Genomic DNA, 72,089 nt, shown 5'->3' on the forward strand with positions numbered 1-72,089 from the left:
ACCGCCCGGTATCTCTTCTTCCTTTCCTTTCTAAAACTATAGAACGAGCCGCTTCTACTCAACTTTCTTCCTTCTTTTCTAACAACAACCTGCTAGACCCCCATCAGTCTGGCTTCAGATCGGGCCACTCGAGAGAGACTGCGCTCCTCTCCGTCAGTGAGTCACTTCATGCCGCACGAGCAGCCTCCCTCTCCTCTGTCCTCATTCTTCTAGATCTCTCTGCTGCCTTCGACACTGTGGATCACTCCATCCTCCTGTCTGCCCTGTCAGCAACGGGCATCTGTGGCACAGCCCTGGACTGGATTGAGTCCTACCTCTCTGGTCGCTCCTTCCAGGTTGCCTGGGCTGGTTCGGTATCGACACCTCGGCCCCTCGCCACAGGAGTTCCCCAGGGCTCAGTCCTTGGCCCACTTCTTTTTTCTCTCTACACTCGCTCCCTTGGCCCTGTGATCACTGCACATGGGCTATCCTACCACTGCTATGCGGACGATACCCAACTCTTCGTCTCATTCCCGCCGTCTGATACGCAGGTTTCAGCCCGTATCTCTGCTTGCCTGAGGGACATCCAGAGCTGGATGGACAACCACCATCTAAAGCTCAACCCAGGTAAAACTGAAATGATATTCATCCCTGCTAATACCTCTCCCCATCTGGATCTCTCCATTTCCCTCGGGGATACCACACTCACGCCGTCACCCAGTGCAAGGAACCTCGGCGTGGTGATGGACAGCAGACTGTCTCTCTCCGAGAACATTGCGGCGGTGACCCGGTCTTGCAGGTTCTTCCTATACAACATACGGAGAATCCGCCCCTTTCTCACCCCCTACTCGACCCAGCTCCTGGTCCAAGCGATGGTTCTGTCCCGCCTGGACTACTGCAATTCCCTCTTGGCTGGCCTCCCAGCGTCCGCCATCAGACCCCTCCAACTCATCCAGAATGCAGCAGCTCGTCTGGTCTTCAACCTTCCCAAATACTCACATGTCACCCCCCTGCTTACTTCCCTCCACTGGCTGCCTGTCATGGCTCGCATCAAATTCAAAACATTGGTGCTAGCCTTCCAAGCAGTTAAAGGGTCTTCCCCAGCTTATCTGCAAAAAATCATCAGACCCTACACCCCTGCCAGACCTCTTCGTTCAGCCTCCACAGGCCGCTTGGCACCTCCCCCTCTCAGAACCTCCACCTCACGCTCACGACTACTGTCTGTTCTGGCTCCACGGTGGTGGAACGAACTCCCCGTTGAGGTCAGAACTATAGAATCTCTCCCCACCTTCAAGCGCAAGCTGAAGACACACCTCTTCAAGCAGCACCTCTCCCCATCCCTCCCTACCTCCCTGTGAACCTTAATTGTTGTCTCTGTGACTTGTGTATCGGTATTTTAGTTGGCTAGGTAAGCAGTGTTTGGATAGTTAACTTTGGTGACTTTTGCTCTGTTTGTTTGTTTGTTCAAAAAAATAAAATAAAATAAAAAAATGGCCCTTGTCCTTATCTTTGTTGTACAGGTAGCAGTTGAAATTGTACTTACCTCTAGGGTCTTTCAGCGAACTTATCCCTGGTTATGGGTATGCACTTTGTTGTACGTCGCTCTGGATAAGAGCGTCTGCCAAATGCCAATAATGTAATGTAATGTAATGGAGCAGTGATTCTACACACTAACACACGCCACACACACTGTTCTCCATTCAGGGGTCAGAGGGGAGGGCAAACTGGTGACTTTGGGTGATGTTACTGGGGGGGGGGGGGTTAGGATGACACATTCTCTGTAGACTGGCTTGGTGTGGAACAGTTTGTAAAAGAGGCACGTCTCTGTCTGTCTTTTTCCTGGTTACCTGTCCCTCTCAGATGTGTGTGTGTGGGACAGGGGTGTGTAGGTTTGTGGGAGGAGTGCAGGCAGTGTGAGATTCTCACTAATGGATGCAGAGATAAGAGCCACATCAGGTCAGTTCCACTGCTTTGCCTTTACATCTCTACCCACTGCTGTTTATTATGCATGTGTGTGTACATGTAACATATTATGTGGTTGTGTATGCACTCATGTGGATGTGTGTGTGTGCATTACATTACATTACATTATTGGCATTTGGCAGACGCTCTTATCCAGAGCGACGTACAACAAAGTGCATACCCATAACCAGGGATAAGTTCGCTGAAAGACCCAAGAGGGAAGTACAATTTCAATTGCTACCTGTACAACAAAGATATATATATCTTTTTTTTGAGAACAAAGAAACAAAGAAACAGAGCAAAAGTGACCAAAGTTAACTATCCAAACACTGCTTACCTAGCCAACTAAGAATACCGATACACAAAGCAAGTCACAGAGACAACAATTAAGGTTCACAGGGAGGTAGGGAGGGATGGGGAGAGGTGCCCACTGCATTATGGGACCTTGAAAGTTTTACACACAGAAGAATATCAGTCAGCACTCACCTGTTATCTGTACGTGGACAGGGTGACTGTACTCTGTGTACCAGCACTCACCTGTTACCTGTATGTGGACAGGATGACTGTACTCTGTGTAACAGCACTCACCTGTAACCTGTATGTGGACAGGGTGACTGTACTCTGTGTAACAGCACTCACCTGTTACATGTATGTGTACAGGGTGACTGTACTCTGTGTAACAGCACACACCTGTTTCTTGTATGTGGACAGGATGACTGTACTCTGTGTACCAGCACTCACCTGTTACCTGTATGTGGACAGGGTGACTGTACTCTGTGTACCAGCACTCACCTGTTACCTGTATGTGGACAGGATGACTGTACTCTGTGTACCAGCACTCACCTGTAACCTGTATGTGGACAGGATGACTGTACTCTGTGTACCAGCACTCACCTGTTACCTGTATGTGGACAGGGTGACTGTACTCTGTGTAACAGCACTCACCTGTTACCTGTATGTGGACAGGGTGACTGTACTCTGTGTAACAGCACTCACCTGTTACCTGTATGTGGACAGGGTGACTGTACTCTGTGTACCAGCACTCACCTGTAAACTGTATGTGGACAGGGTGACTGTACTCTGTATACCAGCACTCACCTGTAACCTGTATGTGGACAGGATGACTGTACTCTGTGTAACAGCACTCACCTGTTACCTGTATGTGGACAGGATGACTGTACTCTGTGTAACAGCACTCACCTGTTACCTGTATGTGGACAGGATGACTGTACTCTGTGTACCAGACTGGGTTGCTCCTCCCTGCTCTGCAGCTGTACTCCCCGGTGTGTGCAAGAGCTGCAGCACTGAGGGTGTACGAGCCTTCAGCTGTACTGGCAATGAGGGCAGTGCCACTTGATCCATTTCCTTTGTACCAGTAATATTCCCAGCCAGCAGAGGGCACTGTGACCTCACAAGAGAGACTGACAGCTTGTCCTCTATATATCCGCCCATGTGGAGAGACCGTCAAGACAGCCTGAGGTGTCTCTGTAAGACAGAGAACAGACTGAGCTTCTCCCTCATAATAATGTTCTCATCAAACATACAGTGCAAACGGGCTTTAACCTGGTATTCAGCTGAGCGCATTTCACTTATCCATGTACTGGGAAACCCTGTGAGTAGGTGTGGGCGGGGTCAACGCTCTAACTGCTAGATCGGGGGTGTCTAATCAAATGGCAAATGGTCTGCATTTATCTTGCGCCTTTATCCAAAACACTGTATAATTGATGGTTCTCATTCATCCATTCACACACACACATACACACCAACAGCAATTGGCTGCCATGCAAGTCACCAGCCAGCTCATCAGAAGCAACTGGGGGTTAGGTGTCTTGCTCAGGGACACTTCGACACACCCAGGGGGATCAACCAGCAACCCCCCGACTGCCAGACGACTGCTCTCACCTCCTGAGCCAATGTCGCCCCCAATCTTATCCAAAAAGGACCGGTGTGAGCGTGAGTTCTTGTTTTTGCCCAGCACTACGATACCCCGATTCTGACGGGCTAAAACAAAAACCTGAACCCACCGTGGCCCTTTACAGATAAGATTAGACACCCTGTGCTATTGTAATGCAGATATGACTGCAGTGGAGCTGGTTAGGGTTACGGCTAAGAGCTAAAGCATTATGATTTCCCATTCTATCAGAACAGAGACGACTGCATTCTGTTGATTTAAACAGTAACATGGTGGTTGAATGTGACACTTGTCAGTTGTCTTTAAGCAACAATAAAACAAATGTACATCAATTAGCTATGATTGACAGACCGTGTCCCCACTTTCCACACATTGTGGTTTGTTACCATAGCTACCTCCATGATAGACGCTCGCGCTGTGAGTTTTCACAAGCTAGCTAACTTACTATTTCAACTATGATCGATAGCTAAGGTAAGGATGCTGGCTTATCCAATAATAATTTTTGCTTGCTAGCTAACCAAGTTAAGATAAAAACACCCATACATTTAAGTTAACCAAATTATTTAGCTTGCTCATGTCCTCATGTGATGCACTGCAAGGAAAACATTCTCAACCGGTTGAAAACAGGACAATACATTTAAGACGCTTACCTATCCAAAACTAAAGAAAGGATATATGTAATACTTTCATGATCGTGTTTCTTCGATGCCCTCTTGTGCAAATTGCATATAAAAAGCAAGAAAGTGAGACCAACCACCATGCGTTTTTTATTGTTAATAATGAAATTCAAGATTCAGTAATCAGTGGCCTATCGATGGCAACCTGCAACCGATGTGGCGCGTCTGTGAGGTTCCCCATTGTAGCTATTTTTATCATAATATATATAATCTGACATGGCAAACGTACAAAAACGAAAAACAGGGGTTTCCAATGGCAGTGCAGATCACAACGCTGCAACTTATTTTGGGGCGTTTTTATAGCTTTTTCTGTTTTTGTTCTTTGTCGTTGTAGTACTATGACTCTTTTACTACTGATTTCAATGGGAGCAGCTGAAATGTGCCGCAGAAAGGGGGCGTGGCATTCCTAGGACGCTTCAGTGACGCATAACCGCTCTGATCTACGAGACGACACGCGAGTTCGACGTGCCATTTTTCAGAGATGTTGTCTCTGTTCTGTATGTCACCGCATATTGGAATCGGTTTGTAAATTCCATGTATTGGAAGAAAGTCTGGATGCTTCCCCATAAATACCTCATTGTGGATAAGGTTAAGGAGGTGTCCTTCAAAATGATTCATAAATACTACCCGGCCATATATACTACCCTGCCATATGCAAAACAATTAAAAGAGACATAAACACAAACTGCTCTTTTTGTGATGAATATCCAGAAACAGTTTTATGCCTATTTTGGCATTGTTCTCAAACCAAGAAATTGTGGCAAGACATTTGCAGATTTGTCATTGATAATATCTTTAAATAATTTAATTTATTTCAGGAAAAATAAATTTGATATTGATGCTGGCAAAATGTTTCATTCATAAATGTAAATTTAGTACTTACTTTGTTGTTTTCATGAAAAATGTTGAACAAAAGGTGTAATACTTTCTAATTCAACTAACAAAAATGCGATCAAAGCACTTAATGTTATATCTTATATTTTTTGAGTGTGATATACCCCTGGCTCTTTAGTTTTTGTTCTGTTTGTACACTATTCCCTGTATACTGAATTCTTACTGTATTCTTTGTTAATTAATGAAATTAATATATTTACTCTATGGTGCTGATTACGGTGGCAGTGATGATGAAGATGTTAAACCTGTCCATTACAAAGACGATGGTGGAAGACAGGGTGGTTTCAGAAACTTCTGCTGAACGATTTTCACACACACTTGTCTCGAGATTTCGCAAAGAATGGTGCAAAAAACTAAAAGAAGTCCAATTAGCAGCAGTTCTGTGGGCATGAATGCCTTGTTAATGAGAGAGGTCAGAGGAGAAGGGCCAGACTGGTCAAAGCTGACAGGAAGGTGACAGTAACGCAAATAACCACACATTAAAACAGTGGTTTGCAGAAGAGCATCTCTGAACACACAACGCGTCTAAGCTCTAAGTGGATAGGCGACAGGAGCAGAAGACTCCAGTCTAAAAGATGAGTCTAATGTATACCTAATAAAGTGCTCACACTCAGTGAGCACTTCATAAGGTTTTAATTAGACTTTTCTTTGGACTTCTACTGCTGTAGCCTATCCTATGATTTGTTGTGTGTTCAGTGATGCTCTTCTGCATACCACTGTTGTAATGTGTGGGTTTTTAAAGAACATTGGTAAGAGCTGAATAACACTGAGTCCTACCTGAGCAGATCACTCCAACATCCTCTCCATGATCACAGCGATGTTCACCCCATCCTAGTGACTCACACTGCTTCAGTGAGGATTCTGATCCTCTGCAGAACACAGCACCCATCCATATTCTCCCAGACCCTGGTCCAAAGTGAGCCTCTCCTAGTGCATCTACAGCATCTCCACAGCCCAGCTGTCTGCACACCACCCCAGCATCCCTCATGTCCCAGCCACCATCACACACTGTCCCCCACTCTCCCCGATGGTAAACCTCCACTCTCCCAGCACAGGGGCTGCTACCATTCACCAGCCTTATACTGTCTGAGAGAGAGAGAGAGAGAGAGATAGAGAGAGAGAGAGTGAGGGAGAGAGAGAGAGTTTTGGCAAAACATCACAATATGGCGGGTCCTATTCTCTTAAACAGTCCATTAATATGTTTTTGAAAACATCTGAAGAGCAAAATAAACGAAATACACATGCTGATTCATATTTTACCAACAATACCTAGTTTGAAAGTTTGATCCTAGTTTTGTGAGCCATGCGAGCAGTGCTGGACTCAGTTGATTTGCATGGGCAGATCACCATATGTAAATACAGAACCGCCAAACGTACACGGCACTCACCAGACTGCGAACTTCACGCACCGCAAGCCTCTCCAAAGAAAATGAATGGAATGTGTAGCATGCTGGATTTGGTGTGTGAGCACACTGGAACGTTCCTGTCATGTCTGTAATGTTTGTAATGTTTGTAATGTTTGTCAGCTTTGACCAGTCTGGCCCTTCTCCTCTGACCTCTCTCATTAACAAGGCATTTCTTCCCACTGAACTGCTGCTCGCTAGATGAATTTAGTTTTTCACACCATTCTCTGCAAACTGTAGAGACTGTTGTGCGTGAAAATCCCAGGAGATCAGCAGAAACTCAAATGATGATGATTTTTATGGTTTGCGGCCGCATTATTGGCTGATTCAATATTTGCATTAACAAGCTGGTGTACTGGTCTACCCAAATAAAGTGGTCACGAGTATATAAGTTTGACTTTCCCAGATGTAAGGACAGTTCCGCCCCGGGGCGGCCTGTAGCATAGTGGTTAAGGTACATGACTGGGACACACAAGGTCGGTGGTTCAAATCACGGTGTAGCCACAATAAGATCCGCACAGCCGTTGGGCCCTTGAGCAAGGCCATTAACCCTGCATTGCTCCAGGGGAGGATTGTCTGATGAATAGAGGAATGAGGATGTTGAGATGGTTCTAAGTACATATCTGGGAGATCATCCAAACTCCACACTTGATTAAACTCACACATACTGACGTGTAACATTTCACAGTATAATGAATAAAGACCTTGTTAAATATAAACTCATATGGCCTATTAAGGGGCTATATTCACCCAGCATCACAGAAACTCTCACAGTGCACAGAAGACTCTTACCAGAACACACCAGGCCCACATCGTTTCCATGGGAGCAGGGTTGATTCTGTGAGGCTGCTTTGGGACAGAAGTTAATCTGAGATTCGTTGCCTGTACACTGAATCTCCTCTGCCCACACCTGGCCCACGCCCTGGCCGAATGCAGCTGCCCCGCGCAGCTCTTTAGGAGCCCCACAGTCCAGCTCCCTGCACACAACCTCTGCGTCCCGCTGGTCAAAGTCAGCATCACACACCGTGCCCCAGGAGCTCCCATGATGCACCTCTACTCTCCCAGAGCACAGGTCAGTCCCACCCACCAGCCTGACCTCTGCAGTTGAAAGAGAGAATCATCAGCAATGACCGGCACCTTATTCCAGAGACAACATTCAGCACAGCTGTCTGAACACGGGACTGCACAGCTATTATACATAGGGTGTGAGATGAGCCAATCACACGTCTACTGCAGTCTGAGGTGAGACAATTACCTGTAAACCTCTTTAGGAGATGAGCCAATCACATTTACAAAATAAGAGCAACATAAAAAGACAGAACATAAACATGAGTCTGTTGCAACTGTGCAAACTCTGGTTAGTTCAGTGAATGGCACAATGCACACATCAGTTTATAACACACATAAAAAAATGAAATACTATGTTTTAGACACATGTAATATAAGTTTGCTTTTAAAAATGTACATATCCTCACGTAAATCCAAAGTGCCGTTTGGTATAAGACTATTGTAAGAGCTGAGTCCAACCTGAGCAGATCACTCTAGCATCCTCTCCTTGATTACAGTCATGTTTACCCCATCCTTGTGACCAACATTGCTTCAGTGAGGATTCTGATCCACTGCAGTACACAACACCCAGCCATATTCTCCCAGACCCTGGTCCAAAGTGAGCCTCTCTTAGTGCATCTACAGCATCTCCACAGCCCAGCTGTCTGCACACCACCCCAGCATCACTCATGTCCCAGTAATCATCACACACTGTCCCCCACTCTCCCCGATGGTAAACCTCCACTCTCCCAGCACAGGGACTGCTACCATTCACCAGCCTCACATCCTCCCTGCCTGAGAGAGAGAGAGAGAGAGAGAGAGAGAGAGAGAGAGAGAGAGAGAGAGAGAGAGAGATAGAGATACTCAAATTGAAATAATAGCACTATATACACTCAGTGAGCACTGTTTTAGGCATTTATTAGACTTATTGGTCTTCTGCTGCTGTAGCATATCTACTTAGAGGTTTGACACGTTGTGTGTGAAGAGATGCTGTTCTACTGCTGTAATGTGTAGTAGTTTGCGTTACTGTCGACTTCCTGTCAGCTTTGACCAGTCTGGCCCTTCTCCTCTGACCTCTCTCATTAACAAGGTGTTTCTGCCTGCAGAACTGCTGCTCACTAGATGTTTTTAGTTTTTCGCACCATTCTCCACAAACTCTAGAGACTGTTGTTCATGAAAACCCCAGGAGATCAGCAGATACTCAAACCACCCTGTCTGGCACCAACATCAACCAGTCACTGAGATCACATTTCTTCCCCATTCTGACATTTGGTCTGAAAAACAACTGAACCTCTCGACCATGTCTGCATTCTTTTAGGCATTTAGGTGCTGCCACATTATTGGCTGATTCAATATTTTCATGAACAAGCTGGTGTACAGGTCTACCGAATATAGTGGTCACTGAGTATATAAGTTTGCCTTTCCAGATGTAAGAACAGTTCTGCCCTGAATAGAGGAAATTAGGATGTTGAGATGGCTCTAAGTACATATCTGGGAGATCATCCAAACTCCACACTTGATTAAACTCACACACACTGACGTGTAACATTTCACAGTATAATGAATAAAGACCTTGTTAAATATAAACTCATATGGCCTATTAAGGGGCTATATTCACCCAGCATCACAGAAACTCTCACAGTGCACAGAAGACTCTTACCGGAACACACCAGGCCCACATCGTTTCCATGGGAGCAGGGTTGATTCTGTGAGGGTGCAGTGGGGCAGAAGTTAATCTGAGATTCGTTGCCTCTGCACTGAATCTCCTCTGCCCACACCTGGCCCTCGCCCTGGCCGAATGCAGCTGCCCCACGCAGCTCTTTAGGAGCCCCACAGCCCAGCTCCCTGCACACAACCTCTGCGTCCTGCTGGTCAAAGTCAGCATCACACACCGTGCCCCAGGAACTCCCATGATGCACCTCTACTCTCCCAGAGCACAGGTCAGTCCCGCCCACCAGCCTGACCTCTGCAGTTGAACAGAGAATAAAGAGAGAATCATTAGCAATGGCCGGCACCTTATTCCAGAGACAACATTCAGCACAGCTGTCTGAACACAGGACTGCACAGCTATTATACATAGGGTGTGAGATGAGCCAATCACACGTCTACTGCACTCTGAGGTGAGACAATTACCTGTAAACCTCTTTAGGAGATGAGCCAATCACATTTACAAAATAAGAGCAACATAAAAAGAAGGAACATAAACATGAGTCTGTTGCAGCTGTGCAAACTCTGGTTAGTTCACTGAATGGCACAATGCACACATCAGTTTATAACACAACATAAAAAAATGAAATACTATGTTTTAGACACATGTAATATAAGTTTGCTTTTAAAAATGTACATATCCTCATTTAAATCCAAAGTGCCGTTTGGTATAAGACTATTGTAAGAGCTGAGTCCAACCTGAGCAGATCACTCCAACATCCTCTCCATGATCACAGTGATGTTTACCCCATCCTCGTGACTCACACTGCTTCAGTGAGGATTCTGATCCACTGCAGTACACAGCACCCATCCATATTCTCCCAGACCCTGGTCCAAAGTGAGCCTCTCTTAGTGCATCTACAGCATCTCCACAGCCCAGCTGTCTGCACACCACTCCAGCACTACTCATGTCCCACCGATAACCACACACTGTCCCCCACTCTCCCTGATGGTAAACCTCCACTCTCCCAGCACAGGGGCTGCCACCATTCACCAGCCTCACATCCTCCCTGCCTGAGAGAGAGAGAGAGAGAGAGATAGAGAGAGATAGAGAGAGAGAGAGAGAGAGAGAGAGAGAGAGAGATACTCAAATTGAAATAATAGCACTATATACACTCAGTGAGCACTGTTTTAGGCATTTATTAGACTTATTGGTCTTCTGCTGCTGTAGCCTATCTACTTAGAGGTTTGACACGTTGTGTGTGAAGAGATGCTGTTCTACTGCTGTAATGTGTAGTAGTTTACGTTACTGTCGACTTCCTGTCAGCTTTGACCAGTCTGGCCTTTCTCCTCTGACCTCTCTCATTAACAAGGTGTTTCTGCCCGCAGAACTGCTGCTCACTAGATGTTTTTAGTTTTTTGCACCATTCTCCACAAACTCGAGAGACTGTTGTGCATGAAAACCCCAGGAGATCAGCAGATACTCAAACCACCCTGTCTGGCACCAACATCAACCAGTCACTTAGATCACATTTCTTCCCCATTCTGACATTTGGTCTGAAAAACAACTGAACCTCTCGACCATGTCTGCATTCTTTTAGGCATTTAGGTGCTGCCACATTCTTGGCTGATTCAATATTTCCATTAACAAGCTGGTGTACTGGTCAACCTAATATAGTGGTCACTGAGTATATAAGTTTGCCTTTCCAGATGTAAGAACAGTTCTGCCCTGAATAGAGGAAATGAGGATGTTGAGATGGTTCTAAGTACATAACTGGGAGATCATCCAAACTCCATACTTGATTAAACTCACACACACTGACGTGTAACATTTCACAGTATAATGAATAAGGACCTTGTTAAATATAAACTCATATGGCCTATTAAGGGGCTATATTCACCCAGCATCACAGAAACTCTCACAGTGCACAGAAGACTCTTACCAGAACACACCAGGCTCACATCGTTTCCATGGGAGCAGGGTTGATCCTGTGAGGCTGCTGTGGGGCAGAAGTTAATCTGAGATTCGCTGCCTCTACACTGAATCTCCTCTGCCCACACCTGGCCCTCGCCCTGGCCGAATGCAGCTGCCCCGCGCAGCTCTTTAGGAGCCCCACAGCCAAGCTCCCTGCACACAACCTCTGCGTCCTGCTGGTCAAAGTCAGCATCACACACCGTGCCCCAGGAGCTCCCATGATGCACCTCTACTCTCCCAGAGCACAGGTCAGCCCCGCCCACCAGCCTGACTTCTGCAGTTGAACAGAGAATAAAGACAGAATCATCAGCAATGACCAGCACCTTATTCCAGAGACAACATTCAGCACAGCTGTCTGAACACAGGACTGCACAGCTATTATACATAGGGTGTGAGATGAGCCAATCACACATCTACTGCAGTCTGAGGTGAGACAATTACCTGTAAACCTCTTTAGGAGATGAGCCAATCACATTTACAAAATAAGAGCAACATAAAAAGACAGAACATAAACATGAGTCTGTTGCAACTGTGCAAACTCTGGTTAGTTCAGTGAATGGCACAATGCACACATCAGTTTATAACACAACATAAAAAAATGAAATACTATGTTTTAGACACATGTAATATAAGTTTGCTTTCAAAAATGTACATATCCTCATTTAAATCCAAAGTGCCATTTGGTATAAGACTATTGTAAGAGCTGAGTCCTACCTGAGCAGATCACTCCAACATCCTCTCCATGATCACAGTGATGTTCACCCCATCCTAGTGACCCACACTGCTTCAGTGAGGATTCTGATCCACTGCAGTACACAGCACCCATCCATATTCTCCCAGACCCTGGTCCAAAGTGACCATCTCTTAGTGCATCTACAGCATCTCCACAGCCCAGCTGTCTGCACACCACCCCAGCATCACTCATGTCCCAGCGACGACCACACACTGTCCCCCACTCTCCCCGATGGTAAACCTCCACTCTCCCAGCACAGGGGCTGCTACCATTCACCAGCCTCACATCCTCCCTGCCTGAGAGAGAGAGAGAGAGAGAGAGAGAGAGAGAGAGGGAGAGAGAGAGAGAGAAACACTCAAATTAACTTCACGAATGAACAGATTTAAGACAACTCAAGAAAGATTTCCTTAAACTGAAAGGTATTTGCTGCTATGCCTGTAAAGGCTTCAAGATTGCAGAATGCTTTTTACCATTGGCCAACACGGCCTAAAGAAGTGAAGAATATGCATAGATTTTTTATGCTATACAGGATAGAAACATCTTCTTGATACACATGGTCATGTAAAAACACTGATTAAAGATCTTTAATACTGTTTAACCCCTTCCCCGGCGGAGACGAGTATTTACGTTTTGACCGGATGTGTTTTTTTTCAGTCACGGACGAGTAAACAGGTCTAAACACTTTTATTTTCAAAATAAAATTTCAACCACAAAAATGGGAAAAAAAATGAAATACAAGTTCTTCTTTATAATCAGCATAAAAAATACTATATTAAATTTTAAAATTTTAAAATCGTCTGAAAATGACAGGTTTTTTCCAAAATAATTGGCGGGGAAGGGGTTATCCTGTTGTACCATATTCCCTGTGGCTTCAAAGGATGACCCCAGCAGTGTCTGCAGGAACACAGGGACACCACTAGGGTGCGCTCTATCTGCCTTGCGTTGTGCACTGCACACCAGTGATATGAGCTCTGCCAGTGAGGCCTGTCACATGACTGATTAAGCAGATGACACTCCTGTGACAGCGCTCCTCTCTCAGGGAAAAGAAGCCCCTATAGACTGCAGGGACACACGTTGGCCACAAGGGGGAGAAAAACCCTTTTACTTTGTCAGACACAAAAACTGTTTCACTGCCCTGATAATTGAAAGAAGAATGCTGATATGGTATTAAAAAGCACTTGCAGATATCAGAAGTTCCATGCCATTACAAAAAAGGACATAGTAAAAATGTAATCAGGATCTACTTTGTACAAAAAATAAGAGTTGTAAAACTTTTATTTAGACTGGGATGATGTGCTTTCTTATTGTAGTTTGGTAATAGCAGTTTTAACATTATGTTGCATTTTCTGGTTAAACGGTCACCCAACCATGGAGCTCAGTAGACCCCTGTGGTTCCTAAAACGGAGGTTTTGCAGATACGTTCGCTCTCCTGGGATGATACTTTCCCTCTCCAGAGAATTACTGCACTTCCTTCCCTGATCTTTGCACCTGTGTTTACACTTTAATTCCCTCTCGATAAAAGTATCTGGAAAATGGAAGACACCCTAATGACATGTAACAGGGTAAAGACTGGAAAAGTGAAAATGATTTCCAAAGAAGAGGCATCTTCTGCACTCAGCCGTGATCCCCTGCAGATGGGGAAGGATGGTTCCTCTAAAGAAGTGTCGAAGTGAATCTTGGTTAAAGAGTAATATCCCAACACATATAATTGATGTATCTGGTTATGTTTGTTTTAGAAAAGACAGATTGATGGGGGGGTGGAGTGTTGATCTATATTAGAGATACTTTTAAATCTGTTCAAATGAATCTGGACACACCTTTAGAATGCGTGGCTATTAATGTAGTCTTGTCAACAAAAATGAAATGTAATCTTGTGACACTATGTAATCCTCCCTCACATGGTGTTTCATTTTACCAGGATTTTGATGAATTCATTAAACAGATAAATTGTCGCTGTGAAACTATCTTTTTCAGAGACTTCAATATAAATTGGTGAACAAAAGCAGAGAGCAAAAACTGAAAACAATGTATTCAAAACATCATTTTCACCAAATAATTAAAGGACCAACAAGACTTACTAAAGTCACTAAAACCCTTATTGATTTGATCTTCACAAATAGAACTGAGCGAGTGACAAAGACGTACAATTTAATTACAGGTCTGTCTGACCATAATATGATTTTAATTGTTAGAAAATTATCCAGAGTTCACAGGCATCCCAAAGAATAAAATAACACAATTTGAAAATGAATTACAGAATATTAATTGGGATAACATTAAACAAATTCAGGATTTAAATACCTTCTGTACTACAATGACGAAAACACTTTTTAGATGTGATTCAGAAATACACTCATTGAAGCATCCACAGCGTAGTAGGGCTTTACTGTGGCAGAATAAGGATATTCGCCACCTGATGAAAAAACATGTTACTTCATGCAGTTGATCACAGAATCAGAGGGGAAAAGCTTGGCACTTTGGAAGCACTTGAATAGTTTAGCCAATTGAGTGCCTAACCCACAAAAATCAACAGTGGAATTGATTATAGAAATGAGTTAGTAATGATAGTATTGAAATTGCAAACAAATTTAATAAATGTTTTACTCAATCAGCTGAGGACATGGCAGCAAGTTTCCAACCAGTACAGGTAAAAGATACACTGAGAGACAAATCAACGTCCTTTTATATTAAAGAAGTAGATCAAAGAAAGACTGGTAAGGTTATCACGCAGTGAAGGCAATCTAAGGCCAAGGATAATTTTGTTATTTTGTTTACAAAAAAAAACATAGTTCTCTTCTCTTAACGGCAGTAACACATGTGGTCAATTTATCAATCAGAACTAATGAGTTTCCTCAGCATTGGAAATCGGTAACTATCACTCCAATTCCAAGTCTGGAGCACTTGACCAGGGGCCTCATTTATAAACGTTGCGTAGGCACAAAAGAATGCGTACGCCACTTTCCAAGCAAACTTTGGCATTTATAAAAAACGAACTTGACCGGAAAATATGCGGTCCTCCACAGAAACTCTGACCCATGCGTACGCACATTAACTGGAGAAATGAGAAACTGTGCATTTAATGCTCGTGACGTAAGACCAGGAAAACAGGAAGTGAAACAGGATATAAAAAGGTATAAAGATTTGCCGGGAGTTGTGGCTGGGTATGGCTGCTGTAAGGACGTGCTTCGTCCCTGTTATACTTATTAAAGTGTTGTATTGTTGAATCTCGCTATACGGGTTCTCTCCCTTCCTAAGTGCAACAAAACATTTGGCGACGAGAGAAGTCGAAAATGATACACAACAGATACCACTGTGTAAAATAAATCGAAATTGATTGTTGTTTATTGTACTCTTAAAGGGTTCTGATTTTCTGCATGTTTACACTAGGACTCGGAACTATACTGTCCTCTCAGGTCCTCTTTGCACTTGTTCTTGTGTTTAATTTGTACTTTGTTGTACGTCGCTCTGGATAAGAGAGTCTGCTAAATGCCATGCAATGTAATGTAATGTAATGTAATGAAATATTACCTCTCACGTATCATATACGAAGAGTTAATTCGCAAAAATGGATAAAAGCCTCTCACAACGAATAAACAAACAGCTGTTTGATTGATGCTCCCTGGAGTGCCCAAAAAATATGATTTAGGATGATAAATATAAACGGAGATGTTGTAAAATAATCCCTCAAATATGTAGACGAATTGTTAAACAATACTTCATGTTATTAAATGTATTCTCATAAATAATATGGTGAACAGTCGGACAAATTGCGCTGCACTGATGCCGTTTACAATGCGTCAGTCGGGCAGATACAAGCATAGTTTCATATATTGTTATCATATTCATATATTATGTTTTTTTCCAATGGTGCTAGACAAATATTGTATTATTATTATTATTATTATTATTATTATTATTATTATTATTATTATTATCGTCATCATCACATTCGTTGTGCAGAACTGTTCGTCATTTACAATCAATCAGGGTAATTCCCACACCTGTAGCTTTTCAGAGGCAATCAAATGGCTGAAATCCCTTTTCTTGGCCTTCTTTTCAGCGTTTGCCATTGTCGTCTTCGTGAAATGCATATTTATTAGGGGTGTTTCACTGCCTATTTATAGGCAACTGTGGGCGGGACACGAAGCTGGCAAAGTTGCGCCACATTTAGAGTTGATTGTGATTTATAAAGGAAAACTGGCGTGGGACGTGTGTATGCAGTTTTATAAATCAGAATATTTTTTTGCGTAGGCACGTCCTAGGTTTCATGCTTACGCAACCTTTTGACGTGAATCCTAAGCACAGTTTTATAAATGAGGCCCCAGGTCTGTAACTACAGACCAATTTCAATTTTATCAGCACTCTCAAAGGTTCTTGAAAAAACAGTTGCTAAACAATTTGTTGATTACCTTGAAAGTAATCACTTTCTGCACCCCAAACAATTCAGACCAAGGTACTCAACAGAGTTAGCAAACTGTTACCTCACTGAAACTATAAAACAGTCATTAGATGAAGGCAGTGTAGTGGGAGCAGTATTTTTGGACTGTGAACCATGAAATTCTTTCAAATAAACTGCAACGATTTCATTTTTCAAACAATGCAATAATCTGCTTTAGATCTTATCTTGAATACACAGAGCAATGTGTTAGAATAAATTCTACCCAGTCATCTGCCCAAACTTGCCAAATGGGAATTCCATAAGGTTCAATTTTAGGCCCTTTACTTTTTAGTTTATATGTAAATGACTTACCTGATAGCTGTAAAAGAGTTAGATGCCAAATCTATGCGGACGACACAATTATATATGTGCATGCAAAAAAAACCTCATGACTTTGAACTGTAATAAGATGGTCTCAATGTGCTTTTTAATAAAAATAAATTTCAATGAAAATTTAAGAATAAAGATTCACGAGCAAGAGATAGATAAGGTACATGAAATGACATTTTTAGGTGTTAATTTAGACTCTCAGCTTAAGTTCGATAAACATGTAAAGAGGTTGTGCAAAACTGTCAAAACAAATTTCAATTGCTTCTGCTTAATTAGACATTACATATCTATTAAGGCAGCACAGCAGTTTATGCATGCCATTATATTTTCTCATTTATCATACTGTATAACCGTTTGGGGCCAGGCCAACCAAACAACAACTACACCCATCAGGTTGTTATATAAACAGGCACCATTGCCTAATTTTACAGAAACATAACATGCTTTGACAGTTTTGTAAATGTACCATTTATTAAACTTATTTTTAAATGTGAACAACCTTGCCCCAGAAATAAAACAAACAAAACAGTGGAATCAGAGGTGCAACAACTGGAAATCACAGAGCAGCAAAACGCAGAACAACATTTGGTCAGAAATCTTTCTCAGTAAGAAGTATACAACTGTGGAACGCATTACCATCTGAAATTAAAACATTGAAAGATCTCAAGATTATTAAACACACATGCTGAAACTGAAGCAAGTCTGTGAAAAACTGATTTTATGTATTATTAACATTTAGATTTTTGTCTTTGCCCTTATTTTAGTGTTTGTACTTATTTTAGTCTTTTATCTGTACCACTTTTTAATGTTTAGGTATTATTTTTAGTTCAATGCTTCTGTATTTCCCGTTTTAACTTTAAAAAACCTGGCCCGGGACAGGGGTTGCACATTAGCCAAGGCTAGAAACCTGTAGGCATCTACTTTGCATTTTATATATAAAGCAATGTTAATGTTTCACATTTGTGATGGTTTTGTTTTCAGTCAAATGTTGTTTTCACCATGAGGAAACAGTTCATATCTGTAGTTGCGCTTCATGAAATGCCTGCCCGTTAAACAATCACTATTTATGTATAATTTTTTAATTTCTTGTTAAATTTCCATATTTATTTATTTATTTTATTTTAGTTGACAACATGCTTTTAAAAAAAACATGCCACATATTCAAACCAATGTGAGCTTGAAATATAATATTACATATAATATTATTATTATATATTGGTATAAGAAGATGTTAAGGATATTAACTGTTCAGAATCTGTTATTTAAAAAGATTTCCATCAGAAGTCTGACTCTGGATCAATGTTGCTTTAGACCTGCTTAGAAAGTTAAGGTTTCCACAGGCATTACCACTAGTAGAGGCGGCACGGATGGTGCAGTGGGTAGCACTGCTGCCTGACAGCAAGGAGGTCCTGGGTTTGAATCCCCGTCGGCCAGGGCCTCTCTGTTAGGCTGTTTGGAGAGTCTAAATTGACCGTAGGTGTGAGTGTGTGAGCGAATGGTGTGTGTGCCCTGCGATGGACTGGCGACCTGTCCAGGGTGTATTCCTGCCTTTCGCCCAATGTATGCTGGGATAGGCTCCAGCCCCCCTGCGAAACTGTTCAGGATAAGCGGGTTCAGATAATGGATGGATGGATTACCACTAGTAATTAGTAATAGTGTTTGTATACTATATATATATATCTATAATTTTTTCTCAGTCATTTTTTTTAAATATATATTTTTTAAATAATTTATTAAAGTGCTCTCATGAGGAAATGAGCACTGCTGTGAAGAGAGTGTGCCAATTTCCTGTGAATCAAATACAGAAACATTTTCGAAATAATTCATAATAACATTTGTTTGATGAAAACTCAATGAATCATGCAGAGAAATGTCCTCCAGTAATCTGTGGTGTTTACAGGCTGCCTGTAACCCTGCTCTTACTGGAGAGCCCTTTGACCAGCAGACCCTCTGACCCCTTGGCCCTGGCCCCCAGTCTCTGACCCTGACTGGGTGTGGAGAAGCAGGAGAGGAGGATGAAGCTGGTACTCACTGGCTGTGGAGAGCAGGAGGAGGGAGGAGAGAGAGAGGAACAGCAGACATGTCTCCATCTTCAGCGCAGACAAACGCACCCTTCCACAGAGCAGAGTGGATGCTCACACCTGCACCTCTGAGCTCTAAGATAAACTGAGCCCTTCCCTGAAAGACATTTGCTGTGGCCTCCCATTTCCTTTTTTTGCTCAAATGTAGGTTGGCGTTTAAGCCCAGCATGAAGTCACGCGATTCTACTTCAAGATCTTGATTGATCATAGATCATGATTAGTTAATCAGTTGAAGCTTGGCTAAAACAGAAACCTGCACCCACTCCGGACCTTTCCGGATAAGATCACCTGAAAGTATTTTGAGCATTTCCAAATGAAGTTGACATTTTTACGATGAATAGTTTTTGAGAAGGGGAGCTTTGTTTGACAGCAACATGGCATTACCAGATACGGAGCTAGCTAGCTAGCTACTGTTACTTGACACTGGTGCTGAAACTATCTATCGATATATCTATCTATAAAAATTATATACAAGACACGGAGCAAGCTAGCTATCAATTGATCCGGTGAGAAACGATTTAATTCAGTGCACTGCCGGACTTGCCAATAGAGCAGGTGCAGATACAGACTGGTGCTGATGTCAAACCAAAGCTCTTGTTCTCAAAAACTACTCATTATAAAAATGTCAACTTAGTATGACAATGCTCAGAAGACTTTCAGCTTGTCAGAAATATTTTAAAAATATTGGACATTGTTGTCAAAATATATACAGTACTGTGGAAAGGTTTTAGGCAGGTGTGAAAAAATGCTTTCAAAAATAGAAATGTTAATAGTTTATTTTTATCAATTAACAAAATGCATAAACAGAAGAGAATGAACAGAAGAAAAATCTAAATCAAATCAATATTTGGTGTGACCACATAGCCACAGAACTAGCCACAGTTCTCCTGTGGATTTAGGCAGCTTCAAATGCTTCTGTCTCTTCATGTAATCCCAGACAGACTCAATTATGCTGAGATCAGGGTTCTGTGGGGGCCATACCATCACTTCCAGGACTCCTTGTTCTTTACACTGTAGATAGTTCATAATGACATCGGCCAACTGTTTGGAGTCATTGTCCTGCTGCAGAATAAATTTGGGGCCAATCAGATGCCTCCCCTGTATTGCATGATGGGTAAGTATCTGCCTGTAATTCGCAGCATTGAGGAGACCATTAATCCTGACCAAATTCCCAAGTGCATTTGCAGAAATGCAGCCCCAAACCTGCAAGGAACCTCCACCATGTGTGACCTGGCATAACACCACTCGATTACGCCACCTTGGGAATTATGCCCAAGGAAATAGTTTAAGAATTTAAGAATTAAATTAACAAGCAGAGACATGAGTTCAATATTAAAAACAGAGTTTATTCGTTACAATCCAACAAAACAGTAGAAAACCCACAGAAAAACCCACAGGAACGCCAAACTTATAAAATTAGCCGGTAGGTCTTCCCATCGCTACTGGGTGTGGGCACGGGTCGGTGGTGGGTGGAACTGAAAGGTCACTTCACTCGTGAAGTTGCTATCACAACAAATTCTATGTGACAGTTGCCAGGAAACCGGAAACGTGACCGTGGAGGGGATAAGTTTTGTAAAGGGGATAGAATTTGTTGTGACAGCACCTTCACAAGTTCAGTTCCACTTCTGGTAAGTCCTCTACCCTCCACGGACCCGTGCCCTCACGCACCCAGTACCCGCTGATATCCTGAGAAACTGTCTGGTTAAGTTCCAGGTAGGAGTTAAAGCAGCCAGAGCATGGGTTTTTTGTGCTGTGATATCAAAACACCACAGGCCTAAATTTCTGTTAAACACAATTAATCCTGACACTTCCTCTGTGATATGATGATTTTTTAAAATGTCTTTATTTCCAAGATTGATGACATCTGATCTCACATCCCACCTCCTGCACATGGTCCTTCCAGCCTTCCTATGCACACTGTTGTCTTCAGTCAGTTTGAGCCAGTCTCTCATTCTGTCCTGATAGATACAGTGTCTCATATGAAGCCCACTACCTGCCCTCTTGACACTATCCTCTCACACCTCCTTAAAATGGTTTTAGACACAATTGGTCCCAGCATCCTATCTTTTATAAACCACTCACCTCAGGCATTGTCCCTTCCTGCTTTATTTTTATTTTTATTTTTTTTATTCCCGCCACCACCCCCCCACCCTCTTGGGAGGTCAACTTTATTCTCAATAATACAAAAACAAACATATATACATTGGTAATTTTGAGAGAGAGAGAGAGAGAGAGAGAGAGAGAGAGAAAGAGCAAAGGAAGAAAACAATATGAAGCCTTTGAGGGGAGGGTAAAACAAAACAGACAGCGTCACTAAAAATAACAATAAATGAAAAAAAGAATAATAATAAAAAGAATAATAAAGTGTGTAAAGAGTGACTTGTGTACACATGGATACGCAGACCAACGGGCAGATAGACAGGAGGATGAACAGACAAACAGACAGGTGGACAAGTGGGTGGTTGTTGATTGGAGCCTTGTATGGAAAAAGGGAGAGAAGAGGAGAAAAAGTAATAATAATAAAAGTAACGATGGGGACAAAATGAAATAAAATAAGAAGAACATGATGAATATGAATAAAACATTCTTAAATACAAAAGAAAAAGAAAAAAATATATACAAAACAAATAAAAATAAAATAAAACTAACAAATAACAAAGCAAAACCAAAAAAAAGGAACAGTAAAAGGGAAATATGCATGATTATGGATGGGTTGGATTGGGATTTGGCATTGTATGGAGAGTGTTTCTAGAGTATGTGAGTATATGTTGGTTAGGGTGGGGTTGGGGGGTTAGTCCACAGGCAAATTGAATGATTTCATGAAAGGTCCCCAAATGTTTGCCACGTGTGAGCTTTGGCGCTGGTGTGAAATTAGTTCCATGGTCCCTTCCTGCTTTAAACATGTAGTGGTTCAGCCTCTGTTAAAAAATCCAAACCAAACCCACTATTCAAAATAACTTCTGCCCCAAAAGTCTTGGAAAAAATAGCTCTTTCACAACTCTTGTTATTAACCAAATTACGAAACCAAATTAACATCTTTGAAACGTTTCAGCCTGGCTTCACAGCCCTTCACAGTACTGAACCTGTGCTCCTTAAAGTGTCGCCAGAGAATGCTCTATTTTAGGTCGACCATGATCGGACCGGATTATGCACACAGGTGCCATTCAAGACCATCCATCCATCCATTATCTTAACCCGCCTATCCTGAACAGGGTCGCAGGGGGGCTGGAGCCTATCCCAGCATACATTGGGTGAAAGGCAGGAATACACCCTGGACAGGTCGCCAGTCCATCGCAGGGCAGATACACTATTCACTCACACAAAATGGTTTCCCTCTTATCTAAAGAACAGGACCTTCTCAGTTAACATCAAGTGCTCCTCGTCCTCCTCTGCTCCTATTCCATGTGGAGTCCCCCAGGGTTCAATTTTTGGGCTATTTCTTTTCTGCCTGTAAATGCATCCTCCTCGGCTCTATTGTAGAGAAATGCAATATTCCACTGTAATGCGGACGATATTCAGCTTTACCTCCCTATAAAAGCAAACGACAAGTGCTCGCTTAAGAGCCTGTGTGATTGGCTTGCTGACATCGAAGACTGGATGACTAAATACTTTCTCCAACCAAGGGAAAGTAAGATGGAGGTGATCCGGTTCGGTCCACCTGACACTCTTAGAGGTCTCTCTATTAATCCCTCTATTCACTGCACTAAACCCCATGCCAAAAGCATTTTTGATTCCACCCTCACGGTCAACAAACACATTAATTCTGTCATTAAAACCAGCTTTTTTCAACTCCGAGCCAAGCCAAGGCCAGGCCCTTTCTTTGGTTTCACAACTTGGACATAGTTATTCATGCATTATATCATCCCTCCTCCACCTGCAGCTTGTGCAAAATGCTGCTGCAAGGCTTTTAACAGGTAATGTGAACAATTCTGGCTTCCCTGCACTGGCTCCTGGTTAGATTTAGGATTGATTTTAACATCTTGTTGTTTGTTTCTAAAGCACTCAATGGTTTAGCCTTCTCCCCCCTCCCCCCATATCTCTGATCTCCTTCGCCCATATTCTGTGCCCAGGTCACTGAGGTCTTACACCCAACTGCTCCTCTCTGTTCCTCGGTCTCGACTAAAGCTAAAGGGTGACAGGGCTTTGCTGTGGCCGTACCGAGACTGTGGAACAAACTGCCCCTCTCTATCAGGTCTGCACCATCCATACACACCTTCAAACCCCAGCTCAAATCCATTCACTTCTTCACTTCTTTTCCCTTGCTTTTAATTCCACCAGAACTGTCTTTGTTGTCATTTTTGTTGTATCTTTATGCATTATTATTGCAGTACTACGGATTGTAACATTCTTTTCCCCATTCTGATGGTTGATGGGAACATTAACTGTATGCATTGCACTGCTGCCACACAATTGGGTGATTTCGATAATCGCTTGAATAAGTAGAAGTAATAAAGTAAAAATGTTCCTAATAAAGTGCTCGGTGAGTGTATATGCATTTTAAATAGGAAGCAGCCTGCTCCTTTTACTCTGCAGCTATTGCATGCACTGTGCAGCACATCAGCACCAGGGTAACGTGCACTCTTCATGCTTCTTCCTCATGCCCTACCTTCAGGACAACTAATTGTATCAATAACAGAGTTTTTCTCAAACTGTACCTTAGCCCTCCCTCCTGATTTCTGATACCTTTCTGATATCCCTATCCCTCTTGTCTTATCCCCCCCCCCAAAAATTTTTTTTTTTTTTAAATTGCACTTATGATGACAATATGTTTAGAACAACACTTCATGTGTATTTTACTAGCTATGGATGTGATGCTTTAACTTGTCGAAGAACCTATGCACTTGTAAGTCGCTTTGGATTAAAAGCGTGTGCTAAGTGACAAAAATGTAAATGTCTTCAATAATAGAGTTTGTTTCTAGCATTGCGGAGTAGCAGAGATGGAACATTATCTTAGATCAGTATCTATGGAACTGAGAGGCCCACAGATAAAGAGCTCCACTGACATCACCACAGGAAAAAGTCAAAAGATAAAAAAGTTATCTGCGGTGCTGTGCAATGCTGTTTTGTCATTTTCAGTTTTCACTTGTTTCCTTTTTCATTAATTACATTAATGGCATTTTGGCAGACGCTCTTATCCAGAATCATTCTTCACTTTGCACCATAGCACATACCTTAGTAAGCAGATCGGATTTTACAAGATGGTGGTACACTACGTACTGTCAATAACAGATGCTGAATTACCTTGTTGCTTTCTTAAAATGCAGCAAACATTTGAGCAGAGGAACTGGTCTGTGAGATGTGAGAGAAGATACTAGTCTTCCTGACCACAAGGGCCTCAGAGAAAAAGAAAACACTACCTGTAGCACACCATGTTCTTTCTTGGATTATGTTTTTAACAGCCAAAGTTAAACTACAGTGCTGTCAGGGAGTATCTGGACATTGGAAAAAAAATCTGTTCCTTTGTGTCTGGTTGCATTTTCTGGCTAAACGGTCACTCAAAAAGACTCAAGAGACTCTTGTGGTTCGTAATACGCCGGTTTTGCAGATACCATGGCTCTCTCGGAATGATACTTTCCCTCTCTAGAGAATTACTGCACTTCCTTCCCTGATCTTTGCACCTGTGTTTACACTTTAATTCCCTCTGGTTGAAAGTATCTGGAAAACGGAAGACACCCTAATGACATGTAACAGGGTAAAGACTGGAAAAGTGAAAATGATTTCCACAGAAGAGGCATGTTCTGCACTCCCCTGCAGATGGGGAAGGATGGTTCCTGTACATTACATTACAATACATTATTGGCATTCGGCAGACGCTCTTATCCAGAGTGACTTACAGTTGATTAGACTAAGCAGGAGACAATCCTCCCCTGGAGCAATGCAGGGTTAAGGGCCCTGCTCAAGGGCCCAAAGGCTGTGCGGATCATATTGCAACTACACCAGGATTAGAACCCATGACCTTGCGGGTCCCAGTCATTTACCTTAACCACAGGCCGCCCCCCCGTGCATTACTCTGGTTTTTAATGTTTCACATTTGTGATGGTTTTGTTTTCAGTCAAATGTTCTTTTCACCACGAGGTGATATTTGTAGTTGTGCTTCATGAAATTCCAGCCACTTCTTAGATTTAATCCAATCTATGGAGTATATCTTTGTCATATTTCTTGTTAAATTTCCATTCCATCCATTTTTTTAGTTGACAACATGATGTTATATGAAACATTCCACATTATGTGAGCTTGAAATAAAATATTTTGCATTTGCTGTTGTTAGCTGAGGATATTATCTGAGTGTGTCATTTTAAAAGGTTTAGACAGGAAGTCTGACTCTGGATCAAGGCTGCTTCAGCCCTGCTGTTGAAGATGCCACGGGCATTAGCACTGACTAACATGGACCAAGTTTATTTTTAATAGTGGCTGTAATATGTTTCATGAGAATGTAGTATGGTTGTGTAATGTATAATGAAAGTGCTGTCACATGGTAATCAAATGTATCGCTGTGAAGAGAGTCTGCCACATTTTCAGTGAATCAAATACAGAAACATTTTCTAAATAATTTTACATAAGGCTATCGCTAGGTGGTGAAGCCTTGGTAGATGTGTTGAAGGCGGGGGAAATGGGCAGACGTAAAGACCTGTGTGACCTGAAGGGCCAAATGGTTATTGCCAGACGACTGGGTCAGAACAACTCCGAAACGCTCCCGGTCAGCAGTGGTGAGCACCTACCTACAGTGGTCCAAGGAGGGACAATCCATGAACCGTCTACAGGCAACAAAGGCCATACCATCTGGTCCAAACTGACACAAGGGCTACTGTGGCACAAGTCACAGACTATTTTAATGATGGCTACGTGATGAATGTGTCACAACACACCATGTTACATATGTCAGTCAGAGTGCCCATTCTGACCTCTGTCTACTGTCGAAAGCGGAATGGTTTAAGGAACATGACAAAGATTCAATGTGTTGCCCTGGCCTCCAAATCCCCCAGATCTCAATCCGATGGAGCATCTGTGGGATGTGCTGGATAAACAAGTCCAATCCATGGAGGCCCCACCGCGCAACTTTCAAAAATCGTTTGCCAATGATTCAAATATTATCATCAACATACCATATTTTTAGAGATTTGGATTCCACATATTGAAGAATTATACAGATTTTGATTACATTTTTAAAAAATGCTCACATGTACTTCCTTGTCTTTAGAAATACCAGCATATTAATGGCTGCGCATTAATATGATATTTTCAAGTAAAGCTTAAAAGACTTATTTTACTTTGTTGTTTCACTTTAATTGTGCATTTATGTTTTTATTCATTTGCTTGGAAAAAATATTGCAGGGATGGGTACAGTACATTGTTTTTTAATTTTTTTTATTTTATTTTTGTCACCTTTCAGGTCTGTCTTGCCATGTTTTATGTTTATTCATTTTGTCGTAGTCATGTATTATCTTATCATGTATTATGTTCGTCTAGGTTCGTCATGTTGTTTAGTTTATTTCTCGTTACGATTTATTTTCTCGTCATGTCTAGTTGTTTCGTTATGATTATATTACCTTGTTATGTTGAGTGGTTATCGTCTTAGTTTCGTTTTGTGTTATGTTTTGATTTATGTTTATTGTTACGTAGACTGGTTATTGTTTAAACCTACACTTTTACATGTCTTTCCGCAAACCTTGCGTCCGCCTTTTCTCTCTCTCTCTCTTTCTGTCATTCACACCCTAATTGTTTCCATTTGTCTATTTACTAAAACTACAAATGCTAGATCAGGATTGGGTAGAACTAACAAACTAATTATGTGTTCATGTTACCTTACGTTTCTCGTGCATGTCATTTACTAATTTACTAATGCTAGGGCAGGATAGGTTTATTACTAACGATTACTAATTACCTTGTTAAACTTGTCATCTATCGCACCTGTTTTTCATTTCCTTGCTGCTCTCTAAACTAATTGTCTACACCTGTCTACACCCGCATTTATTGCCCAGTCGCACTACGGTTCTTCGCGAAATTGTCTGCCTCTTGTTATCAATGCAACGCTTGAGCATTTACTGTTATTGATTACACGTTACAATCCAAGCCTGTTTACCGACCACCGATTATTGATTTCTGTTTTGCTGACCATCATTTGTTTTTTACCACGTCCTCGCCTACCGATTTTGTACCTTTGCCCCGCTGTTTGTTTTATGGTTTCGACTTCTGCTTCGCCTTCGACTACGCCTCTGCCTGCCGTCCGCCTGTACTTCTGCCTGGCTGACAGGTCTCCTGCTACCGGACCTCCCTGCATGTCTACCGACTACGTGTTTGCCTCTTCCCTCGGCACCGTGCTTTTCGTTTGTTTACTATTTGTTTGGCTGGATCTTCGTGTATGGACTTTGCTTGTTCTGACCACTCTCCTGGGATTCGTCCCGAATAAAGCCCTGACGGGACTTTATCTACCCTTTCTTTCTGAGTCGTGCATTTTGGGTCCAGCCCCCACGCACCCGTCTCAATTTTTTTACAATTGTGACTCTGAAATAGGGGAAGAGTAACATAACTACATTACACTTTAAAAATAATGTAACACAGAGTTTAACATCTGTCCAATTTAATACATACAGACACATGGTGACATACATATTCATTTTCAGTCAATTTGTCAATTTACTGCAATTTACTGCAATTTAAGTTCAGTGACCTAACCTAGAACAAACATACAGCAATCAAAGCAAACTAACTACACAAAGATCAAAAGTGCAGCCCAGCTCTAAAGACACATCTTCCTGTTCCCATACCCTAAAATGCCCCCATGACTGCACCCCCAATTTCCCCTCCTGCAAGCTGAGAAACATCACAATGATGAAAAAAGAGTCCTGAGCTCTCAGACTTCATTCTCATTTCACATGAGTACACGGACCCAGCCTCTGTGTGTTTTATATGGCAATTTCCACATTCCCTCCAGTGTAGCGGACAGCTGTTTCAGTAGACGGCCCTGTACATCAACAAACACGTACAGACACAACAGATGAGAGAGAACTGTGAGTGAGCAGAGCTGCAGCCTGAGCCCTGAAACACACATCATGTTTTAGAGAGTAAGTGTGCATCCCAGTGAAAGCACATCACCTGGTCTCCTGTACCATTTCACACACAGTACAATGGTGGCCAGCAGGAGAGGAGCAGCACCCAGACCACACATCACTCTGCCTGTGGAGACACAGAGATGAGGGATGCATACTGCTATACATTGCTCCTGTGCTGAACGTCACTCTGAACATAAGCATCTGCTACAGTAAGTGTACTGTAATGCATCTGCTACAGTAAGTGTACTGTAATGCATCTGCTACAGTAAGTGAATGCAGTGTACTGTAATGCATCTGCTACAGTAAGTGAATGCAGTGTACTGTAATGCATCTGCTACAGTAAGTGTATGCAGCATAATGTAATACAGTATACAGTGGACGCCATTTTGGCTCTACATCCAGAGTGGCCTTAGGCAGTGCTGTGGGAAGCAGACAGACTGGGTCACTGTTCCGTCTTCATACCAGCGTATTTATGACCGTGGAGAAAACAAATCACCCTCACAGAGGGACAAAGGCAGCTGGAATTCTTTTCTGAATACTATTTAGAAAAGACATTCAATAATGAACACTGGAAAAGTATGTCGGCAGTTATGGAACAAACAGGATCCCACTGCATTATGGGACCTTGCAAGTTTTACACACAGAACAATATCAGTCAGCACTCACCTGTTACCTGTATGCGGACAGGGTGACTGTACTCTGTGTAACAGCACTCACCTGTTACCTGTATGTGGACAGGGTGACTGTACTCTGTGTAACAGCACTCACCTGTTACCTGTATGTGGACAGGGTGACTGTACTCTGTGTAACAGCACTCACCTGTTACCTGTATGTGGACAGGGTGACTGTACTCTGTGTAACAGCACTGACATGTTACCTGTATGTGGACAGGATGACTGTACTCTGTGTACCAGCACTCACCTGTTACCTGTATGTGGACAGGGTGACTGTACTCTGTATACCAGCACTCACCTGTTACCTGTATGTGGACAGGGTGACTGTACTCTGTGTACCAGCACTCACCTGTTACCTGTATGTGGACAGGGTGACTGTACTCTGTGTAACAGCACTCACCTGTTACCTGTATGTAGACAGGGTGACTGTACTCTGTGTACCAGACTGGGTTGCTCCTCCCTGCTCTGCAGCTGTACTCCCCGGTGTGTGCAAGAGCTGCAGCACTGAGGGTGTACGAGCCTTCAGCTGTACTGGCAATGAGGGCAGTGCCACTTGATCCATCTCCTTTGTACCAGTAATATTCCCAGCCAGCAGAGGGCACTGAGACCTCACAAGAGAGACTGACAGCTTGTCCTCTATATATCCGCCCATGTGGAGAGACCGTCAAGACAGCCTGGGGTGTCTCTGTAAGACAGAGAACAGACTGAGCTTCTCCCTCATAATAATGTTCTCATCAAACATACAGTGCAAACGAGCTTTAACCTGGTATTCAGCTGAGCACATTTCACTCATCCATGAACTGGGAAACCATGTGACCCCCTCAGAGTAGGTGTGGGCGGGGTCAACGTTCTAACTGCTAGATCGGGGGTGTCTAATCAAATGGCAAATGGTCTGCATTTATATAGCGCCTTTATCCAAAGCGCTGTATAATTGATGGTTCTCATTCATCCATTCACACACACACACACCAACAGCAAATGGCTACCATGCAAGGCACCAGCCAGCTCAGCAGAAGCATCTTCGACACACCCAGGGGATCAACCAGCAACCCCCCGACTGCCAGACGACTGCTCTCACCTCCTGAGCCAATGTCGCCCCCAATCTTATCCAAAAAGGACCGGCGTGAACGTGAGTTCTTGTTTTTGCCCAGCACTACGATACCCCGATTCTGACGGGCTAAAACAAAAACCTGAACCCACCTTGGCCCTTTACAGATAAGATTACACACCCCTGTGCTATTGTAATGCAGATATGACTGCAGTGGAGCTGGTTAGGGTTACGGCTAAGAGCTAACCTCTCCTCTGTCCTCATCTTCCTCGACCTGTCGGCCGCCTTCGATACAGTCAACCATGAGATTCTGCTCTCATCGCTGTCTGGGATGGGTGTCACAGGTTCTGCACTCGATTGGTTTTCCTCCTACCTCTCTGGTCGCTCCTACCAGGTGACTTGGAGGGGCGCACTCTCGCACTCTTGGGCCTCTCCTCTTCTCGCTATACACCATGTCTCTTGGTTCTGTTATCTCTTCCCACGGCTTCTCTTATCACTCCTACGCTGATGACACCCAACTCTTCATTTCCTTCCCCCCTGACACCCAAATCACCACACAGATCTCTGCCTGCTTGGCTGATATCTCTGCATGGATGACTTCCCATCACCTGAAGCTCAACCTTGCCAAAACTGAGCTTCTCTACATCCCTGCTAAGTCCTCTCCGTCAATCGACCTCTCACTGACTGTGGAGGACTTTGTAGTTTCCTCCTCCCGTACGGCAAAGAATCTTGGGGTGACTCTTGATAACTGCCTCTCCCTGGCTCCACAAGTATCCTCCACTGCCAGAACCTGCAGGTTCTTTCTGTTTAATATACGCCGCATCCGTCATCTCCTGACGGAGAAAGCCACCCAGCTCCTAGTCCAGGCGCTCGTCATTTCCCGCCTGGATTACTGCAACTCCCTCTTAGCTGGTCTCCCAGCGTGTGCCATCAAGCCCCTCCAGCTGGTCCAGAATGCTGCAGCCCGCTTGATCACCAGTCAGCCCAGGTCGGCTCATGTCACCCCGCTTCTCATTGGCCTCCACTGGCTTCCTATTGCCGCACGCATCCGATTCAAGGCCCTAGTGTTGGCATTTCAGGCTGCTAAGGGGACTGCCCCACATTACATACAATCCCTGATCACTCCCTACTCCCCAGCTAGACCACTCCGGTCTGCCAGCTCTGGTCGCCTTACGATTCCCTCTCTACGGGCACCTGGCGGTCGAGCTGCACGTTCACGCTTGTTTTCCGTTCTGGTTCCTCAGTGGTGGAATGACTTGCCTACCACTGTCAGGACAGCAGAATCCCTCCCCCTATTTCGACGCAGACTCAAAACACACCTCTTCAAACTCTACCTTAGTCCCCCCTCCTGATTTACCCCGCCCCCCCCTTCTGATACCCCTATCCCTGCCTAACCCCCCCCCCCCCAAAAAAAAAAAAAAAAAAAAAAAAAAATTGCACTTATGATGACGACTATATGTTTAGAACAGCAGTCCAGGTGTATTTTTCTAGTTCGGGATGTGATGCTTTGACTTGTGGTAGAACCTATGCACTTGTAAGTCGCTTTGGATTAAAAGCGTCTGCCAAATGACTAAAATGTAAAAAATGTAAAATGTAAAGCATTATGATTTCCCATTCTATCAGAACAGAGAGGACCTGCATTCTGTTGATTTAAACAGTAACATGGTGGTTGAATGTGACACTTGCCAGTTGTCTTTAAGCAACAATAAAACAAATGTACATCAATTAGCTATGATTGACAGACCGTGTCCCCACTTTCCACACATTGTGGTTTGTTACCATAGCTACCTCCATGATAGACGCTCGCACTGTGAGTTTTCACAAGCTAGCTAACTTACTATTTCAACTATGATCGATAGCTAAGGTAAGGATGCTGGCTTATCCAATCATAATTTCTGCTTGCTAGCTAGCCAAGTTAAGATAAAAACACCCATACATGCTGCCGGTGCCATTGGGCCAGCTGCAGGGTCGTCAGCTGGGAGCCACCCTTCACAGACGTTTCGCCCCTTTAATCCCAGAACAACTCCAGGTGGTCGGGCAGCGATAGGGACGTCTCCCTACCGCCCCCTGCAGCTGGCTTTACGATCCTCCCCGTTCCCACTTTGGTAAATTTAGTAATAAAAAACCTTACTTTGTTGTTTTCATGAAAGATGTCGAACAATATGTGTAACTACTTTCTAATTCAACTAACAAAAATGCTAACAAAGCACTTAATGTTATATCTTATATTTTTCGAGTGTGATATACCCCTGGCTCTTTTGTTTTTGTTCTGTTTGTACACTATTCCCTGTATACTGAATTCTTACTGTATTCCTTTGTTAATTAATAAAATAAATATATGTACTCTATGGTGCTGATTACGGTGGCAGTGATGATGAAGATGTTAAACCTGTCCATTACAAAGAGGATGGTGGAAGACAGGGTGGTTTGATTATCTCAGAAACTGCTGAACTTCTGCGATTTTCACACACACTTGTCTCGAGATTTCGCAAAGAATGGTGCAAAAAACAAAAAGAAGTCCAATTAGCAGCAGTTCTGTGGGCATAAATGCCTTGTTAATGAGAGAGGTCAGAGGAGAAGGGCCAGACTGGTCAAAGCTGACAAGAAGTAAGTGACAGTAATGAAAATAACCACACATTACAACAGTGGTTTGCAGAAGAGCATCTCTGAACACACAACGCGTCTAAGCTCTAAGTGGATAGGCGACAGGAGCAGGAGACTCCAGTCTAAAAGATGAGTCTAATGTATACCTAATAAAGTGCTCACACTCATTGAGCACTTCATAAGGTTTTTATTAGACTTTTCATTGGACTTCTACTGCTGTAGCCTATCCTATGATTTCTTGTGTGTTCAGTGATGCTCTTCTGCATACCACTGTTGTAATGTGTGGGTTTTAGTAAGAGCTGAATAACACTGAGTCCTACCTGAGCAGATCACTCCAGCATCCTCTCCATGATTACAGCGATGTTTACCCCATCCTTGTGACCCACACTGCTTCAGTGAGGATTCTGATCCACTGCAGGACACAGGACCCATCCATATTGTCCCAGACCCTGGTCCAAAGTGAGCCTCTCTTAGTGCATCTACAGCATCTCCACAGCCCAGCTGTCTGCACACCACCACAGCATCCCTCAGGTCCCAGCCACGGTCACACACTCTCCCCCACTCTCCATCACGGTAAACCTCCACTCTCCCAGCACAGGGGCTGCTACCATTCACCAGCCTTATACTGTCTGAGAGAGAGAGAGAGAGAGAGAGAGAGAGAGGGAGAGAGCGAGAGAGAGAGAGAGAGAGAGAGAGAGAGAGGGAGAGAGAGAGAGAGAGTGAGGGAGAGGGAGAGAGAGAGAGTTTTGGCAAAACATCAAAATATGGCGGGTCCTATTCTCTGACACAGTCCATTAAAATATGTTTTTGAAAACATCTGAAGAGCAAAATAAACAAAATAGACATGCTGATTCATATTTTATCTGCAACACCGAGTTTGAAATTTTGATCCTAGTTTTGTGAGCCATGCGAGCAGTGCTGGACTCAGTTGATTTGCATGGGCAGATCACGATATGTAAATACAGAACCGCCAAATGTACACGGCACTCACTGGACTGCGAACTTCACGCACCGCAAGCCTCTCCATAGAAAATTAATGGAATGTGTAGCATGCTGGATTTGGTGTGTGAGCACACTGGAATGTTCCTGTCATGTCTGTAATGTTTGTAATGTTTGTAATGTTTGTCAGCTTTGACCAGTCTGGCCCTTCTCCTCTGACCTCTCTCATAAACAAGGCATTTCTTCCCACTGAACTTCTGCTCACGAGATGATTTTTGTTTTTCGCACCATTCTCCACAAACTGTAGAGACTGTTGCGCGTGAAAATCCCAGGAGATCAGCAGAAACTCAAACCACCCTGTCTGGCACCAACATCAAACAGTCACTTAGATCACATTTCTTCCCCATTCTGACATTTGGTCTGAAAAACAGCTGAACCTCTTCACCATGTCTACATGCTTTTATGCATTGCTGCCGCATTATTGGCTGATTAAATATTTGCATTAACAAGCTGGTGTACAGGTCTACCCAATAAAGTGGTTGCCCCGGGGCGGCCTGTAGCATAGTGGTTAAGGTACATGACTGGGACACACAAGGTGGTTCTAATCCCGGTGTAGCCACAATAAGATCCGCCCTTGAGCAAGGCCCTTAACCCTGCATTGCTCCAGGGGAGGATTGTCTCCTGCTTAGTCTAATCAACTGTACGTCGCTCTGGATACGAACGTCTGCCAAATGCCAATAATGTAATGTAATGTAATGAATAGAGGAATACTAATAGGGTTAAAAATTAGTGGCCCCTATGCGGAGATTCTAGATCAGCCAATAAATAAACCACGATACAAAGGCAGTAGTACCACTCTGCCTTCCACTCTTCACTGGTCCGGGCTGAACGAGAATCTCCACAATAGGGCCAATAGATTCACCTTCGTTTATCTGACTCCATTTTAGAATAATAATTTAGATTAGTTATCCACATTAGGTAGATTTCTTATTGATAATTTTGACTTGATCGCCATAGGAATCCTGTACTGAGATTTACTCTCCGAACAGTCCTCTGCTGGTACCGCCGCATGTCACATCGCGCGTTATGTGCACGTCTCACAAACTGACTAGCTATCTGTAGTCATTACAGAGGTCGCAGGAATAGCTACTCTTGGGTATATCTGTTTACAGTCTAGGGACCCAAGCAGACCAACCTAGCTACGGCTGTGCTCGACATGAATGAACTACCATGTGGAGGCGAGGGATTTACCAACATAGGCCTACGGGTGCTATACGCCGTGATACATTAAGCGTAAATATTCATCCTCCCTAGACCAGTTTGAGGGGGTAAACCAAGCATTCCCTGTATAACTTTGAGTGTCAGTAAGCGAAACCACACAGATCAAGTTTTAACAATTTATTTTACCTGGCAGATTACATACGTAATTATACACTAGTTCCAAATCAAAAAAGCATTACAATGGAAACCAAATTACGGAGTCTTAAAAGTCATACCTGGTAATAAAAGCTACATACGGGAGTCTGGCTACAGACACCCTGTACATAGAAATTACGTGCACGGTGTGCACGGGAGAGACTGATTGCATCCTCCCAGAATGCTTAGTTTACTGTCCTTAAATCCAAAATCTGGCCTTTGATGTTAACCCTAAAAATGGGTCACCCATCTGTAATTTGGAGCCACGCCTCCCCAGGAAACGCAGGGGGGTTGAGGCACATGGCTTTCACTGGGGCAGAGCTCCACACAGTTTTTCCCTGGTTCCTGGTTGGTTATGATGTCCAGGGTTTGCTGTTGCAGAAATGAAACCATTGCACCAGTCGCACTGAAACAATCAGAATAATACCAAACATGAATATTATCGAAACTGACTTTGTCATGAAACATCCAGTGCTGTACACATCATTTAGTGACTGAGTAAAGAGGGAGAGAGCAATGAAGGGGGGTTCAGGAGAAGGTCAGGGCCTAACAGGCCGTGCCCTCTGAAACCTTCCCGTGCCGTAAAGGATGTTGCCCCGTCGTAACGAGTTTTACGGCTGGAGGCCTGAGTCTTCCCCCACAGGCTCCTGCCCGTATGGGTTCGGAGATAGTGGGGGTTAATGGTGCATGCTCCTGGGTTAAATTACTTCACAGCCACATATTCCACAGGACCAGAGGAAGCCAGCAAGTTGACCAGTGCCCTGAGTGATAATGCCAGATGTTAATAATTTCCGCCTTACAAGACTTATTGGTCTTCTGCTGCTGTAGCCTATCCACTTCAAGGATTGACACGTTGTGTGTTCAGAGATACTCTTCTGTATACCACTGCCGTAATGTGTGGTTGTTTGCGTTTCTGTCGACTTCCTGTCAGCTTCGACCGGTCTGGCCCTTCTCCTTTGAACTCTCTTTTGAACAAGGTGTTTCTGTCCGCAGAACCGCTGCTCCCTGGATGTTTTTTGTTTATCGCACCATTCTCCACAAACTCTAGAGACTGTTGTGCATGAAAACCCCAGGAGATCAGCAGATACTCAAACCACCCTGTCTGGCACCAACATCAAACAATCACTTAGATCACATTTCTTCCCCATTCTGACATTTGGTCTGAAAAACAGCTGAACCTCTTCACCATGTCTACATGCTTTTATGCATTTAGATGCTGCCACATTATTGGCTGATTCAATATTTGCATTAACAAGCTGGTGTACAGGTCTACCCAATAGAGTGGTCACGAGTATATAAGTTTGACTTTCCCAGATATAAGAACAGTTCCACCCTGAATAGAAGAAATGAGGATGTTGAGATGGTCCGAGGTACATATCAGGGAGATCATACAAACTCCACACTTGATTAAACTCACACACACTGGCGTGTAACATTTCACAGTATAATGAATAAAGACCTTGTTAAATATAAACTCATATGGCCTATTAAGGGACTATATTCATCCAGCATCACAGAAACTCTCACAGTGCACAGAAGACTCTTACCAGAACACACCAGGCTCACATCGTTTCCATGGGAGCAGGGTTGATTCTGTGAGGCTGCAGTGGGGCAGAAGTTAATCTGAGATTCGTTGCCTCTGCACTGAATCTCCTCTGCCCACACCTGGCCCTCGCCCTGGCCGAATGCAGCTGCCCCGCGCAGCTCTTTAGGAGCCCCACAGCCCAGCTCCCTGCACACAACCTCTGCGTCCTGCTGGTCAAAGTCAGCATCACACACCGTGCCCCAGGAGCTCCCATGATGCACCTCTACTCTCCCAGAGCACAGGTCAGTCCCGCCCACCAGCCTGACCTCTGCAGTTGAACAGAGAATAAAGAGAGAATCATTAGCAATGGCCGGCACCTTATTCCAGAGACAACATTCAGCACAGCTGTCTGAACACAGGACTGCACAGCTATTATACATAGGGTGTGAGATGAGCCAATCACACGTCTACTGCAGTCTGAGGTGAGACAATTACCTGTAAACCTCTTTAGGAGATGAGCCAATCACATTTACAAAATAAGAGCAACATAAAAAGACAGAACATAAACATGAGTCTGTTGCAACTGTGCAAACTCTGGTTAGTTCAGTGAATGGCACAATGCACACATCAGTTTATAACACAGCATAAAAAAATGAAATACTATGTTTTAGAAACATGTAATATAAGTTTGTTTCTAAAAATGTACACATGCTCACGTAAATCCAAAGTGCCATTTGGTATAAGACTATTGTAAGAGCTGAGTCCTACCTGAGCAGATCACTCCAGCATCCTCTCCATGATTACAGCGATGTTTACCCCATCCTAGTGACTCACACTGCTTCAGTGAGGATTTTGATCCACTGCAGGACACATAAGCCATCCATATTCTCCCAGACCCTGGTCCAAAGTGAGCATCTCCTAGTGCATCTACAGCATCTCCACAGCCCAGCTGTCTGCACACCACCACAGCATCCTTCAGGTCCCAGCCATCATCACACACTGTCCCCCACTCTCCCTGATGGTAAACCTCCACTCTCCCAGCACAGGGGCTGCTACCATTCACCAGCCTTATACTGTCTGAGAGAGAGAGAGAGAGAGAGAGAGAGAGAGAGAGAGAGAGAGAGAGAGAGGGAGAGAGAGAGAGAGAGAGAAAGGGAGAGAGAGAGAGAGAGAGAGGGAGAGGGAAGGGGGGGTGATGTACTCAAATTAACTTCATGAATGAAATACAGAATTATTATAACTCACAAAGGGTTTCCTCCCTGTCCCAATTACTTGATTTCAAATAAAAGGTGCTTTCACCGAGGTGTTTGCTAGATTGTAGAATGCTTTTTAACTGCAGCCAAAAGTGCTAAAAGAAGTGAAGAAAATGCATTGATTTTATCCAGTATACAGTACATGAGCATCTTCTTCAGGAACATGGTTCTTTTGTGGAAACACTGTTGATAGATCTTTAAAATTGCTTAACCTGGTGTAGCGTGGGTTTATACCCCCAAGTTGTCAAGATACCCACACACCAAATCCAGCGACCGCACATGGTGACAAATTGTTCCCCCAAGTTGTCCGTATCATGGGCGGTACTGTAGGTGGGTTCGGTCTGATTGATCGCTCCATGGGATCAATACAAGGAGGGACGTAATCTACTGCAGAATACTGTCAGCACCTGATTGGACAGCACTGCATTTGTTTGTTTTAGCAAAACATCACCATATGGCGGGTCCTATTCTCTTAAACAGTCCATTAAAATATGTTTTTGAAAACATCTCAAGAGCAAAATAAACAACATAGACATGCTGATTCATATTTTATCTGCAACACCTAGTTTGAAAGTTTGATCCTAGTTTTGAGAGCCATGCGAGCAGTGCTGGACTCAGTTGATTTGCTTGGGCAGATCACGATATGTAAATACAGAACCGCCAAACGTACACGGCACTCACTGGACTACAAACTTCACGCACCGCAAGCCTCTCCATAGAAAATGAATGGAATGCATTGCATGCCCAATTTTTTCTGTGAGCACACTGTGATTTTCTTTACTTCCGGTTAATCCGATGGTCCGCCAACAACACAAAGTTTGGAAAAATCCAAAGAACATGTCATCCGTCGGCCAGCATAAATATTGGCCACAAGGGGGCGCAGGAGCGCAACTGTCCATTAACCATTCTCCATTGGAATGAATGACTTTTACATTACATTACATTACATTATTGGCATTTGGCAGACGCTCTTATCCAGAGCGACGTACAACAAAGTGCATACCCATAACCAGGGATAAGTTCGCTGAAAGACCCTAGAGGGAAGTACAATTTCAACTGCTACCTGTACAACAAAGATAAGGACAAGGGGCTTTTTTTTTTTTTTTTTTTTTTTTTTTTTTTGAACAAACAAACAAACAGAGCAAAAGTCACCAAAGTTAACTATCCAAACACTGCTTACCTAGCCAACTAAAAATACCGATACACAAAGCAAGTCACAGAGACAACAATTAAGGTTCACAGGGAGGTAGGGAGGGATGGGGAGAGGTGCTGCTTGAAGAGGTGCGTCTTCAGCTTGCCCTTGAAGGTGGGGAGAGATTCTATAGTTCTGACCTCAACGGGGAGTTCGTTCCACCACCGTGGAGCCAGAACAGACAGTAGTCGTGAGCGTGAGGTGGAGGTTCTGAGAGGGGGAGGTGCCAAGCGGCCTGTGGAGGCTGAACGAAGAGGTCTGGCAGGGGTGTAGGGTCTGATGATTTTTTGCAGATAAGCTGGGGAAGACCCTTTAACTGCTTGGAAGGCTAGCACCAATGTTTTGAATTTGATGCGAGCCATGACAGGCAGCCAGTGGAGGGAAGTAAGCAGGGGGGTGACGTGTGAGTATTTGGGAAGGTTGAAGACCAGACGAGCTGCTGCATTCTGGATGAGTTGGAGGGGTCTGATGGCGGACGCTGGGAGGCCAGCCAAGAGGGAATTGCAGTAGTCCAGGCGGGACAGAACCATCAGACTTCTGGTGTCAAGCCGATGATGCGCTGAGTTGTGAACACAGCGTAAACACCTTCACTGTGGATTCAAAGGGTAAGACCCCAGCAGTGTCTGCAGGAACACAGAGTGCACCCGAGTCTCTATCTCCCTGGCTTTGTACACTGTACACCAGTGACATGAGCTCTGTCTGTCACATGACAGATGAATGGGAAATGGTCTGCATTTGTATCACGCATTCATCCAAACGCTGTACAGTTCATGCTTCTCATTCACACACTCACAGTCACACACCAACAGCGATTGGCTGCCATGCAAGGCACCAACCAGCTTTTCAAGAGCAAATGGGGGTGTCTTGCTCAGTCTTGAGACTTTGACACACCCAGAGCGGGGATTGATACAGCAACACTCCGACTGCCTGACAACTGCTCATACCTCCTGAGCCAATGTCACCCCACTTGTGCAACAGAGGTATTTATTAGACTTATTTTTTAGACTGTAAAACCCCACACTAACCCAACGACGGAATTTAGCGAGGGCTGAAGGTATCAGCGTGCTCGTCCTTCTGGTGTTGCTGAAAGAATACTAATAGGGTTAAAAATTAGTGGCCCCTATGCGGAGATTCTAGATCAGCCAATAAATAAACCACGATACAAAGGCAGTAGTACCACTCTGCCTTCCTCTCTTCACTGGTCCGGGCTGAACGAGAATCTCCACAATAGGGCCAATAGATTCACCTTCGTTTATCTGACTCCATTTTAGAATAATAATTTAGATTAGTTATCCACATTAGGTAGATTTCTTATTGATAATTTTGACTTGATTGCTATAGGAATCCTGTACTGAGATTTACTCTCCGAACAGTCCTCTGCTGGTACCGCCGCATGTCACATCGCGCGTTATGTGCACGTCTCACAAACTGACTAGCTATCTGTAGTCATTACAGAGGTCGCAGGAATAGCTACTCTTGGGTATATCTGTTTACAGCCTAGGGACCCAAGCAGACCAACCTAGCTACGGCTGTGCTTGACATGAATGAACTACCACGCAGAGGCGAGGGATTTACCAACATAGGCCTACGGGTGCTATACGCCGTGATACATTAAGCGTAAATATTCATCCTCCCTAGACCAGTTTGAGGGGGTAAACCAAGCATTCCCTGTATAACTTTGAGTGTCAGTAAGCGAAACCACACAGATCAAGTTTTAACTATTTATTTTACCTGGCAGATTACATACGTAATTACACACTAGTTCCAAATCAAAAAAGCATTACAATGGAAACCAAATTACGGAGTCTTAAAAGTCATACCTGGTAATAAAAGCTACATACGGGAGTCTGGCTACAGACACCCTGTACATAGAAATTACGTGCACGGTGTGCACGGGAGAGACTGATTGCATCCTCCCAGAATGCTTAGTTTACTGTCCAAAATCTGGCCTTTGATGTTAACCCTAAAAATGGGTCACCCATCTGTAATTTGGAGCCACGCCTCCCCAGGAAACGCAGGGGGGTTGAGGCACATGGCTTTCACTGGGGCAGAGCTCCACACAGTTTTTCCCTGGTTCCTGGTTGGTTATGATGTCCAGGGTTTGCTGTTGCAGAAATGAAACCATTGCACCAGTCGCACTGAAACAATCAGAATAATACCAAACATGAATATTATCGAAACTGACTTTGTCATGAAACATCCAGTGCTGTACACATCATTTAGTGACTGAGTAAAGAGGGAGAGAGCAATGAAGGGGGGTTCAGGAGAAGGTCAGGGCCTAACAGGCCGTGCCCTCTGAAACCTTCCCGTGCCGTAAAGGATGTTGCCCCGTCGTAACGAGTTTTACGGCTGGAGGCCTGAGTCTTCCCCCACAGGCTCCTGCCCATATGGGTGCGGAGATAGTGGGGGTTAATGGTGCATGCTCCTGGGTTAAATTACTTCACAGCCACATATTCCACAGTACCAGAGGAAGCCAGCAAGTTGACCAGTGCCCTGAGTGATAATGCCAGATGTTAATAATTTCCGCCTTACAAGACTTATTGGTCTTCTGCTGCTGTAGCCTATCCACTTCAAGGATTGACACGTTGTGTGTTCAGAGATACTCTTCTGCATACCACTGCCGTAATGTGTGGTTGTTTGCGTTTCTGTCGACTTCCTGTCAGCTTCGACCGGCCCTTCTCCTTTGAACTCTTGTAGGGAAAAATTCACAGAACGAAAGATCTCCCTCCTAAAAGCATGATAACCAATCACAAGTCAAAATCAGACTCCACCTTAGTGAGCAGGCTGGTTCCTCCAAAACTCTCGACGATGTGTGCTAAAAGTTTATCAATATATCTGTATTAAAGTATGATATGTACCCTGTATAGTTTCAAACTGATTAACTGCTAAATTGTGCTAGGATTACACAGTGAGCCCAGCCAGCTGGCAGGGGGGGGGCCGTCTTGAACTGTGTAGACCAAACTGTCAAGGACACGGGCAGAGCAAGATATGACTATACAGCTGATTTCTCCGGGACTCTCGATGTTTTATGCCAGGAGTGTATCTATTTGACCTAGAACATTAATTATAGCTGAGCTTATGAAAACGCAAGAAACCACAGTGAAAACTGTTGAAATGAGAGCAAAGAATGCTACGTACATTTATTCCCTTAGAAGAGAATAATTAATCAAATGTTTAGTATGTCTGTATATTAGAAAAGTATATTAGAAGTGAATATTAATGAAATGTTTAGTTTGTCTGTATATTTTCAATGATTACTGCTGCTTAGTTTGTCTTATAAAAGCGAAAGATACAGAGTGACGTGTAAGGATGACGTGTTAGAGGGAGGGCATCCAGAACTTTATGAGGTCTGGTAGTTTGCCAAGAGCAGGTGCGGGGTGAAGTGAGGACACGTAGTTGGCAGAATGCCCTGAACTTTGTACAGAGTTGGCAGAGCATAAGGACCGTTGGCAATTTGCCACAATGACGTTGTGGGAGGAGCGTTGGGAGGAGTTACGATAAGAAAAGTGTGGGTGATTTGCCAGAATGAGGTTTGAGGAGGAGTTGTAGGTGGAGTAACTGTGTATAAAATGGGTGTACAAATGCCAGTCGGGGTTCAGTTCTGGAGAGCTGATCCGGCTTTATGCACGTGTGCCAATAAAGTCTGATTTTCCTGAAGATCTTGCTGCCTGGTGTCGTCTTTTCCCTCGCGAAGATGTTTTTCGACAAATTGAAGATTTGGACTCTGTCGTTTCATAGACACGACACTCTCTTTTGAACAAGGTGTTTCTGTCCGCAGAACCGCTGCTCCCTGGATGTTTTTTGTTTATCGCACCATTCTCCACAAACTCTAGAGCCTGTTGTGCATGAAAACCCAAGGAGATCAGCAGATACTCAAACCACCCTGTCTGGCACCAACATCAAACAATCACTTAGATCACATTTCTTCCCCATTCTGACATTTGGTCTGAAAAACAGCTGAACCTCTTCACCATGTCTACATGCTTTTATGCATTTAGATGCTGCCACATTATTGGCTGATTCAATATTTGCATTAACAAGCTGGTGTACTGGTCTACCCAATAAAGTGGTAACCAGTGTATAAGTTTGACTTTCCCAGATATAAGAACAGTTCCACCCTGAATAGAAGAAATGAGGATGTTGAGATGGTTCGAGGTACATATCAGGGAGATCATACAAACTCCACACTTGATTAAACTCACACACACTGGCGTGTAACATTTCACAGTATAATGAATAAAGGCCTTGTTAAATATAAACTCATATGGCCTATTAAGGGGCTATATTCACCCAGCATCACAGAAACTCTCACAGTGCACAGAAGACTCTTACCAGAACACACCAGGCCCACATTGTTTCCATGGGAGCAGGGTTGATTCTGTGAGGGTGCAGTGGGGCAGAAGTTAATCTGAGATTCGTTGCCTCTGCACTGAATCTCCTCTGCCCACACCTGGCCCTCGCCCTGGCCGAATGCAGCTGCCCCGCGCAGCTCTTTAGGAGCCCCACAGCCCAGCTCCCTGCACACAACCTCTGCGTCCTGCTGGTCAAAGTCAGCATCACACACCGTGCCCCAGGAGCTCCCATGATGCACCTCTACTCTCCCAGAGCACAGGTCAGTCCCGCCCACCAGCCTGACCTCTGCAGTTGAACAGAGAATAAAGAGTGAATCATTAGCAATGACCAGCACCTTATTCCAGAGACAGCATTCAGCACAGCTGTCTGAACACAGGACTGCACAGCTATTATACATGGAGTGTGAGATGAGCCAATCACACGTCTACTGCAGTCTGAGGTGAGACAATTACCTGTAAACCTCTTTAGGAGATGAGCCAATCACATTTACAAAATAAGAGCAACATAAAAAGACAGAACATAAACATGAGTCTGTTGCAACTGTGCAAACTCTGGTTAGTTCAGTGAATGGCACAATGCACACATCAGTTTATAACACAGCATAAAAAAATGAAATACTATGTTTTAGAAACATGTAATATAAGTTTGTTTCTAAAAATGTACACATGCTCACGTAAATCCAAAGTGCCGTTTGGTATAAGACTATTGTAAGAGCTGAGTCCAACCTGAGCAGATCACTCCAGCATCCTCTCCATGATTACAGTAATGTTTACCCCATCCTGGTGACTCACACTGCTTCAGTGAGGATTCTGATCCACTGCAGGACACATAAGCCATCCATATTCTCCCAGATCCTGGTCCAAAGTGAGCCTCTCCTAGTGCATCTACAGCATCTCCACAGCCCAGCTGTCTGCACACCACCCCAGCATCCCTCATGTCCCAGTCACGACCACACACTGTCACCCACTCTCCCCGATGGTAAACCTCCACTCTCCCAGCACAGGGGCTGCTACCATTCACCAGCCTCACATCCTCCCTGCCTGAGAGAGAGAGTGAGGGAGAGGAAGAGAGAGAGAGAGAGAGAGAGAGAGAGAGAGAGAGAAAAATACTCAAATTAACTTGACGAATGAACAGATTTAAGACAACTTCTTTTTCTTTCTTTTTTTTTTTTTGCAGACGCTTTTAATCCAAAGCGATTTACAAGTGCATAGGTTAAAAATTAGTGGCCCCTATGCGGAGATTCTAGATCAGCCAATAAATACCATAAGTCAGAGCATCACATCCAGAAACTAGCAACTCATGAAAGGATTCCTTTGACTTAAACTAAAAGGTATTTGCTGCTATGCCTGCAAAGGCTTCAAGATTGCAGAATGCCTTTAATTCCATGTGGCTTCAAAGGATCACCCCAGCAGTGTCTGTAGTAACACAGGGGCACCACTAGGGTGCGCTCTAACTCCCTCGCTTTGTGCACTGGACACCAGTGAGGCCTGTCACATGACTGATTAAGCAGATGACACTCCTGTGACAGCGCTCATCTCTCAGGGAGAAGAAGCCCCTACAGACTGCAGGGACACACGTTGGCCACAAGGGGGAGAAAACCTTTTTACTTTGTCAGACACAAAAACTGTTTCACTGGCCTGATAATTGGAAGGAGAATGCTGATATGGTATTAAAAAGCACGTGCAGATATCAGAAGTTCCATGCCATTGCAAAAAAGGACATTGTCAAAATGTAATCAGGATCAAAAAAATAAGAGTTGTAAAACTTAATTTTACTTATTTAGACTGGGATGATGTGCATTCTTATTGGAGTTTGGAAATAGCAGTTTTCACATTCTGTTGTAAAACGGCAGATACGTTGGGTCTCCTGGGATGATATTTTCCCTCTCCAGAGAATTGCTGCACTTCCTTCCCTGATCTTTGCACCTGTGTTTACACTTTAATTCCCTCTGGATAAAAGTATCTGGTAAATGGTAGACACCTTAATGACATGTAACAGGGTAAAGACTGGAAAAGTGAAAATGATTTCCACAGAAGAGGCATCTTCTGCACTCAGCCGTGATCCCCTGCAGATGGGGAAGGATGGTTCCTCTAAAGAAGTGTCGAAGTGAATCTTGGTTAAAGAGTAATATCCTAACACATATAATTGCTGTACCTGGTTACGTTTGTTTTTGAAAAGACAGATTGGGGGGGGGGGGGGGGGGGTGAGCAAACAAGACTTACTAAAGTCAGTAAAACCCTTATTGATTTGATTTTCACGAATAGAACTGAGTGAGTGACAAAGACGTACAATTTAATTACAGGTCTGTCCGACCATAACATGATTTTAATCGTTAGAAAATTATCCAGAGTTCACAGGCATCCCGAAGAATAAAATAACACAATTTGAAAATGAATTACTGAATATTAATTGGGATAACATTAAACAAATTCAAGATTTAAATACCTGTTTTAAGTACTACAATGACGAAAACACTTTATAGATGTGATTCAGAAATACACTCATTGAAGCACCCACAGCGTAGTAGGGCTTTACTGTGGCAGAATAAGGATATTCGCCACCTGATGAAAAAACATGTTACTTCATGCAGTTGATCACAGAATCAGAGGGGAAAAGCTTGGCACTTTGGAAGCACTTAAATATTTTAGCCAATTGAGTGCTTAACCCACAAAAATCAACAGTGGAATTGATTATAGAAATGAGTTAGTAATGATAGTATTGAAATTGCAAACGAATTTAATAAATGTTTTACTCAATCAGCTGAGGAAATGGCAGCAAGTTTCCAACCAGTACAGGTAAAAGATACACTGAGAGACAAATCAACGTCCTTTTCTATTAAAGAAGTAGATCAAAGAGAGACTAGTAAGGTTATCACGCAGTGAAGGCAATCTAAGGCCAAGGATAATTTTGTTATTTTGTTTATTTTTAAAAACACAGTTCTCTTCTCTTAACGGCAGTATGTGGTCAATTTATCAATCAGAACTAATGAGTTTCCTCAGCACTGGAAATCGGTAATTATCACCCCAATTCCAAGTCTGGAGCACTTGACCAGGTCTCTAACTACAGACCAATTTCAATTTTATCTGCACTCTCAAAGGTTCTTGAAAAAACAGTTGCTAAACAACTACTCACCTTCTGCACCCCAAACAATTTGAATTCAGACCAAGGTACTCAACAGAGTTAGCAAACTGTTACCTCACTGAAACTATAAAACAGTCATTAGATGAAGGCAGTGTAGTGGGAGCAGTATTTTTGGACTGTGAACCATGAAATTCTTTCGAATAAACTGCAACGATTCAATTTTTCAAACGATGCAATAACCTGCTTTAGACCTTATCTTGAATACAGAGAGCAATGTGTTCGAATAAATTCTACCCAGTCATCTGTCCAAACTTGCCAAATGGGAATTCCATAAGGTTCAATTTTAGGCCCTTTACTTTTTAGTTTATATTTAAATGACTTACCTGACAGCTGTAAAAGAGTTAGATGCCAAATGTATGCGGACGACACAATTATATATGTGCATGCAAAAAAACCCTCATATGGCAGCAGAGATGCTCACAAAATAAATATCTGGTGTGTCACAGTGGCTCCGAAATAATCATCTGACTCTGAACTGTAATAAGACGGTCTCAATGTGCTTTTTAATTTTAAAAAAATTGAAATGAGCAAGAGATAGATGAGGTACATGAAATTACATTTTTAGGTGTTAATTTAGACTCAAACCTTAAGTTTGATAAACATGTAAAGAGGTTGTGCAAAACTGTCAAAACAAATTTCAATTGCTTCCGCTTAATTAGACATTACATACCTATTAAGGCAGCACAGCAGTTTATGCATGCCATTATATTTTCTCATTTATCATACTGTATAACCGTTTGGGGCCAGGCCAACCAAACAACAACTACACCCATCAGGTCGTTATATAAACAGGCACCATTGCCTAATTTTACTGAAACATAACATGCTAAGTTTTGACAGTTTTGTAAACGTACCATTTATTAAACTTATTTTTAAGTGTGAACAACCTTGCCCCAGAAATAAAACAAACAAAACAGTGGAATCAGAGGTGCAACAACTGGAAATCACAGAGCAGCAAAACGCAGAACATTTGGTCAGTCTTCTTTCTCAGTAAGAAGTATACAACTGTGGAACGCATTACCATCTGAAATTAAAACATTGAAAGAGCTCAAGATTTTTAAACACACATGCTGAAACTGAAGCAAGTCTGTGAACACTGATTTTATGTATTATTAACATTTTGATTTTTGTCTTTGCCCTTATTTTAGTGTTTGTCCTTATTTTAGTCTTTTATCTGTACCACTTTTTAATATTTAGGTATTATTTGAAGTTCACTGCTTCTGTATTTCCTGTTTTAACTTTTAAAAATTTGGCCCGGGACAGGGGTTGCAAATTAGTCATGGCTAGAAACCTGTATGCATGGCATCTTGAAATGTTTCTGTATTTGTCCTGTAGGTATTCATGTTTATTCTTGTTAATTATTCATAGCTCATCGGTTAGTGTTTTCCATTACAGTTCTCATTTGTCTTCCCCTGTTATGTCTGCGTCTGAATGTTCACCAGCCGAGTCACTCCCCTGTCTGCGTGTCCCACTATTCGGGTTTACGGTATTTTCGGGTTTTCAAGAAATTCCTTCCCAACTCGCGATTCTTACTTCCGGCTTTTTCTTGGTAGTTAAATGTTGTAAAGCACGATTCTTACTAACTACTACTTATCTAGGTTTTGTACAGAACTAATCCGTTTGATATACTTACTGTCTGTCTAACTAACTAACTAACTAACAATCACTTTTATTGGGTAGTTTAGAAATATTACATTACATTACATTATTGGCATTTGGCAGACGCTCTTATCCAGAGCGACGTACAGCAAAGTGCATCCCCATAACCAGGGATAAGTGCGCTGAAAGACCCTAGAGGGAAGTACAATCTCAATTGCTACCCGTACAACAAAGATAAGGACCAGTGCCTATATCTATTCATTTATTATTTTTAAATCAACAAATAAACAAACAACAAAGCAAAAGTGACCAAACTTAACTATCCACATACTGCTTACCTAGCCAACTAAAAATATCAAAACACAAAGTAAATCACAAAGACAACAATTAAGGTTCACAGGGAGGTAGGGAGGGATTGGGAGAGGTGCTGCTTGAAGAGGTGCGTCTTCAGTTTGCGCTTGAAGGTGGGGAGAGATTCTACAGTTCTGACCTGAACGGGGAGTTCGTTCCACCACCGTGGAGCCAGAACAGACAGTAGTCATGAGCGTGAGGTGGAGGTTCGGAGAGGGGGAGACTAACTCACTAACGCAATCTCTTAGTATTTCTGCACTTTTCTGTAACTCCGCCTCCCTATGCTATCCCTGATTACTTGTTTAGTTTCAGCGAAGTGTTTGCACCTGTCTCTAACTATCACTACGTCTTCAAGCTATGCAAATGTCTACTCCCTAACCTGGAGCTGTATGTTTTACATGTTGGTTACGTGCATCCAGTCTGCGTTTTCGTCTCCCTCCTGTTATGATGTTATTACCCAATTACGTTTCCCCACCTGTTGTCTATTTGTTTAGCCCACCTTTTCCCCAGCCCCGCCTAGATTGTCACCTTCCTTCATGTATTTAAACCTCAGTCTCTGTATTGTTCCTTGTCAGAACGTTGATCAGTCTTAGTGCGGAAAACTTCGTAAGCCTAATTCTTGATAGGCACCCCTTTGCCTTTTGATTTCCGAGCCTGCCTTGCCCTTTTGTTTCATTTGCCTTTCTGCTTTTCTGGTTTTTTGACATTCTGCTTTGTTTTCGGACTTCGATTTTGGCCTTCGCCCTTCTGTACTTTAGCCTTTTGATTTTCCGGATTTTTGACCCCCCCTCACCAGTTTTCGACTATTCTTTTGCCTTTCGTTTTTGTCATTGTATTGGATCTCCTGGCTACGACTTCGTACAAATAAACAACAATTTTGGATTATCCTGTGGTCTGCGTTTGGGTTCTCAGAGCCGAACATAACACATCTACTTTGCATTTTTTATATATAAAGCAAAAAGGGTTTTTAATGTTTCACATTTGTGATGGTTTTGTTTTCAGTCAAATGTTGTTTTCACCATGAGGAAACAGTTCATATCTGTAGTTGCGCTTCATGAAATGCCTGCCCGTTAATCACTATTTATCAGTATATCTTTTTTCACTTGTTAAATTTCCAGATTTATTTTTTTAATTTTAGTTGACAACATGCTTTAAAAAAAACCATGCCACATATTCAAACCAATGTGAGCTTTAAGTAATATTTCATATATTATTATTATATATTTGTATAAGAAGAGGTTGAGGATATTAACTTTTCAGAGTCTGTTATTTTAAAAGATCTTCATAAGAAGTCTGACTCTGGATCAATGTTGCTTTAGCCCTGCTTAGAAAGTAAAGGTTTCCACAGGCGTTACCACTAGTACTTGTTAGTGTTTGTATACTTTTTTTTTTGTCTTTTTTTTTAATATATATTTTTTAAAATAATTTATTAAAGTGCTCTCATGAGGAACTCAAATGCACTGCTGTGAAGAGAGTATGTCAAATAAATACAGAAACATTTTCTAAATAATTCATAATAACATGTTTGATGAAAACTCAATGAATCAGGCAGAGAAATGTTCCTCCAGTAATCTGTGGTGTTTAGAGGCTGCCTGTAACCCTGCTCTTACTGGAGAGCCCTTTGACCAGCAGACCCTCTGAACCCTTGGCCCTGGCCCCCAATCTCTGACCCTGACTGGGTGTGGAGAAGCAGGAGAGGAGGATGAAGCTGGTACTCACTGGCTGTGGAGAGCAGGAGGAGGGAGGAGAAAGAGAGGAACAGCAGACATCTCTTCATCTTCAGCGCAGACAAACGCACCCTTCCACAGAGCAGAGTGGATTCTCACACCTCTGAGCTCTAAAATAAACTGAGCCCTCCCCTAAAGGAAGCTTGCTGTGGTCCCTCATTTCCCTTTTTTGCTCTTATTTAGGGACCCTAGATTTTTTTCTTTCACAATCATGTCAAGTTCTTAATTGTTTGGGTCAAGTATTTGAAAGCAAACACGTCAAGGTTAACTTGCATGCTGCTTATAGTGGAAATTGTTTGATTGCTTTCATGCAAGCGGGGCAGAGTAGTGCTGTTCAACCACAGGTAAATCATACTGGTAGATGGACAGGAAACTACTAACAGATATTGGTAGGAAACTCCAAGTTCCCGATTATTGTTTCAACCTCCTTGAGACCTGACATGGTTTTGTCCTCAGAAAGGGATCAGATAGTTGGGTTACCAGTGCCATGAGAGGATGCTTTTGACATAGCATTAGAGAAGAAGAAGTCAAAATGTCGTACAATGCAGTAAATGGTGTATCTTCGTGCAGATCTGATTTTTATTTGATGTGAAACTAGAAGATCAGAGCTACACAATTAGGTATCACTTTGGTCAATCCATTTAGGAGATATAGCTTCTTAAAGTATGTGTGTGTCTAACAGAAGTGGTTTTGTGAAATGAAATGTGTTTTTTGAGCTTAGAGTTTATCACATAGAAGTGACCTAGTTGTAACCCATGTGTCATTTGGTGTTGCAGTGAAAATGTCTTAAATACAATTTATGTAGCCAACAGAGGTTTTACATTATGTGGGGCGGCTTGTAGCATTGTGGTTAAGGTAAATGACTGCGACACGCAAGGTCGGTGGTTCTAATCCCGGTGTAGCCACAATAAGATAATAAGCCCTTGAGCAAGGCCCTTAACCCTGCATTGCTGCAGGGGAGGATTGTCTCCTGCTTAGTCTAATCAACTGTACGTCACCTGCTTACTTCCCTCCACTGGCTGCCTGTCATGGCTCACATCAAATTCAAAACATTGGTGCTAGCCTTCCAAGCAGTCAAGGGGTCAGCTTGAAAAATGTCTTAAATACAATTCAGGTAGGTAATATGTTTTAGATTATGTAATGTGAAGTGTGCATATTATTTAGGCTACTTCAGAAACTGTAATAAAGAGTTAATTTGATTAATCAGTGACTATGAATGGGAAAACATGCTCTAAATTTTATAGGTGCTTAATTATGATTTTACCAATATGGTATTTTATTAAGACCTGAGTGATTCAATTTGTGTCCTAAACTAATATGAAGAATATGAAAGATGAAATCTCATCTTGGAATGGCATTTGCTTTTGTAGAGGGGGATCAGTCAGCCTCCACACCAGTGCCAGTCAGGCCCCAGTCAGCCACACAGACAGGCCTACAGATAGCACCAATGCCAGCCACACAGACAGGCCCACAGAGACCCAATGCCAGCCTCACAGACAGGCCCACAGATAGCACCAACGCCAGCCTCACAGACAGGCCCACAGATAGCACCAACGCCAGCCTCACAGAGAGCCTCCATGCAGTGCAGAGATAGAGGAGGAAGAAGCCCATGCCCTATTAAGCAAATCAGTTCAAATTGACACAACATCAGTTCCCAGTCTCTGAGAGGAGCTTTGTAGAGCATTGGTGTCTCTTGACAGGGACTGGGAAGAGTCCAAGGGCGTAGGTTTGATTTTCACATTGGTAGGGACACAAATGGGAGAGATTCGGAGGGGATGTAACCCCCACTGGAAGTTGAGGCATTTTGCATAGACTTCTGACCACCATTTCATGTCATCTAGAGCTTTCATTCATGAAAGCAGCACATTAGTGAATCCTTTACTGAAATCTGCCAGCTGAATGGGACTTTGAAGAGCACATTTTTGTTTTAAGGCAGGTACTGTTGCCTATTCAAACCAATGATCTGTAAACTTGTATTTACATTGAAAATAATAATAGTAAAATTGTTATTATTGTAAGACTAATAAGATGTTGAAGATTGGTGGGATTAATTATTGTCACAAGTACAAAATCCAACAACACATGTTTATTAAAAATACAGTGGTGTGATGTGCCAGTTTATCCTCCTTTGCTTGTGGCTGGTGTCTGCACACACACCTTTGTCAGTCTCTCTCAAAGATGCTCCAGATAAAACAATTTGCTACTCATCAATATACGAATAATAATAGTTTAATTCAACAAACATAGGCTTACTGTTACCCATACCATTAAGCCAGCTCCCACAATATTTAATACTCAGAAACCATTTCAGAAAATGCTGCTGTCCATTCTGCACCTAGTTATGCAGAAGAAGATGCCCTGGTTTTTGGAATTTATTGGTGGGATGTGAAATAGGTCAGATGTGGCCCTGCTAGTGCCAGCACAGGGGACATGTATGGACCACCAGTCGGGGTCTTTCTAAAAGTGGAGCCACTCTGAGCCATGAAAGGGGGCATGCATGATACTACGATATTTCATCTGAACCCCCCTGGCCAGCTACTTTTTCTCTTTGGCCTACTACTTACATTTTTGGGGAGCCCTCTGTATAATACGGTTTACTTTATTCTTCTAGCATTACAATTATCTTACTGCTGAGGGCAGTATGCTAACCGGGTAAACACTGATAGAACTTAATGTGTTAATTAGATAGCTAATATGTGAAATAGCCCACAGAAAATGCAACTCACCGCTGATTATGATTAGGTGACTACGTTACATCGGGTTCACAGAGACAATGACGAGTTGTCAGCGCAGAGAGTGGCAGTAGGCTCTTTCCTCTCTCCCAAGAGAGCGCATAAGTGAACATTGCATTGATATATGAAGCTAGTGCGTGTAACAATGCAGTTGGCAGCGGATAATATTATTAGTCTTCTGATTTCATAATTACAGATACCATTGAATATATCTTTTTAAAGATATTAGGATGTTTTATAGAGTAGCCGGCCAGCTGCATGTGAGCACTCTGCTCTTTGCCCATATATGGGTATGTATTTGCAAACATAGAAATGGCCCGTGTTTATGACAGAGTAAAACCTTAATACGGCCCTGGGCATATCTACAGTGATAATATACCTCCAGCCACCGCCCTCCCCCCAGTCCTGTGCAGTTCAATATCAGTGCTTTCCACACTGTGGTATGGAGCTTCTTCCATATGTCAGACACCAAACAATATGTCCAGAAAAACAGGTGCAGAAGTCTCTAGTTTTTCAATAGCAGTATGTACTGGATACAACTCGTTTGCAAGTTTTTCTGCAGGTCACTGTGAGCACTGTGGTTTCTGCCCTCTTGGTGGGGAGGAAATGTTTTTTTCAGAAGACAGGAAATATGTGGTTGATCTTCAGCACATGCACAGTGTGGCCAGTTTTTTGGAAATTACAGTTTTGTTTCAAATCCAATGAGCCTAATCTAACATGAAGTATAGTTTGTGCGGCAGTCTGCAACTGGTAATGAACTTTTCCGAAAAGAAAAAAATTTGGCCTACAGCCTACATTTATTTTAATTAATTATACATTAAGTTTGTGCTCAATTTTAAAAACCTTAGACACAACACAAAAAACGAGAAGTACTTGTAAACACAGCCTGTTCGCCTGTTCAAAACATGCATTGTGCATATCTTTGAAGAAATGTTGCACTTCCAAAATCACTGGTTCAAGTAACTAATTTATCGTGAAATATTATATAAACATTTGTTTAGATCACCGGTGTTTTTACAATACTTTAATATTGCAGTTAGAAGTACTTGATACATGTCTCAATATGGTTTCAATTTTTGTGGTTCTAAATAAAGGGAATAGTGGAAACAGTAGAAGAGAGTGGAATCATTTAATGAAATCAGAATACTGTAAAAAATATATATTATTAGAATACTGTTTTTTTAAATCATTTTTTGTGAGCACAAGAGCACTGTATGTGGACCAAACTGAATGATTTTTTCATTGCTTTTACAAAAAATAAGGCTGAACCGCACTGCTTCTGCCCGAAGAAGCCCCCTGAGGGCCCAAGCTCCCCTGAGACCCTGTAGGGCATTGTACATAAGTGTGCCTCTCTGCAGACCCCCAAAAGGAAACAGACTGTGTTGACCATGTTGACACAGGGTCAGCAAGGCTTGATGAAAAGACAGTGCTCATCAATACAGGACTATTGCTCCCATCATTGTGCTGCCTCTGCGCAACTCTGCCACCTCAGTGGAATGCTCCCAGAACTGATGAGTTGAAATAGCACTGTATAAACCATGGGTTTTCCACATACAGTGTTTGGTGTCTTTAGATAGCTAATGATGTGGGAAATAGTTTTGTGTCATTGGCGGTGTAGTGCCCTGGTTGCTGAATAAAGATCTGATAGGAATAAACCACAGGTGATGCAAGTTACCTGTGAGTCAGCATCCAGCTGTGATACAAAGGTTAACCAGGTTTGTTGGACATACAGAGATAACATCAGCAGTGTCTCATTATCTGTAAATCACCAGTCTATTTAAACCTGTCATTTTTAGTTTCTTGTTGCTTGTTCGTCTTTCTGTATTCTGTTCTCGAATCCGCCCCTTTCTCACCCTCTACTCGACCCAGCTCCTGGTCCAAGCGATGGTTTTGTCCTGCCTGGACTACTGCAATTCCCTCTTGGCTGGCCTCCCAGCATCCGCCATCAGACCCCTCCAATTTATCCAGAATGCAGCAGCTCGTCTGGTCTTCAACCTTCCCAAATACTCACATCACCCCCCTGCTTACTTCCCTCCACTGGCTGCATGTCATGGCTCACATCAAATTCAAAATATTGCTGCTGGCCGTCCAAGCAGTTAAGAGGTCTTCCCCAGCTTGCCTACAAAAAATCATCAAACCCTACACCCTTCCCAGACCTAATGTAATTTTCCCCACCCCAGTTCTAGCTCCCTGTACCTGTGCCTGTTATCTGTTCTGTTCTGTTCTGTTCTGTTCTGTTCTGTTCTGTTCTGTTCTGTCCTGCTCCTCTCCGCTCTGTTCAGTTCTGTTTTTGGATCTTTTGGTTTTGAACTCCACCTGGCTTTTTTGACTCTTCTTTTGATTCTTGGATTTGTGCTTCTGTTTTTCTGTCTCCTCGACTTATGAACTCTGCCTGTCCCACATTTACCTGTCTGCCTGGATCTCGACCTTTGCCTGTTTTCTGGATTGTGACCCTGTTCAGGATAAGCGGGTTCAGATAAAGGATGGATGGATGGATGGATGGATGGACTTCAGGGTTTGAACATCAGTTATAATGTCAGTGATATATATTCTATATATGTCGAGCATAGAATGGTGAAGTTAGGCAATTGTAAAATGGAGGAGTTAACATAATAAACCTTCTAACGTTACCAATTTATGAAATTGAAATTCAGTTCAGTTCATCAGCCGTCACAACCTGAACGGCTTGACGAAAGTAAAAGCAAACGCGATCAACGTTGTGAAGCCACTTTGCTTTTTAGGCTATAAGCGAACAGGAGAAACCACTCAATCCACTGTTTGTCTCCATCGGATTTGGTGTTGAACAATGTAAAGTTATTGCATCTATATCGATTTAATTTTTGTTAAATTAGCAAACCCATGTGTCATTTGGTGTTGCAGTGAAAATGTCTTAAATACAATTCAGGTATGTTTTAGATTATCTAATGTGAAGTGTGCATATTATTCAGGCTACTTCAGGCTACTATAAGAAACCGTAATAAAGAGTTAATTTGATTCATCAGTGACTATGACTTGTGTGACAAGGCGAGTTAGACTCGCTGTTGTCCCTAATGGTGCAGTAATTGGGGTGGGGGAGTGGCACCGGCAGGACCTCATCTTTTGAACCAATCTCTTGGCTCCCTACCTTTTAAATGTTTTTCCTTTCGCTTCCTGTGATCTTTCTGATTGATTTCCTGTTTCCTGTCTCGTCCTCTCCTCATGTCTGCCTGCCTTACCGTGAGAGCCTGCTGCCTGTTATCTGTTGGGTAATTCGTCGCGATTTAGCTGTGTCCCCTGATTTCGATGCGTCTGTTTGCGGAGTCTTCTCCGAAACACGGAAGTAACAACTCGCGCAACTTAGAATTTCCATGGATTGTTTGGTGCAATAGTCACTGCTGTTTTGCCTCGCTGTTTTATTTGAAGTTCGTTTGGTTGCGCTTATCAGGCGGGTTGAGCTGTTGAGTACGTTCGCTAGTGTCCCGCATTGCACGGCTATAGACTAGTTGTTGGCCGGACGACCTAAGGTGCGCAGCGGCTGGTGCGCGTGGTGTGTAGCCTATATTACACCTCCGTGCCTGGAGTCGTCTTGGTGTGGCTTCTTAGAGGCGCACTTGTACTTTTCTATTTTCTTTATTTTCTTTATTTTCCTGTATTGAAGCAACTGGTATAGGTAGGCTGCAGTTAGGTTATTTCTTGGACTTTTAGGACTTGTCTCTTGTTGTATGGTGGGCTCGGTGCTGATTGGTGGCGGGGTTAGTCAATAGGGGTACCCTCCTCACGTGTTAGTGTGTAAGTGTTAATGGCACCTGAATCACATATAGTATCACCTTGTTTGTAGAAAGGCTTGCTGTGAGAGAGCACTGGGTTGTAACTACACATTGGGAGCCCTGAAGGTGAGTATGCCCCGTCCCATCAGCGTCGTCACCCACCATCCTTAACCTTTACATCAGTCTACTTTATCCCTATTTATTCTGGTGAAATTGACATTCAAAATAAATATATTTTTATACGAATATGAGCTTTTGTCTTAACCTCATTATTGCCTTCCAGCAGAATTGATTTAACAAAGTAATTGCATTTAACTTAGACCACGTCTCTGTCTTGTTATTATCAAACTGTAAAGGGGGCCTGTGTTATATCGTGTGACTGGGCGTACTTTAGGTTGAACCTTACATTTATGCACCCGGTTACACTTGGAAAACATGCTCTAAATTTTATAGGTGCTTAATTATGATTTTACCAATATGGTATTTTATTACTAAGACCTGAGTGATTCAATTTGTGTCCTAAACTAATATGAAGAATATGAAAGATGAAATCTCATCTTGGAATGGCATTTGCTTTTGTAGAGGGGGATCAGTCAGCCTCCACACCAGTGCCAGTCAGGCCCCACTCAGCCTCACAGACAGGCCCACAGAGACCCAATGCCAGCCTCACAGACCGGCCCACAGAGACCCAATGCCAGCCTCACAGACCGGCCCACAGAGACCCAATCCCACGACTCAGACAACAAAGATGTGAATTAAGGGATTTAAGGGATAGTCCAATGAGCGGTTAAAAACAAGCAAAGTTCATACATAGTAAATCCAGCCAAAACCAAAGTACAGTACCGAGGGAGAAGGCAGTCTCGAAATCCGTAAACCAAGTCCAGTAACCAGGAAAGCTGTCAGCGGGGCAGTAGTGCAGAGGGACGGCAGGCAGGCTCAGAGTCGAAGGCGGTGCAAGAGTCAAGACCAAAGTCCGCTCCACGGGGCAAAAGCAAAAAGACAGCAGGCAAGAGTTTGTGGTACAGGCAGGCAGTGGTCAACAAAACAGAAGTCAATAACGATGGTCAATAAACAGGCTTGGATCAAAACAGGTTGGCAATGGCTTGGAATACCGCTCAAAAATGCACTGAAAAACAGGAGGCAACAATTTCACAAAGGCATGACATGAACACTGAGCTTATATGCAGGTGCAGACAATTAGCTTGAGAGCAGCATGTGAATGGAAATCAGGTGTGGAGGATTGACAAGTTAACAAGATAATTAGTAATCATTAGTAATAAACCTATCCTGCCCTAGCGCTAGTAAAGGGATATAACACATTCTGGCTAAAATGGCTCGTTCGAAGTTCCCATGGAAATGCAAACAAGTCGTCACCGGCTAAACCACAACGCATCCCTTTGATACGTATGACCGTGATCTGTATTTTGACAGACCACGCACACTAGTTGGGTAGAGATATTCTCAGAGCAGACTGCTCGAATGTTCTATGTTTGTCTCTCTCTTACACATTGTACCAAACCTGAAAAACTCTTAAGCTCGCGTGTTCTTCATCATCCTGCTTTTGAACTCAGAACCAAGTTGCAGGAAGGCCGCCAGCACTCCTTCCAGGTCGCGTTTCATTCCATGCAGGAGGCCAAAGTATCCTGACACAAATATGTGAGCAGAAATGTGTTTTTAGGTTGACCTGTACATTATTAGGTAGACCTGTACACCAGCTTGTTAATGCAAGTATGTAAAAGAATGCAGAGGTGGTGAAGCGCTTCAGCTGTTTTTCAGACCAAACGTCGGAATTGGGAAGAAATGTGATCTAAGTGACTTTGACCGTGGAATGATTGTTGGTGCCAGACAGGGTGGTTTGAATATCTCTGAAACTGCTGATCTCCTGGGATTTTCAAGCACAACAGTCTCACAGTCTAGAGTTCACAGAGAGAGAGTCAGTGAAGAAGGGCCAGACTTGTCAAAGCTGATAGGAAGATGACAGTAACGCAAATAACCACACATTACAGTGGTATGCTGAAGAGCATCTCTGAACACACAACGCATCATAACTCTCAGTAAGTCTAATAAATACCTAATAAAGTTCTCACTGAATGTATATTCCAAAACTGCAATGTGAGTTCTTCGCTTTGGTCAGAATTTTAACCTCTTAAATGGCAAGAACTTGCTTGTATTTTGGTGGGGCAAAGTACAACAAAAACAGATACAAAACCGCAGCTTTTAACCGAAACTCTTATTGTGGCATGTGTCTAACTTTACAGAACTTCAAGTAGCCTACCTGTGAGTTCAGTCTGGTCATCAATTGTTCAATATGATTGGCTCAGGTATGTGATGGGCGTCCTGTAGTGTAGTGGTGAAGGTAAAGGACTGGGACAGGCAAGGTTGGGGGTTCTAATCCTGGTGTAGCCACAATAAGATCCGCACAGCCGTTGGGCCCTTGAGCAAGGCCCTTAACCCTGCATTGCTCCAGGGGAGGATTGTCTCCTGCTTAGTCTAATCAACTGTACGTCGCTCTGGATAAGAGCGTCTGCCAAATGCCAATAATGTGATGCAATGTGCGCACAGCTGCAATCACACAAGAAGGTGCTGACCACTGTTTGCATTTTGACTGAATCTTGAATGTTCCTTTGTGAATCTTTTCACCAGATTGGTGTTACTGATAATCAAGCCCTAAAACCTGAATCTGAAGGCCTGTGGATTTAGGATTTGTTCATCCTGAAATGAAAAGAGAAAATCGAATGCAAATTCGGACTGAATTGAATTTCAAGCAATTATATTCAGTGTTGAATAGTGAAATACAAATTCCACCTTGGAAATTCAGAAATCATGCAGAGTCCGGCCATTAGGGGCAGAATTCGACTGGGTAGTGCAGCTCTAAACTCTCAAGCGTAGCCACCGTCTTTTATTGTGAAAATGTCACCACTGTGCCGACCGGACGAAATTCTTGTGGCTTCCCACTCCTCCAGGTTACTAGATGTAGGAACTCTTTGTTATGACCGTACGTTTTACGTTTTAGACGGCTTTCGCCCATGCGTTAATTCCACGCTAAGAAATACATTAATGTGTTAACCGACTTCAACTCAGTGGTGTGTTTATGGCATTGAAGAGTAGGTAGGTTTTTTTTTATCTTTTTCATCATTTATCTTGATGATTTAAACTGCTCTATTGTCTTAGTACAAGATACCCGTTTGGTATAGTCACTGTAGCAAACTGTGCCCGATTGTAGAAATGTTTTTTTTCTGTAAAAATAACTTGCAGTGAGATGGTTGACACTGATTACGTTCAAGATGACGCAAAATAACGATCTGTGGTGAAGAGATGGTGCGTGAAATCGCAAATGTATGAGAACAGTTCTGTGTGTTAAACAGTGGTCAGTTCTGTTCATTGTTTACACACCTACTGAAAGTCCATCTTTCTGACGCTGTCTCAGTGGCGGAATAACACTCGGATGTAAGCTATCTTTAAATAAAAAAAGTTCTTGAAGGCTACGAAAATAACTCCGGGATGTGCTATCTAGTCGCAGGTGAGCGAACTTCGATCTTAGCTGGGCGATTGTTTGTTTCGAAAGACCAGTGAAAATCTTATCCATTCAGAATTTTTAATAATTCACTGGTATTTAACATGTGAGAACAACATTTTTGAAAACGCTGTTAGTTGTTATTCTATTGTACTGATAAGCACTTAAAATTATTTTGTCTAATAAAACGTTGAATTGTGTAGGCAAATACTCGGTTAACACTACAGACAACAGCAACACAATTATGCCATACAATCTGAAAAGCAGAAGATTTGAATCTTTTTATTTTTGTTTTTAAATTTAAAATGTTTTTGGTTTTTTTAAGTGTTAAACGTGATCCGACAGCAAACCTGAACGGATCAATTAATGTGTCCTTTTTGCAAATTTATTTTCATTTTTTCACTGTTCATGAATGATGAATGAAAAAAGAAAAAGGGCCCTGTGCAAAGGTTTGGGAAGTCTTTTGGATTACTTTTTGTTACTTTTTAAAAATATGATTACTAAGGCCCAGACCCAGGTGATTTACTCAGTAGGGCTTCAATGAGTCAGTATAATTCCAGAGCTGAATGTTTTATTCTGAATTAACTCCATGCCTTCTAAAGTATCCAATTGCAAGTGGCTGTTCTGTCTGGTGTTGACAGCCATGGGTTCCTCTAAACAGCTGTCCAAGGATTTCAGGATGAAGATGATTCCATTCCACCAAGAAGGAGAAGGCTACAAGAAACTACGTTTCAAAACATGGAAGTTGAACAGAGGTTGAGTATTCCAGCAAGACAATGATCCAAAGCATACCTGGAAATCAACCATGTACCTCTAGTAAAGACGGAAGGTTTTGGAATGGCCACCACTGTCCCTCGACTTGAACGTTATGAAAATCTGTGGAGGGATCTCAAACATATGCCGTACATGCAAGCGGGCCAAATTATATTTCTGAGCTGGAGGTGTTCTATCAGGAAGTATGGGGAAAATGACCAAAATCAAGAATTGCAAGACTCTTAGCTGGCTACAGGAAGTGTTTACAAGCTGGTATAGTTGCCAGAGGAGGTAAGTATTAACTGACAGGTTTCCCAAACTTTAGCACAGGGCCTTTTTCTTTTTTATTATTATTATTCTGAAACCGTAAAATTATTATTATTTTTAAAGTAATCTTTAAAATGTGTGCCCCAGCTTACTTTGTGCCATTTAGAGGTCAGATTTGCTTCTGTTCACTTGGATATAAATGTTTGCACACCACTGTATGCAATCTCCTAGAGTCTGTATGTTTTACAGGATTCAAGATGAAGTGTCTCTTCTCGCTCTAGTGAGAAGATGGCCCATATGTCCTTGAGCCTGGAAAAACCAATTAATTACCTGTGGCTTTTGTAATTCATACAGCAGAAGCAGCATCTACTGAGTATCAGAGTGTCACTGCTTACTTTGTCCAAGCTCTTCCCTTCAGTTCTGGACTTTCCCCTCAGCACACACTGAAAGAGAAAATAACTGAAAATGACTAACTACTGGAAAATTCCCTCCAGCAGACAAAATAGCTCTTGCTCCCTGCAACAGAAGAAAATAGCCTGACAGACAATGCAGCTTACAAATTTCCATGCCAATATTACATATAATTTGACTATTCATGAAATGAAACAAGCATTGCTAAATAGCAAACGTGGGATAGCTCAATGGGTCATACTGACAATCCAGAACTACCGCCCGGTATCTCTTCTTTCTTTTCTTTCTAAAACCATAGAACGAGCTGCTTCTACTCAACTTTCTTCTTTCTTTTCTAACAACAACCTGCTAGACCCCCATCAGTCTGGCTTCAGATCGGGCCACTCGACAGAGACTACGCTCCTCTCCGTCAGTGAGTCACTCCATGCCACACAAGCAGCCTCCCTCTCCTCTGTCCTCATTCTTCTAGATCTCTCTGCTGCCTTCGACACTGTGGATCGCTCCATCCTCCTGTTCGCCCTGTCAGCAACGGGCATCTGTGGCACAGCCCTGGACTGGATTGAGTCCTACCTTTCTGGTCGCTCCTTCCAGGTTGCCTGGGCTGGTACGGTACCGACACCTCGGCCCCTTGCCACAGGAGTTCCCCAGGGCTCAGTCCTAGGCCCGCTTCTTTTTTCTCTTTACACTCGTTCCCTTGGCCCTGTGATCACTGCACATGGGCTATCCTACCACTGCTATGCGGACGATACCCAACTCTTCATCTCATTCCCACCATCTGATACACAGGTTTCTGCCCGTATCTGCTTGCCTGAGTGACATCCAGAGCTGGATGGACAACCACCATCTAAAGCTCAACCCAGGTAAGACTGAAATGATATTCATCACTGCTAATACCTCTCCCCATCTGGATCTCTCCATTTCCCTCGGGGATACCACACTCACGCCATCACCCAGTGCAAGGAACCTCGGTGTGGTGATGGACAGCAGACTGTCCCTTTCCGAGAACACTGCGGCGGTGACCCGGTCATGCAGGTTCTTCCTATACAACATACGGAGAATCTGCCCCTTTCTCACCCCCTACTCGACCCAGCTCCTGGTCCAAGCGATGGTTCTGTCCCGCCTGGACTACTGCAATTCCCTCTTGGCTGGCCTCCCAGCGTGCTCACGACTACTGTCTGTTCTGGCTCCACGGTGGTGGAACAAACTCCCCGTTGAGGTCAGAATGGTAGAATCTCTCCCCACCTTCAAGCGCAAACTGAAGACGTACCTCTTCAAGCAGCACCTCTCCCCATCCCTCCCTACCTCCCTGTGAACCTTAATTGTTGTCTTTGTGATTTACGTTGTGTTTCGGTATTTTTTAGTTGGCTAGGTAAGCAGTATTTGGACAGTTAAGTTGGGTCACTTTTGCTTTGTTGTTTGTTTGCTTATTTGTTTGTTGAAAAAAATAAAAAAAATAAAAAAATAAAAAAAGATAGGCCCTGGTCCTTATCTTTGTGCGGGTAGCAATTGAGATTGTACTTCCCTCCAGGGCACAGGTGTCATACTCCAGTCCTGGAGGGCCGTAGTGTCTGCTGGTTTTTGGGGTGTTCTGGGTTCATTCAAGTCATTGATTGCTTAAAGTATCCACACGCCTTCTTCTCAAGGCATTAATTGGCCTTAATTGGCAGCTGATTGAAAGGAAACCACAAAAACCTGCAGACACTGTGGCCCCCTGGGGATTCAGTTTGACACCCCTGCTCTAGGGTCTTTCAGCTCACTTATCCCTGGTTATGGGTATCCCTTTGTTGTACGTCACTCTGGATCAGAGCATCTGCCAAATGCCAATAATGTAATGTAATGTATTACAATGCTGATATTGCAGTATCCCGTAGCTTAATGCATCGAAGACATCTCTTCAAATGAGCTCTGCTTAAAAGAGTAAAAAGTATTTTGTAGGTAAATCACATTTTTTCAGTCACTACCATTTTTTCCTCATGATTGGACCAATATAGATATGCTTCCGCATGCAAGTAATTTGAAAGAAACTTGGGGGGAACGAGTATTGGTATAAAAAACATTACTTGTGGTATTGTATTCAAATTCGGGAACATCCCTACTGCAGAGTGTGAAGAATGTGTCAGCTGCTGCAGTTGGACCTGTGTGATTCAGGCTAAATCCCTTCCCCTGTTTCCCTCCAGGAGCTGCACTTCTACACACCTTTGAGCAGCAGGATGATGCAGGCAGGAGTCTGTCTGAGACAGGACACTGAGACAACACTACCAGAGCTCACTGAGCAGCACAGGATCAGACTGAAAGAAGAGGAACTCAGTGGACTGGAGTCAGAGACAGAGTGTGCTGCACCAGGACTCAACACACTGGAGCCAGAGTGTGTTACTGCACACAGCGGGGTCAGTGATGTACACCACACACACACATCAGTGGTAAAAACAGAAGCTGTTCTGGACTCCACCCACACTGGGGATCTTATTAAGACGGAGAGCCTAGACTTTACAGAGCTGGGATATGAAACCCATCTGCATCCTGACCAAATCAAAACAGAGGCTGAAGATGGAGGATACCATAAGGCAGAACACATCAGTGACTTTCAGGATATTTTGTGTGTTCATACTGAATCTGATCAAATGAAGTGTGAATCCAGTGAAAGTTTAGTGAGTGATCTCATGAACACTGGGATGAATGGAGCTGGTGCTGAACCATGGCAATGTGCAGGAGGGCCGATTCCAAACTATAAAAAAGAAGAAATTCATGATCTGCCGACCAAATATGTGGACTTAAATCATTACCGTGACAAGAATAAGAAAAATCAGACCAATATTGTCCAGGAGAGTACAGACAGTGGTGACAAACGTATAAATTGTCCAAGGGCAAATGTGATCATTGAACCCAACACAGTTAATTCAAGCACAAACCCCCCAAAAAGCCCCAAAATCATTCAACAGAAGGAAATTCATAGGAATAAACAGGCAATTCATACAGGTGAAAAGCCCTACAAATGCACACAGTGCAAGAAGTGCCTTCATACCAAATCTGGTTTAAATAAACACCTGATAATTCATAAAAGAGTTAAAAAGCTGAACATGTGTACACAGTGTGAGAAGTGTTTTGATACAAAAAAAGATTTAAATACACACCTCAGAATCCATACAGGTGAAAAGCCCTACAAATGTTCTCAGTGTCTGAAGTCCTTTTCCAAGATATCTCATTTAAATAGCCACCAGAGAATTCATACAGATGAAAAACCATACAAGTGTACTCAGTGTGAGAAATCTTTTAAAACAAAATGGTATTTACATACACACCTGAGAATTCATTCAGGTGAAAAGCCATTCAAGTGTACACGGTGTGAGAAGTGTTTTCTTGACAAAGCTTCTTTAAATAAACACCAGAGAATTCATACAGGTGAAAAGCCCTACAAATGTTCTCAGTGTGGGAAGGGCTTTTCCCACATATCGAATTTAAATCGCCACAAGCAAATTCATTTAGATGAAAAGCCCTACACATGTTCACAGTGTGGGAAGTGTTTTTCCACAATATCTCATTTAAATATCCACCAGATTATTCATACCGGTGAAAAGCCCTACAAATGTTCTCAATGTGGGAAGTCCTTTTCCAGAATATCTGATTTGAATTGCCATGAGAGAATCCATACAGGTGAAAAGCCATACAAGTGTACAGAGTGTGAAAAGTGTTTTAATCAAAAATCCTCTTTAAATACACACTTGAGAATTCATACGGGTGAAAAGCCATACAAATGTATTCACTGTGGGATGTGCTTTTCCCAAATGTCTCATTTAATTATGCACCAAAGACTTCATACAGGTGAAAAACCCTGCAAATGTTCTCAGTGTGGTAGGTGTTTTACCCAGTTAAGTGCATTGCATTACCACAAGACAATTCACACAGGTGAAAAGCCCTACAAATGTTCTTGGTGTGGGAAGTGCTTTTCCACAAAATCTAACTTAAATATGCACCACAGAATTCATGAAAAGCCCCTCAAATGTTCTCAATGTGGGAAGTGCTTTTCCAGAAGATTTTATTTAAGAAGACACCAGAGCCTTCATAATGGTGAAAAGCCCTAGAAATGTTCTGACTTCTGACCTAAGAAACCTCTATCATAGTAGTACAGATATACTCTGTTTGGCAAGTGTGGTATGTGCATGAAATGTACACTAAATCTGAAATTTACGATTTAATTTCATATACCAGTGAAAACCCCTACCTGTGTACAGTGTGGTATTGTCACAAATGTTTGTATTTTACATTACATTACATTACTGGTATTTGGTAGACGCTCTTATCCAGAGCGATATACAGTTGTTTAGACTAAGCAGGAGACGATCCACCCCTGGAGCAATGCAGGGTTAAGGGCCTTGCTCAAGGGCCCAACGGCTGTGCAGATCTTATTGGGCTACACTGGGATTAGAACCATCGACCTTGTGTGTCCCAGTCGTGTACCTTACCGGCTGCACCTTGTACTCTGTGAGATGTACTTTTTGAGTGCAAGTGATTTAATTGATTGTCACCTGAGAATTCATACAAGTGAAAATTGAAAGTATGCCCAATTTCGAAATAAAAAGATGACTTTTTATGACCAAAACAGAACTCTTACAAGCGCAGAGCCTAACAAATTGTACTAATTGTGGAAGGCCTTTCACAAAAGCTTCCTTTATATGATGTAATACAATTTTAAAGAACAACCTGATGATTCGTACAACCATGTTTTCTTTTTAAGACACACCACCGTTTTGTGTAAACTATTTGGGTATATTGTAGAAATAAACGTGATAACATCACATTGTTTAGAAATTGTTTGTTCTCCCTGCCGAATAAACCAGGAAAATAAATATTACTTTGAGGATCTTTGTTTCACTCTTTGTTTTTCAACATTGTATATGAAGTGTCCTGAATTGCATTTGGCCTCTCCAATTGACCATGTACGTACATTCCCCTACAACATTACTCCAGCCCTATCTCCAAGCCTCGTTCACTTCCCAAATTCCAAAGAAAGGAACCCACAAAGTATTGTTGTGAAAGTGTCTCAAAAAGCACTGTACAAATGAAATTGAATAGAATTTAATTTAATACATTTACTGAGTTAACAATTTCCAGTTGCAGGAGAACAAGATTTGAGACCTGATTTGGCAACATCGGTGGAAGGATGTTAAACCCCTGCTATAGTACTTGGGGCAAATGCGTTGTCTGAAACCCATCTATTTCTTACAGTAGCAACTCAGAAAACACATTTTACCCTCGAGTTACTGAGTCAGAATCCTTTCGTATGCAGAGAAATATTTGCACCGGCTCGCATACTATAAAGGCAAATGTGTCAAAAACCAATTCGGTTGTCCAAGTGATAAAATGTATTCATGAAGACTTGCAGTGCTCAATAACAAAACATGTTTAACTCATGCAGAATCAGCAGCTCGTCTGGTTTTCAACCTCCCCAGACGCTCCCACGTCCACATTTCCCGAGTTCCGCCATTTCATCCTGCTCACTTCCCTCCACTGGCTGCATGTTATGGCTTCCGTCAAATCCAAAGCATTGGTGCTAGCTTTCCAGGCAGTTAAGGGGTCAGCCCCAGTTTACCTCCAAAAGATCACCAGACCCTACACCCCTGCCAGACTTCTCTGTTATGCCACCGCCGTTTCTGAGATTAGAATTCTGCCTATGGCTGACATTCCCGGCCACAACTATAATAATGTTTATTATATACGAGCTGTTTCGCACTGGATGAAATTCTTCTTGTGGTTTAGGCTCTTTTTGTGGCTTCACCTTCAGGCTCCTCGCGATTTCCGTTTCACACGGGGATAATTTTCCGCCAAGGAAAGCATTGCTATGTAATTTTTCTTCCAGTTAACCTCCTTGAACTCAGTCGTTTGTTTAAGTAATTGCAGAGTAGGCGTAAGTTTTTCTTTTTTCTTTTTCTCCTCCTTTTCACAGCTCTGTTTGTCTTGTGTAACGTCACCTGCTTCACAGCTGTTTGTCTTGTGTAACGTCACCTGCTTCACAGCTGTTTGTCTTGTGTAACGTCACCTGCTTCAAATTGAATGGGTTTCTATCCTTTTACTATGTTGGCACAAGATACCAATTTTTGCCACCGTAGCAAACTGCTCTCCTGATTGTGGAATTGCTTTTCCAATTTAAAACGTCTCATTGGCTCAATCTACTTCTCAGTGAGATGGTCAATAACTGATGACGTTAAGATGTCGCCGAATAACGTGACCAATGGTGTAGAGATGGCGCATGAAATCACAACGAGATACACTGCCCTGATCTCATCAGTTCATTCCATTTTCACCATGACAGGAGGTCCATCTTCCGGACGTTGTCTCAGTGGTAGAATAACACTTAAAGATTTAAATAAAAAAGAAACAACCAAGTTCTTGTCGGCTACGAAAATAACCATCTAACGTTAGGAATTAGCTATCTAGCTTTTGTCGCCAGTGAGCTAAATGAACACCAGCGAAATCATGCAGGTAATATCTGTACAAATGTTCTCAGTGTGGCAAGTGCTTTTCCCACATATCTCATTTAAATATCCACCAGAAAACTCATACAGGTGAAAAGCCGTACACATGTTCTCAGTGTGGGAAGTGCTTTCCCCAAATATCTCATTTAAATCACCACCAGAGAATTCATACAGTTGAAAAGCCGTATAAATGTACAGTGTGAAGTGTTTTAATAAAAAAACATATTTAAATACACACGTGATAATTCATAAAGGTGAAAAGCCCTCCACATGTACACAGTGTAAGAAGTGGGGGTTTTTTTCCCAGACAAGTGAATGAAGTTTACACTAGATAAATTAATTTTACATACAAATGAAAAACCCAACCTTTGTACAGTGTGGGAAGTATTTTCTAAAAATGTAGAACTTGCCACCAGAGTATTCATGCATGCAGATGTGGCCTGTAGCGTAGTGGTTACATGGTACATGACTGAGACATGCAAGGTTGGTGGTTTGATCCCCGGTGTAGCCACAATCCACACAGTCGTTGGGCCCTTGAGCAAGGCCCTTAACCCTGCATTGCTCCAGGGGAGGATTGTCTCCTGCTTACAGTAAATCCTCGAATTGTGTCCGGGATTCTATTTGAAGCCAGGCCTCGGATAATAGCTGGGGCATGGCCGATTCGGACAAATAAAAGCTGGGGTAATATTGACTACCAGTAGGGCTATCGGTCCCTGTTATGCTTCTGCTTAGTGGTGCATCTCCAAAAAGTGTTGTATGGAAACAATGATAATGAACCTTACCTTAACTAAACAGGTAGGAACCAAAATTAAATAAGTGAGAAAATAAACTGATATGTGGGGCAGTTACACTCCCACCAAATCAATAACTGATTTCTTAGAACAACTTACATACACTGTAAACTTCACCTTCTAATATTATCATGTAATAATCAACAACAAATCACTAAGATCAATTAATAGACAGAGTGAGAAATGGTATGATGTGGTCTTTAATCTGCTTCTAACAGAGTAACTGTCTTCTGAATAGGCCTCTCCAGGTTTGGAGGTGCGTCTTCCCATCTTATCCAGTGTTGGATCACTGAGTAGCAACTTCAGTGTTCTCACTCTTCCATCCTTTCCAGGATAAACTTGAACCACCTTTGCCAACTTCCAGTTGTTACGTGGTGTTCCGTCATCCTTCAAAAGAACAATGTCATCAACTTGTGCATTCCTGCGGGCCTTGATCCATTTTTGTCTGTGTTGGAGATTTAAAAGATACTCCTTCTTCCAACGTGACCAGAAGTTGTTGGCTAGGAACTGGACTCGGCGCCATCTCTTGCGGAGGTAAAGATCTTCCCTGACGAGGATCCCAGGGGGAGGCGATATAATGGTGGACTTCATGGTCAGTATGTGGTTTGGCGTTAAGGGTTCAAGACTAGACGGATCATTCAGAGTGTCTGTTGTCAGCGCCCTGCTATTTACAACTGCCATGACCTCGTACGTTCGAAGAGATGAGGAGCCAAGCTGCTTGGCTGACTGTTCGAGGATTGACATCAAGACATTTCTGATGGTGCGGATCTGTCTTTCCCAAATTCCACCTATGTGGCTTGAAGCTGGAGTATTAAAGATGAACTCACATCCTCTCTCCTTAAGTTCTTCTTGCTCCATCTGTTTCAGTGCTTCCACAAACTCCCGTCTTGCCCCAACAAAGTTTGTCCCCTGATCACATCTTAACAGCCGTACTGCTCCACGAATGGAAATGAAAGAGCACAGGGCATCAGAGGTCAGGTCGTCGAGCATTTCGATGTGTATTGCCCTGGAGCACATGCAGGTAAGTATCAGTCCATTCTTCTTCAACTCTCTCCTCCCTTCTTTGATGTAAAATGGACCAAAACAATCCATCCCACAGTAGGTGAATGGAGGTGTTGCTTCTGTTCTGTCCACAGGAAGATCGGCCATCCTTTGCTGTTCCAAGCCTCTTCTGAATTTCCTGCTCTTGGTGCACTTATAGATGATGCTCTGATGATACCTTTTTTTCATCCAGGAATGGATTTAATCTGTGCAACTTGGTCTTGTGTTGTATCTCCTTATGTTGCCGGAGATACTGGATTTCTTGAGAGAGAGAACCATTTTGATTATGGTTAACTGCGCTTCTCTCCTTTCTTCTAGGCTGGCGGCTTCACAGGACCGTGGCTTAAGGCCTTGGACTTCCTTAGCATGGCGCTTTAATTTAGCAATGGCCTTCACCAGTCTTGACCAATCAGAGAACTTGTGTAAGTGATCCAACAGTGACTTCATCTCCTTTGCCTGTATGTCATGCACATGGGCCTTCTTGAGCTCTGGGTCACTACTTGGAATCTCTCCCACCTTGGCATCCCTGCTCGGTAGCTCCTTGTAATAGTGTTCGTTTCTTTTCAGCTTCCTTTCCAGGCATCGGAGACGATGTACAGCACATGCCTTGTTGTTTGGTAAGTTAGGTTGTTCCTTCTTGAAGGGCAGTGGCATCTCATAGTGACCGTAATCATTGAGCTTGATGCTTCCTTGCATCTGTGACAGGAAATGAAGGTCTTCTTGAGAGATGCTAGTATCATCTGAAGCTCTTTCGACAAAGTCAGACTCCAGGACCTTGATGACGTCTACAGGTGAGTCTACTTCTGTAATCTGTGTTCTGCAAACATAATGCACTTCACTTCTGAGGTCTGAAGACAGCTGACAGTCTGGCATAATTTGCTTCATAATGACTTGACTTACTCCTATTGCATCTCCATAATCAAGACACAGGTTTCCATAGCCCACTATGCTCCAGCCCAAGTCTGTTCTCAGCCCAAATGGTTGATTTCCTTCGCCAGGCACGACCTCTCTTGGGACGAGAGCTTGAGGACAGTTGTACCCAATTAACAAGCCAATATCACAGCTTTGTTGGGGGGCTATCTCGGCTGCAAGGTGTTCAAGGTGGGACCAAACCTTCGCTGTCTCTGGTGTTGGAATATGTTCTCTTTGCGGGTATAAAGTCTCTTGTGTAGGTTATAGGCAGAGGTATTACCTTGTCTGAGTAAAACCCTCTTACTTGCAGGCCAGTAACCCTCTGACACGGCACAATAGTGTTTCTTGAAGCCATGGTGGACAGCTTTAACTGAACAGGTTCACTTTTCATGTGCAGAGCCATTGCAGTTTCTTTAAGGACGAAAGTTGTGTCACTCTGTTTCTAGGAGCGCATACACAAGAATTTCACAATCGGGCTCACTTGCTGCTGACACCCACACTGGGATGATGGTGGATGTATGAGTGTCTTTGATGTTCTGAATGACTCTATTTGATGTTGCCTAAAACGAAGATCTGATTGCTTTGCTTTGTCGCCGTTCAATGCTTTCTTCTTTCAACCCGTCACAGTTACCTGCTCCATTAGCTCTTGTTGGCATCTTTCTGTCCTTAGGGCGGTTGTCATGGAGACAAGTTGGATGTCTTTTCTCACAAACGTTGCAGATCTGCCTCCTATCACAGTCCTTTGAGCGATGACCAGATTGCAGACAGCCAAAACACAGCTTCTTTTCTAGGACAAACTTCACCCGTGCAGAGATAGTTTCATCCGTAAACTTGTGACACTTGAGTAGACTGTGACCTGTCTTCTCACGGAATGCACAGCTTGTGACAGTCCTTTCATCTGAGTTTGTTGCCCGAACCTTTGCTCCAGGACCTCTGTTCCTTGAAACCTTGTTCCTCTCGATTTTAACCTGGTTTTAGAGCCTAGAGAGATGTTATCGGGTTGCAAGCAATTCTAGCTTCACATGTGAGGAACTTAACAAAGTCGCTGAAGCTTGGGAACTCATGCGTTTGCTCTTCCACTTCCATGACCTTTCTATTCCACCTAGTGGTCAGCCAGTCTGGAAGTTTAGCGAGTGTTTTCTGATTCTCATTACAGTCATTGAGAACTTCAAGGCCCTTGATTTGAGACATGGCCGCCTCACAGCTGTGGAGGAAGTCAGCGAGGTCTTGAAGTTCCACACTGCTCTTGGAGTTTATCTTGGGCCGTGAATCAAGCTTGTCTCTGAAAGCTTTGGCGATGAGAAACGGATTGCCATATCTCTCTTCTAGCACAGTCCATGCTGAGCGATAGGCTGATTCTGTGCCTAGCATGAAGTAGCTGTCTATGGCTTCCTTGGCTGTGCCACTCACATACTTTTGCAGGTAATATATCTTTTCTTCACCTGGTATATTCTTTCTGTCGATGAGTGTCTGAAAGGAAACTTTCCAGTCATTAAATCTGA

At 42.9% G+C, this 72,089-nt stretch overlaps 1 protein-coding gene across 1 annotated transcript; it reads right to left on the reverse strand.

Annotated features, from left to right (window-relative positions):
* Nucleotides 1-27,639: 27,639 nt before the first annotated feature.
* LOC133116326 (deleted in malignant brain tumors 1 protein-like) lies at nucleotides 27,640-43,414 on the reverse strand. Its single transcript, XM_061225769.1, has 7 exons — nucleotides 43,112-43,414; nucleotides 37,103-37,411; nucleotides 36,357-36,662; nucleotides 32,775-33,083; nucleotides 29,203-29,487; nucleotides 28,172-28,252; nucleotides 27,640-28,040 (listed from the first exon to the last, which is right to left on the reverse strand). The coding sequence occupies exons 2-7, from the start codon at nucleotides 37,212-37,214 to the stop codon at nucleotides 27,982-27,984; spliced, it is 1,152 nt and encodes a 383-aa protein (XP_061081753.1). The 5' UTR covers nucleotides 37,215-37,411; nucleotides 43,112-43,414; the 3' UTR covers nucleotides 27,640-27,981.
* Nucleotides 43,415-72,089: the final 28,675 nt, after the last annotated feature.

Source organism: Conger conger, chromosome 2 (genome assembly GCF_963514075.1).
Source record: "Conger conger chromosome 2, fConCon1.1, whole genome shotgun sequence".
NCBI lineage: Eukaryota > Metazoa > Chordata > Actinopteri > Anguilliformes > Congridae > Conger > Conger conger.

Excerpts from the sequence above, each read along its gene's own strand:
- LOC133116326 (XM_061225769.1), bottom strand. The coding sequence starts at position 37,214 with ATGGCTTATGTGTCCTGCAGTGGATCAAAATCCTCACTGAAGCAGTGT. Across the intron at positions 36,663-37,102 it reads TGCTGGAGTGATCTGCTCAG|AGGTCAGGCTGGTGGGCGGG; the intron begins GTAGGACTCAGC and ends GTTCAACTGCAG. Across the intron at positions 28,041-28,171 it reads GAAATGGTACAGGAGACCAG|GGCCGTCTACTGAAACAGCT; the intron begins GTGATGTGCTTT and ends GTTGATGTACAG.